Genomic DNA, 72,089 nt, shown 5'->3' with positions numbered 1-72,089 from the left:
TAAAAAAAAAGTACATTTAAAGCAAAATTTGAGAAATTTTTTAATTTAAAAGATAAATTTATATGTTGAAATTTTTTGTTAACATATTTAGTGTATTTGCTTTTAAAACTAAAGAAATTGAGACATTTGAGAACCCAATTTTCTTTTATGCCTACTTATTAACTCTCAGTACTATTATATAATAGTTTTTGTTTTCTTTACATCATTTAGTTACAAGTTTATCTTTTATTATATGCTTTTTAAAAACAATCTCATCAAAGGGTTGTATAAAACTTTTGGGATTGTTAACATTTTTTTTTTCTTTCTAAAACTAATAAGAAATAATATTTTGTTGGTGAGCCTATAAAAGTTGAACTTAAGTTGAGAGTGAGGTGGAGGTTGGTTTTTAGAGGATCATCTCCATTTTTTTTACCTTCACACTTTATTATTTTCATTTTTTTTATTAGACTAACATCATCAAATGACCATTTATTATTCTACATGAGTAAGAGTGTCAATTTTGTAATAATTATAATTATAATACATTCTAAACTTGTGTTTAATTTTGTCTATAAATGAGTTAAAATATTAATTTATTAAGGGATGAATATATATATATATATATATAGCATTGTGAATAAGATTAAAAATGCATAAAAGTTAATGGGTCCAATTAGATTAGGATCTTAAAACTGTCATTGCAAAGTGACAGTGGATGCGACGTGTCGACTTTGGAGTGGGCAGTCTCCAATATGTTGCAGTCACACAGAGTATGCGAGCATGACCGTACGTTATAAACGGCTCTTGCGACAAGACAGACACGGGTACAGCGTCATGGACACGTGTCAATAACGAGGCGCATTATAAACCGAAGGTTCACAAGACCTTTTTAAGGAACACAACATTGTATTGTTCTCCGAGGAAACATCTTTCTTCATTATTTACTTTTCACAACCTCCAAATGTATTTTTTTCCTTTTTCCATTTTTGTCCATCACTTTTCGTCGCTTCAATTTAGCTTTTTGCGATTCCAAATATGCTTTTCTTTTTCTCAGCAGAGGAAGAAAAACTATCTTATATTCGATTATTCAGTACAAAATTAATAATTGTTAGTTTAAAATGTTTTATGCGAATCAAAGAGTTAACTTTTTTTAATTCTAGTAGATGTTAATCATTGATAACTAAACTCGTAATCATTTTTTTCTTTTTGCCTGCATTTGAGTTTATTAGCTAAACTGGATTTGCTTGCAATTTTCTAACAATGATTTAGAAAATATTAGTCTTTATACCTTGAAGATGAATATATCTTTTGGTAGAAAAAGAAAACTGTCATAAGAAAAATAAAAAGTAAAGTAAAAATACTTACTAAGTTTGTGAAAAAAAAAATAGATTATCACTCTTGAACTTTGGAGAAAGGAATTCCAGTAAACAAACATTTATCAAAAGGGTCATTAAAGAAAACTTTAGTATCGTTGGCACTTATTTCTACGCGTGTAGAATAAAAAAGTCAAAAACAAATATTTTTCTATTACTTTAAAAAAAATTAAAAAAATAATAAAAAGTAAAGAATATGATATGTAATTATGTTAACTAACATATTTAAGTTTTTTTTAAGTAAATAAATATAGTCGAGACGTTCAACTTATTCCGTTCCTACGTATTTAAAAAACTACTTTTATTCACGTCTTTGAATTAAACATCACATGGAAACTCTATAAAATAATATATTTATAATTATTTTAATATTAACAAGCAACATATTTCATCAACAAAACTTTATATACTTCTAGAGTAGTAACATACAATAATGATTAATTGGAGAGGAATATTGAAGTTTGTATGTAGATATTTGTGTAGAAACATGATAAAAGGTAGTAAAGTTCACATGGTTAAGATTATTAATAAAGAAATATTCTTTATAAAGAAAGGCAACTCAAAAAAGTATATTAATTAATTTTTGATGTGTGACTTCCAACACCTCTTTTACGCCGAGATATAAGCATATAGAGCGTGATAGTAGAAATTAATAAAAATGCTTAAGAATCAAAAAATATTTTTAGGATAGGCTTTAATCATGATTTTGATTTCATATTAGAAAATGATTTTAAGCCTAACTCAACCCACAAAACTGACTTGTAAGGTAAGGTTTGCACCCACTTATATATTATAATTTGACATTATCTTTAGTCGATGTAGGACTTCCAACAATCGTTTTATAAATTATCAAATTAACGTTTTTTTATTAATTTTTCATGAGAACTTTGTAGTATGTTTTCTTTTATTCAAACAAATTTACTCTATACTTTCTTTTTTTCCTCACTCCCTGTTCCTTCGTTTATAGCTTCTTAATCCAAATAAACTGCAAAACTTTAGTTAATTAATATCATTCCTTCATTTATAGCTTCTTAATCCAAATAAAGTGCAAAACTTTAGTTAATTAATATCATGCTCAATTGAGAGTTGATATACACAGTAAAATATTTGAATACGAAGAATTATGATTGATTGTTTATATTATTAGAGCTAATTTGAAAAGGTAGAATATAACTATTCTTATAAGGTGATTTTAAGTATATAAGTGAGTTCAATTAATAAGTTGATTTTGTATGAGTTAGATTTATAGTTATTTGAAACCAATCTTAAATAAAAAAAAAGTTGTTGTTTGTTGGGAATAGTATTCATTTCTTATTAAACTACTATTATAATAATGTTGGCACATGGTCTAGTAAAAAATGGAACACAATAAAACAAAAGTCCCTACTAATAATATTAGGATGTTGGTCTCGCAACGACATAGTGTAAGATGACAAAATCATCGATGCAAAAACTATTTGTCAGTCAAAGAACGATGAATAGTAGTTTCTTTGTTATCATCAACTTAACCAACGCGAATTAAAAAATATATATAATAATTAATGAATTAAAAAATATATATAATAATTAATATAAGATGTGTCGATCAAGCCCATGTATGATAGGAATATAATAAAATATTATTACTTAATTACTGATTTTTTTAATGTCTGTTTAGTGCAATATTAGGGCATGTAAAGAGTAGGAGGCAAAAGGTTGGGAGCAAAGTAGTTGGGTCACGTATAACAAAATCTGATCCACGTGATTGCAAAGTAAATTCACGTTTACACTTTTGACATCTTCGCGTTACACATTGCATACAAGACCATGAAACATGAAGTTTTTTCTGACTTTATGCTAGGCTATTACAAATTCCCTCGCGCATAAACCAAACCTTTTACACCTAATTAAATTAAATATATTTTCTATATATCTTCATAAATTCAATTATTAAATAATGACATTGATACGCTGTGATAGATTTTTAGGGTTGAATAACTTTTTTAATTATTGTTATATTTTTAACGAATAACTATTAATAATTGGTGCCATTCAATTGGACAAAGAAATAGTATCATGATTTCAAATGATGCTTAGCTAGATTTGAATCTTTTTGTATATAAATGTCCTTGATTGATTTGTTCATAAGACATTAAATGTGATTCCAATTTTTCTAAGATGAATCTTAGGTTTGGATATCATAAAGTCTTGGTCAAGGAAGAAGATAGATATAAAGTTACCTTCCAAAGTTATAATGAACCAATAGTTATATCATTTGGCTTGATTGGCATTCAAAGTTTGATATGATAAATTATTTGATCAACTTTTCAAATGTTCATTTTGGGCCACAAAATCTCTAGACAAGGATAAAAAGGGGCATACAGAAGTTTAACCACTTTTGGACTTACCAAAATTAATGAATATTAAACAATTGATGGTCTTATAGAGGGTATTCTAGAAGGTTCATCCGAGGATATATCATGTTGTGTTTTTCGCTAAGAAAACTTCAAATGCAAAAAACAGTTTGCATATGCTGAGAATTTTATGCAATCAGAGAGATGTTAAGAATGTTCTCTAGTTAAAGCATTATGGATTGTATTTGAAGGTGTGCGCCTATCATTTTCATTCTCTTGTCGTTGTTATTATTAGACAACTACTTTATTTCTTAGTTATATAAGTTATATTAGTCTTATTATATATATATATATATATATATATATATATATATATATATATATATATATATATATATATATATATATATATATATATATATATATATATATGAGTTTGCTAACTTGTATACATCTGTTTTTCAGTTGGTACATTTTAGTAATGTATATCGGGTTTTAATAGACAAAAATATCCTCATATATTATGGATTCTAAGTTTTAAGGTCAATGATATTTGAATAATTTTCATTCTCTAACACTAAAAAAGACAAGAAACCCCCAAGCCTTACTCACCTCCCTCGTTCCTCTCAATCCTTTCTCTTTCATCTCTCTTTCACTCCAACATTTTCTCTGTCATCCTATGGTAGCTCCAACTGAAAAGAATCGGAAACACTGGCGGTTAAACAATTTTTTACAAAAAATGATTTTACAATGAATTTTCATTTTATAATTAATTTTCAAAAGCTATGAAGGAATTGGCAATTGGCCTAGAAAAAATTAGAAATACTCACAGTTAAACAATTTCTTACAAAAAAATGATTTTATAATGAATTTTCATTTTATAATTTTTGTCTTATCTAATTTTATCTAATTTTCAAAAGCATAATAACATCAAAAGAATTGATAACTCGCTTGAAAAAAAATCACAAACACTCGTAGTTAAACAACTTTCTACAAAAAATGATTTTATAATGAGTTTTCATTTTATAATTTTTGTCTTATCTAATTTTCACAAGCATAATGACATCCGAAGGAATTGGTAATTGGCTTGGAGGGTTTTTTAGAGATGATGATTCAACATATGCAGATGATGAAATTAGAGAGGTTAGTGAAAATGATGAAATTGAAGATAATGAACCTTTGCCTGAAGGTGAATATGTCAATGATTCAACTTTTTACAAAGAAAAATTGTTTAACGGCGAATGTTTCTTATTTTTTCACTTGGGACTACAGTAGGAATAATAGAGAAAATGTTAAAATGAGAGAGATGAGAGATTGAGAAAAATAAGGGAGGTGATCAAGAGTTTGGAGGTTTATTGTTTTTTTAGTTTTGAAAATAAAATTATTCAAATATCCTTAACCCTAAAACTTAGAATCCATAATATATAAGGGTATTTTTGTCTACTAAAACCCAATACAAATTGTTAAAATGTACCAACTTAAAAACAAGCATAGAGAAGTTAGCAAACCCCATATATATATATATATATATATATATATATATATATATATATATATATATATATATATATATATATATATATATATATATATATATATATATATATATAATCATGACTAATATTTTTGGCAGTTGGATCGTTACCTGTTTGTATAATATAATTTGTATTAATTATTATTGTAATTCGTTCTTTCTATGTACAAGGATGTCTAACGAGGGACGGATTATTCTGGCATCGGCTTGCCATGGTCCCCATAATTTTTTTTTTTAAATTATACGTAGTATATATTAATAATTAATTTTTAATTTTTTCAAATTTGTAGTATATATTAAAAAATTTATCAAAATAAATTTGCTAAGTTTTTATTTCTTGTATAAAATACAATATTTAATGTTAATAAATAATTAATGTTTTCCTATTGTCCACACATTGTACTCACCTCTCACTTTCACATGCCTTTTTTTATTTTTAAAGAAAAATAGAGCATAGATTCATTATTTTTTCTTTTATTTCTCATTTGATTTCTTTCATTATTAAAGAAAAAAAATAACTCTTGTCTCACTTGATACTGAAATATTAGTCTAATAATTAGCATTTTCTTTTTGTATATTTATTTTTTATGAACATAAAAGAAAAATGATGTATTATGTGTTTTTTCATAACTGATATTTAATTATGGTTTAATTATCATAAATTTTTTAGTAATTATATCTTTAAATTTTTTTTATTAGATTATGATAAATTATTTTTTAGTCTTAAACTTTGTTTTGTTTTCTAAAACAATAGGCATGTTAGTGAAGAATAACAAAATATATTCATTTTTTAAAAGTGATAAAAAGAAAACTACTTGTAAAGATTAAAACAATAATGATTTAACTTTTTTACATATTCTGATGCATGATTTTAACGATCTAATTGTTCAATTAGAATGGTCATTTCTCAAGATCCAAAGAATACAGGTGAAAAGTTTGGAACATGATTAAAAAACGTTCGAATATTCACTGAGTAAAAAAATGAAATTATAAGAATTTATATTTTTATTCTTTTGGTAGTATGATGAACTGTTCTTCAAAAAATTATCGTGAAATTTTTTATTGTAGTCACAAGATTAGATAAAGAAAACTCGTCCATCTTACCTTAATGTCATTCCTTATATTTTAGAATTGATCACTAATAGATTAGAAAAACTTTAAAAATTACTAGTTTGTTATTGTTATTTATTACATTTTAAAGTGAAAGATTGTTATAAAATGTGTTTTTTGTAGTAGTGAGATTGTGGCGGGTGAAGAATGTTCTCCTAAGCGGATGACTTGAAGTTGATTATTGGGTAGCTTCATATAAATGGACATGGTATAATTGAGAATGATGAAGATTTAGTTGTACCAACATGGAGATATTTGTGTAGCCAGTTTACCATTTCAGGTGGGAATTGACTTCACCAACTCACCAAGAAAAGTGTCAATGTTGTGTTTTGAGGTTTTGGAATGCACTCACTAAAGTGTACCCATGTGAACTGAGCTGTTGTATATAAGCCACTCTGACACGTAAGTACAGAGTCACTTTGTTGCAATATGTTACTGAGCTAATCTATCATTGCATTTGCTGATCTTGGTTGCAGCTTAGAACAATGAAGGTAAGTTTTAAAAAGTAGATTTAAAATGTAGGTCTTGAAAATGGACTTAACCCTCACTCAATCCCACACTGGAGAAAATGGCAGTCCGATAGGAAGTGAAACAGAATGTCACCTAGATTTCGTTAGGACATGTTCTAACCATTGTTCTGATATTATATTAAAAAGTGGTAAGTCTAACTCAACCCCACAAAACCAGCTTGTAATTAATGGATGATCCAATAATGAACGGAACAAAATATTACATAGATCTCGTTATGATAGACTCTAACCATGATTCTAATAACATATTAGAAAGTGATTTTTAAACTTAATTTAATCTAAAGAATAATCGAGTATAAATAAGATTTATACTCACTTATATATTATAAATTCTTTCTGTAGATCATACAAAATTGATGCTTATTATAAGTTGAAACAATCTTACGAAAAGGGGTTCTGTATGGAATAGACATTTCATCTACGACCTTGAGAACTGGGGTCCCCTACAGCTAATGCCAATAAGAAAAAAAGCAATTGTTGTGCTTTTTATGAGCTGCAGTCGTACAGAAAGAAAGGGATTTATAGGGCTACACTTATTGTCACTGTCGCAATCTGGGTCGGCCATGTGAGGTTTTCCAATTTGAAAATGCACTATGCATAATGCATGGTTCAGGAACACCTTCAAATGCATCAATCCTTCTCTCCATTCAATAATTAATCATCTCCACTTCCCAAGTACCACGCACATGAATAAATATACTTCATCTATGTCGTTAATGTAAGACAATAAAGCATCATTTTTTCTCTCTCTCTATCTTCTTTTTAACCTTTTCTTCACTTCACCAATACTTTAATGCACCACCATTGCAGTAACATCGCATTGCTTCTAACATAGTATTCACCACAATGGTGAAAGACAAGTTATCATAAGTAAATTTGTTTTGGTTTTCAAGACGTGTTTCATCATTGGATCTCCAAATTACATATTTTTTAATTTAGAGTGCATTTGAAAATTTGTTTGATTGATAATTGTACTTGAGTTGTCTTGGAAAACGAAAAACACTAAAATCAAACACATGTTTTACATTTATAGTATTTATCTCACAGTATAACTCAGATTATTCCCTTGTCTTTCACGTTTTCCCTCGCCCACACATGCTTCCGTTGTACTATTTAATATTTAAATTGCTTCGTCTGTCATTGATCATGATCCAAAATAGTGGTACCATAAATTAATCTTTCTTCTTAGCAAGAACTTACACAGTTTCTCGACTAGCTTCCAATATGCACGATGCTGTAATAAAAATTTTCAATTATTTGGGTAAACTCACGTGCAAAGAAACGTTATCATCATAATGTCTTATCTATTGCACTACAAAAGGAAATTAATCGATTCGTATGTATGTTACCGCCGCCGTTGATAGCATTTGGTACAATCCATAAAATAATTATTATAGCTTACCATATCTAAACAAAAGAAAATGTAAAAATTAAATAGTAAATACATTTTTTAATAGTTTGCTTATAAAAAAAACATCTTTTAATACTTTTTGAAGTATTGTTATGTTGTTAAATTATTATGCGTTGATTTAATGATGATTTTGATGATAATTTTGGTGGAGACTCGTCACTTTATGTAACAAAAGCCTTAACCAATAGTGTTATCCATTAATAATTGTTAGTTAATTTTATTTGATTATCTTTCTTAAATTAATATAATTAATATAATCAAAATAAAATTATTAGTAAAATAAACATTAATTATGAATTAATTTTTTAAAATTTGGTTTCGTATTTTTTTATTTTTTTATTTAGACCTTAAATCTTAACTCCTAAATATTAAACCTTAATTTACTAAAGTTATTTTTGTAAATTATTGATTTTTTATAATTTATATTTATGTATATTAATATTTTATTGGATATTTAATTTGGATTGTATTTAAAAATTATTTTTATTTAAGTTTTAATTTTAAAGATTTATCTTTAAATAATTTTATTTTAAATTTAAGAAAATGAAACATAAAACATTCGTAAATATTTATGAATATTCACAAATTTAAAAATAAATTATGAATATTTTTTCAAATAATGGATCGAACTTTTTTAAACAAAACAGGTAACAATAACAATGTGCACATAACCAGAAGTGACACAGATTCCAGCTTAAAGATTTACAATTCCAACATCTTCAATGTACCAAGCACAAGCACAGTCTATGGCAACGTTCTAAAAGGGTTAAGATTATGGAAAACGCTTCTTTAAAACAGATTTTTGACAACAATTTCACAACGACACGTGTTGCACTGTCATTGGTTGTTTTTATTAAATTTTGTTTAAATATTCATTTTATTTTGGAGGACGTTTTTGGAATAATCTTCCGAAACCTTTTGACGCTTTTCAATTTCTGAAACCATGACCCTGCGAAACTCCCTCTCTTCCATTTCGAAACTCTATCTTCCCCTTCGCCGAGAGATCCTTCAAAACTCTCTCTCCGCCATTGAAGTTTCTTCCTTCGAAACTTTCTCTCCGCCATTGAAGTGGTTCTCCGTCCACCGTTGTTCGTTCATCGCTTGGCTCCACCGTTGTCTTTGGAGGAAGTCGTCTCTCTCTCTGCGCCATTGAAGTGCTTCTGTGTGTCATTTCTCCAAAGCTTTCTCATGTTTTTTCCTTGGAAGAGGGAGTTCCCTCATCATTCAATTGGGTTCTTTATTCCATTTTTTCATATGGATGAGTGAGTTTCATGGTCATGGGCGGTGTTTATTGCACCAATGGACACGTTAGGTCTTTGAATTGTTGAAAAACAAGGTCGTTTATGTGCTTTCATATAAGCTAGATGAGATCCATCACATTTTTGCCATATATTCAATGGCCTAATGTGTTCATTGGTGCAGGGAACACACCCAATAACATTGAACTCACTCACCCATCTCAAAAAATGAAAAATTCAACAAAAATAAAGCAATAATCACCATGGGGAGTAGTGTTCATCTAGCTGGGGAGTACAGCTGAAGTTTCTGTACAAAAGACCATTTTTCCTCTAGTAATCGATTACAGGGGTCATTTGTACAGAAACTTCAACTGTACTCCCCAGTTGGGAGAACTTGACTCCCCAGGGTTATTTTTATGTCCTTATGGGTGATTTTTTCCCGTTTTTGCATGGATGTCTCATGTTGTTGATCATTGATGGTGTCAAGTACATCACAACACAATTTACCCCACTCAATTATGGACAAAGTAGTTCATATAGGTGTTTAAACCAAGGTAGGTGAAGTCCATATAAGTGTTTGGCTTGTGCTAGTAGAATCACATCACACCTTAATTATACTACTATTTTACCTCGAATTATGGACATTTTATAAAGAAATAAAATAAATTAGAATAATAACATGAGACAATAACTTGAATAAACTCATTTAGGAAGCTTAAAAAAATATTGTTTTTGGGAAATTAACTGCATCTATTAAAGTGGTCAAAAGTTTGAATATAAACATCATTACTGTTTCAGACCAATTCCTTTGTCCAAAGTTCTTAGCGCATGACTCTTGAAACGTCTGCGTCCAGCTTCCTTCATTCACGTGGACATATTGTTTTGGTTCATGGGAATGTCTCCCTCGCCTTCAAAGATAGTGTTGATGTTGGTTGCTTCATAAGGGATACTTCCACCAAATTTGGTTTTGAATAAATGACGCACATTCAACTGCATGAAAAATAAAACAATAACCAACGGTCGAACTCAAAATGGAAATGGATACATCCAAAACAAATGAAAATGGAGTAAGGGGAAAGGAAAAAATGGGAAATGAAAAATGGGAAACGGAAAATGGAAAGGGGAAAGAAAATACCTTTTTACCGAAGCTTTCCCTTGCTTCACCGGAGTCTCGCCAGATTGCCTCGCTGGGAGAAAATGAAGCTTGCTTTGTGAGAGAGAAAGAGAGAGAAAGCACACACACAAAATGAAAACCAAAATGCATAGTGGAGGGAGAATGAAAACGAAAATGAGAAGGACATTTTTGGAAACCAAATTCATTAACCCTTATCTGTCAACTTTAACAAAAAAAAATAATATTTTAAATGACCCAATAGTCTTTTAACACGTTATCAAATTGTTGTTAAAACTATTTGTCAACATATCGCGGTCCACCTCACAGCTTAATAAATTGACAATTAACTCTTTGATCTTAAATGCAGTCACATTCAACAAGTAATCCATCATGTTATGTACGATATATATGTTTCCATCATAAATTTTTAATATGTTTAACGTATTCAAAACGTTCAAACTAAAAATATGTATTAAGTATCCATACAAAAAAAAAAGAAATTTCAAATAACTATATCATCCAGAAAGTAAAATTATAATAATATACTACTTATTTTTACGCATTACATATTAAAATATGACGTAGAAAAATACACGTTATTTACTAACCTTATTAGAATTAATTATATGCCAGAATAAATTAAAATAAAAGAAACTTGAGATTAAAAAATGAATATGAAGAATTAAAAAAAACAAAATAGAAAATAATAGAAACAAAAAGGGTAATAGAGCTATATGTGCAAAAACTTTAATTTCTTGGAGTGGCACACAAACAAGTAAAGAACAGAAGACACAAAACAAAGTTTAAGAAATATGTGAAAATACTAATTATGTTGATGTTATTGACATATGAATGTTAATTTTTATTTTAAAGTAAAATTATTGTCGATTACGTATCCTGAAATACAAATATTGAGTACACGAAGAAGGCCTGCATATTCTGAATGACTCTTTAGAAATGTTCAGAATATATAGGCTATGCAAAGAAACAAAATATCACGAAGTTAGTTCAACAAAACACTTATAAAGCCAAAATATAATATATTACAATTTTAATCATGGAATGTTTCGTGAAAAAAACATAACACCAGCTATTTTATTCTTTACTCATATATATATATATATATATATATATATATATATATATATATATATACACACACACACACTAGGTTTGCTAACTTGTGTAAGCTCTTTTTGTTCAGTTGGTATATTTTAGCAATGTGTAACGGATTTTAGTAGACAAAAATACTCTTATATATCATGGATTTTGAGTTTTAAGGTTAGGGGTATTTTAATAATTTTCATTATCAAAACTAAAAAAAAAAACCTTCAAACCCTTATTTACCTCCCTTATTCTTCTCAACCATTTCTCTTTCATCTCTCTCAGTCCAACATTTTCTCTATCATCCCTACGGTAGTCCCAACTGAAAAAATCAGAAACACTCGCCTAATTCTAATCTACCTTCCTCACTTATCCAATTTGATTGGAGGATTGTGTTATATATTTTCCCTTCTGATTATTATTAAATTTCATTTTTTAATTTTAGAATTAGTAGTTTATCTTCTTATACACTTAAACACCCTACTTAGTGTTTGAATATTTTCTTCATTATTACTATGAGAGACAGTTAGGTTAGGGATTGCAGACAATTCTAGGAGAAAAAAAATTGAAAATGGAAGTAGCAATTCCATTATGGAGAGTTTTTTTTTTAGTTGTGAGAATGAAAATTATTAAAATACCATTAACCTTAAAACTTAGAATCCATGACATATAAGGGTATTTTTGTCTACTAAAATCCGGTATACATTGCTAAAATGTTTCAATTGAAAAAAGAGAGTACCGACAAGTTAGCAAACCCACATGTGTGTATATATATATGGGTTAAAAGTAATTATTTCTTATATTAATTGAAAATGATTTGTATTATTATTATTGTGATTTAAGATAACAACGAGTAGGACATATATAATGTCTATCTATTACTTGATCTGAAAGAAAAAAAATTCATCAGATACTTGTCTTATTACTCACGAGACTTATGGATATTTTAAAACTTACGGATATCTATTAATATTCATGGATATTTAAAAAAAATATTTTATAAATTTTTAAAATAAAATATAAAAAAAATTACAGAAGAAAATATAAATTAAATTAAATATAAATTAAAAATAAATTTTAATTAAATTTAAACTTATAAAATTTTAATTCTTTACTAATAATGAATTCGTAGGTATAATTAGTATGATATCACACCCAACTTGTTTATAAATGGATATTAAAATATCCGCTACTCGCTATCTATAAATAATAAATACATATGGATATCAATTATATATCTATTACTGATTCGGGTAAGATGTTGAGGTCCCTGATCCATCCTCCAAGCTATGTTGTTCTTTCTCTTCTCCTTGTCCTAGCCGCGGGGATAGTGTCTGCATAAGACACTCTAACGCTCAAGTCAGTAACTTTGCATAATAATCTTGTAATAAAGATTAGTAATTAAAGTTAATTTACCTGTCACATATATTTATAAATATTATAATGAGTTTACCATTAGGTCTGACTCATTAATTACCAATAAATAGCTTTATTCATGTTAATTGTCAATCAATGACTGTTATTCTCATTAACTGTCCATTAATGAATATTATTGTCAGTCGTTTTCTCACTGAATGGTCAGCCGCCCAGTCCTTTGACTTACCGGACGATCCTACAGTACAATTATGAATTTTATTCACAAAAATTTGAATATCTATAAATACAATTAATTTTGTTATTCTAATTGTAATTATAATCTTTCTCGTATCACAAATTTTCATGATTATCACAATAAATCACGTCCTAATGTCATTATCATAATTTATGACAACTATGGTGTATTGATAATGGTAATGGTGATTATGATAGTAATAACTACAACTACAACCATGAAGATGTTTATTGTGGTAAACATAGTGATGACGAAGGCTGTGGTCATGACAATAATAACAATTATGGTGACCAAAATGAAAATGACAATGACAATAATCATAACGATAGTGATGATAATTTTATTTGCATATGACATTTTTTTTTAACTTATGACTTATATAAATCTTATTTTGATGAACATAATATTTTTATTTTGCTCAAGTTAATTGAAAAATGTTATTCTTTGACTATATGGTTGACTGTTTTTTTATCTTGAGAAAGAATATTGTAAAATCGTTAAGAAAATTAACTAAAAATAAAATAAACTTGTCAACACAATTTGATGTGAGACTCAACACACCCATGTTGTTCTGATATATGCTTCTACTAAAAGTAACATTTCTGTGATTTTTTAAGTTATGTAAACATATTAGAGGATGACTTAATTACATTTATACTTTCGTTATGAATATGTTGCAAAGTTGCACGTTGGTGCTGAATTTTTGATGATAAGAATACCATATTTTTTTTCTTAATACTAGCTTGATTTAAGGAATTTAAATCCGGTGTATTTAAGCTAAGGCAAAAAAAAAAGTTTCTCTTACTATAAGTATTAGCTTAAGCAATTCAAATTAGTTTTGTAAAAAAATACTTTTGAATTTATCTTTTTTTACAAAATTTTATAAAAATTTTATTGTAGTGACATAAGCAACATCTTTGTCATGGTTTAAGTTAATGAAAACAAAAGCCTTAATTATCACTTCATGTTGTACTTTAAGTTTTAATTCCGTTTTAGCAAGATCAATCATAACTCGTGCCGTTTTCGGAAAAGGATCATCCCAAAATAATCATTCACGTCATTAAATTTTCAAATATTATTTTGAATCCGTCTCTCCATACTCAAATATTTGGATAATTCATCTTGATAATTATTTTCTGTTAATGCCAATCTAATGTTAGATAACATATTTCTGGGCTGGAAAAAAACTATGGTTTGAAACTTATATTTTTATATTTGTTTGTTAAAATAAAAATAATCAAGGTTGCAGAAATCTGTGGTGTGAAGATGAATAGGACTATAACATGGATATGTAAACGCATAACACAGGATTTTGACAGTGTAGAAGAAATCACATTCAGAAAAGCAACTTTTGTAGCAGTTGGGTTATGATGAAAGTCCAAAGTGTGAAAAGAGACGTGTTTTAAGTAAATACGCAACTATATGAACAAAGATAGCTTAACCGCATTTACATTTAAAAGTGAATTGCAGCTATATAATGTAGCATTTTACAAAGTAATATACTGAAATCAACACTCCTAATTAACTTTCTTAAATGTTTGATTCTTGTTTGACTGTGATGGAAACTGTTTGGAAGATAATGTCAGCATCAGCTATCGCAATTGAACAATATATTTATTTATTACACCTTCTTTGTCATTTCATGCGTGTCACCATCCATCCAGTTCATAAATTAAAACTAGTCCACATTTCCTCTTATATGTGAACTGATATCCGGTTTTTAATACAATCCAATATTCTTTGTCAGCAGTGGTGGTACGACAAAATGTGTTATGATACCATACTTTATATATCTTAAAATGAATTGATATATACATATTAAGTGAATACAAGTTACATTTTAAGATTTCAGATAATAATGTAAGATTTTACAACGGTAGTATATGAAGAAGCCCTAACAACATTTACTCTCTTATCTGACTTGATGAACATTCTTTCATGGGTCGAGAATAAGTGTTTATTGTGTTAAAGGTGTTTTTGAAAGTCTAAATGTTTATTTTTTTCACTGTTTTGATTATGGAATCAAGGTTAACTATTTACTGTGTCATGTGTATTTTGAGAGTCCAAATTCTTGTCTCACTTCATCATTCGTCCTAATTGTGTGTTGAGTCAAATTTAAAAATATTTACAAGAAGACATTTTGATATCAAAATCAACAAAAAAAAATTTACACTTTTAATAATAAATACGTATTAAATGTCACCATTTATCTTTTTACCTCAAACATATATTTATAAATTTCACAATGAATTTCAGATTAATAATGACGTGCTTGATAATAATTACACTTTATTAGAAATTAATAAGTATACTTTATTAGAAATTAATAAGTGTTAAATATAATTGTCTCAAAGAATGACTTCTCGATCTGTAAATTATTACCATTCGATTTTGGGATGGTAATTATGAATATTGTTGTGGTGTATTTGACCTTTTAGACGGTAAAGTCTAATGGGACCAGACGATCATAATAGAAAATGGGTTTGTTATTCAAATTACATATATGTATGGTGAAAAAAATGAATGTAGCCACTACACTCTGTTTGTATGCAAAGGCCAATTTCAACATTCATCACCACATTTTTTAGCATCCCATAAAGCTAAATAAAAAACCTATAACAAGGTTAGCCTAGAGGAATATAATGGAAAGGTGCAATATATTTCTTTTATTCTCTTTTGAAATAACCGACAAAGGAGTGATCATTTCAGATCAAAATCCTTGTTGAGACTATTGGGTAACAATTTAATTATTGTATGAATGGAACAAGTGAGGTTGGATATGATGCCTATTTTGTAATACATTCTATTTAAGAAAATTTCTCTTGTTATCAATTTTCTTACTCGTAAAAAAATACATGTGGATTTTTTATATTCATAAGCAACAATGGATATTGACAAATATTTTAATATTTTATTTTTCTAATAATTTTAAATGAAGGTATTTAAAAATAAATATTTAAATTATTAACTAAAAAAATATCTTAAAGTCTAATTTAAATAAATTTGAATACTAAAATATTGATACAGATAAATTTTAAATAAGTTGTACTAAAATATAGATTTCAAAAAATTACTTTTTCTTAAAAATAGCTTCAATGTAATAGATTTAAATAAGAAAATAAAAATATATGATCAAATTTGAAATCATTTTTTAATTATTAATATTTTCTCACTAATAATTTTATTTTGAAATTCTTTTAAAATCAAATAGAATTTAGTAATAATTTTTAGAGGATATATAATGATATGTATCTATTAGGCAAATAATTAAATATTTGTATTCATTATCCATATATATCTATTAAGAATGTTTTATTATAAATTTCACTTAGATATTTGCGATTACATATTTTTGTGTCATTTTTATATATTATTAATTATATATTTATGGGTTAATTATATTTTTAGTTTCTAAACTATTATATGATTTTAATATTAGTTTTCTTTCAAACTTTGATCTAGCTAGGTTCATTTCGTTTTAAAACTCGTTGATTTAGTTTTCCATAATCAATTAGTGTTTTTTTACATGATAAATAAAATATCACGTTATCATCCGTTTTAGGCGACGTTCTGTTAGACTTGTCACATGAAAAATGATATTTATTATAGAAAACTAAGTTTTTGAATTTCAAAATGAGAGAAACTTAACTAGATTGAAAGAGAAACTAAAACAAAAATAATTTAGTAGTTTAAAAACCAAAAATATATTTAATCTTAGATTTCATATAAATAAACTTATATTATAAATAGATTATTAGATTAATACATGTGTTGTAATATTCATTAAATGGATATTAAAACATATAATGTATTTAGATATATTGATGATATACGAATGTTATCGTCTAAATGACTGAAAATTAGATTTTTTAATAATTAATTATAATATCAATTAAAAAATTTATAGAATTAAATATATATTTTCTTTTACATAAAATTATATAGCAATTCATGTATATTATGTATTTTAGTTTCAGATACTTAAAGCACTATATAGAAATTGAATATTTTTAGATTTAATAATTATTTAAGAATGTTTATAAATGTAACTTGTGAGTTTGCACTCGACAATAAAATTAAAATATTGATTAACACGGAAGGAAGAAATGTTTTTTTCTTAAGTAATTCGTGATAAGTAAAAATTAATCTATTGAAGTTTAACATTTGTGTCATAATGAAATTAATGTTTTACAGTACGAGAAAAAAAAACACATAGTATTATTTATTAATGATTTTTGTTTAAGAAACATTATTACTAGAGACCTCTATCCTAATTAATACGTTGTCCACTTAATTTTGATTCTATACATAGAGTCAAATACAAATGTGTATTCTAAATTTGCAAATGAATTTTATTATCAAATTAGATAATTTATTGTCATCATATAAATTATTATTATTAACTAAAATATTACAATATTATATATACTAGCTTTTAAAATATAAATATATGAAGACGAAAAACCAGAAAATATTTTGGTTGAGAGCAGTTTCAATTTTAAAGCTGCTGCTATATGATATCTACCTAAAACAATAAATGTGTATACATAAAGTAATTACAAAAACATGTGGCTTCTAATCATAAAGAAAAGTTGTTTTCTTCATTATGTTATGAATATGAAATAAGAGTTACATATGTAACACACAAATACCAATTTCTCCTTCTTGCAAAAAAAATATATTTTAATTAAGATAGATAATATTTTAATATCATAAATATTAGTTTCAGAATAGAGACAAGTAAATTCTTCATATTATTAAAGGTTTTTTGTATTTCAAAAGGTTATCAACAATTATATCCTTTATGATTATATATATATATATATATATATATATATATATATATATATATATATATATATATATATATATATATATATATATATATATATATATAATTTAGATGTATATCGATATGCCTTTAGAAGTTCGTATGGAATTATATAAAAACAGCAGAGAATGTTGACAGAAGATGAGATTGAATTTCCTTGACCAACAACATTCTCAACACTGCACTTTGTTAGGCCATGTTTTGTCAAATAAATTTTTTATTGTTGCCTGATGGGTTGGGCCTCTAGTTTACCTCAATTTTGCTCTTGATAAAGTTCGAATCATATTGAATCATCTAAAACTACATCAACTAACATTACTCGTGAAACAGCTTAGTGTTAACTTATCAAATTAATCTCCAAAATTATTAACTATAATTATCACTGATCAATTTAATCTTTATACTATTAATACATTTAGTTACTAAATTGATATTACAATGGATATATTATTAATTTAATCTCCAAGAAAACCTATTAATTGAGTTTTCAATTTGGATCATAATTATCAAGTTGAATGGAATCTAACTAAAAATACTATTTTATCCTTAAAAAAAAGTAACTCATACATCTTTTTATAACATTTTTAAAATAATGTATTTTAAAAAAATATAAAAAGAATGTTTAAGTAATATTTTGGTTTCTATTTTCGTCTTTATTTTTGTCCACTTTATTTAATGTGGTCTTTATTTTTTTCAATGTGGTTTCTATTTCGGTAAATTTTGTTCAATTTGATAATTTTTTTAACGTTGTCTAAATTGTTAATAAAAGATGAACACTGTGTTTCACATGTCAGTTTGTGATTTATTTTTTTAATTTTGAAAAAGGTATTCACGTGTTATGCAAGACCCATGAAAAATATTTACCTTAATTGTAACAATTTTATTATTAGTAGTAATAAATTTCTTGTGGAAAATATAATTAATAAGTTAAATATAGAAATTTTGGTAGCTTAAATGGTAGAAAATTGTGATAATTTCAAGAACATGGATTCAAACTCTCTTCTATTTTTTTTTGTAAAATAATAATAATAATAATGATAATAATAAAATAATAAAATAAAATAAAATAAAATTTAAAATATTGATAGTGGATAAAGCACTCAGATTTGAAGGCATTATTGAGGGATCAAATAGGCCAAGTGTTGATTAAAATATTAATATAATAAATAATATTAAAAAAATTGTTAAATAGTAAAATTTTGGACTATAAATAGCCATGAGAGGGGAGGTTATTATGCACAAAGAGAGGAAGAATAAAGTAAGAGCTTGAGAAATAGAGAAGAAAGAGTTAGGAAGAAATTTTTAGTTGCAAGAAGAGTAGAGGTTCTTGAGAGTTTTCGGGGAAACAAATTCGGAGCAAGAGAAGTCTGGAATAGAGGTAGGGGAGCTAACCTTTCTAAGCTTTTATATTATGATTTAATATTTTTTTATTACTATTCATGTCTTGAAATTCTGTGTGAATACTGTTAATGCTTACTATATATCTATCTATATTGAATTTCTGTGTTAATATTATATGTTGTTGTTTTGAATCTGTAAATAAGAAATTTGTTAAAACTAGTTGAGGAACACTTTGGCTAAGGAAAGACTTGGTACTTAGTTGTCCATTGTGACGCACATCTCTTTCCTAAAAGTCTACTCGACAAGTTTTTAACTTAAATCTTGTGGAACAGATTATGTACTGTTAAACTATTGTGCAATATATCTGGTTGGAATGAAAATGTCTGATGAATTCATGTTATTGTGGTAGATACAAAATTATGAATTATAATTGTGATGGTAGGATAGAGGAATCTTAAAAACCGGAGTTGGTACATCCCTGATCATAGAGCAGCCCTGGTCCAATCCAGTAAGTTGTGACTAGTCATATGTACTGGCGTTTATGGTGAGTTTGATTCGTCAAACATTTGATTCTTCTCCGGTGACCACTTATAGTGATATTTTATTATTGTTAATTTATTTATACATTCATTTTTGTATGATTTCTGTGATGATTGTATTTTATTATATTGGAGTTGAATTTATGCATCCGAACATGATATGAGTATTATGGGGAGATTTTGTAATGGTATAATGTGAGTTGAGGAATATGAGCATGGTACGAGTCTCGTAGAGAGATTTAGTAATGATATGGTATTTGTGTATATGTTGATGTTGAGGGTCCCGTAGTTGGAGGTTATCCTGATACTCTAATAATCATCCAGTCTCAAGTAGAGAAGGATGAATTATGTGGTGAGAGGAGCAGGAGATCCTGGTCTATGTGTCGGTTTTGAACATAGTGTTGAGAGGACTAACCTTGTAGATGGTATGTAGTATTTTGGAAGTGTATTTGTAAGAAGAAGTAGAAGTCATCACAAGTGCATAACCTCCCGTGACCGCTCATCAACGTATTATCGGGATGAGTGTGTATTGTAGTATTGTGGGATGAGTATCTAAGATGCGAATGTTGTATGATGGTATGAGGGTGTCTGACATAATTATATGAGGTTTGTTGAGTGTATCAAAGTAATTATGCATGCTTTATAAATGATTGGTTGCACGTTAGCTTACCCTACTTATTTGTGTTTGTGTATGTGCGATGATCGTATAATTCATTATACGGGAACAAATGAAGGAATGTCGTCTGATCCAGTGCCAATGAAGAGAGAGATAGAAGAATTCAAGTTATATTTTTTGATTTTGTAGTTGAAATCTGAGTTTAAAATATGTATAGATAAATATCTAACTATAAATTTTCAAGTATGATATTACGGGATGTTACCTTAAATGTAATGTTACAATATATAAATTATGAATTATCAAATGTGAGATTATGGGATGTTACATGTTAAGGTAACATTGTGTCATATGTCAATTCAGTATTATGTGTCAAGTAAGTATTAATAGCACGTGTCAGTGTCACTGCCAGTGTTATGTGTCACTGTCATTGCCAATGCCACGTGTCAATGACTTATATTCAATTTAGTTCCAATTTTGATTAATTTTGTTCAATTTAATTCTAATTTTTCTTTTATTTTTTCATTTCAATCCCAATTTTGTCCCTATCTAAATTTAGACCAAATTAATTTTTATTAAATATTTATTTCATTATTTTTAAATCAAATCTAACTATATTAGTGAAATATAATTATTAGATTTACGTTTGATTTTTTTTACATGTAAAAATTAGGGTTAGATTTTGTTTAAAAATAACGAAGAATTTTTCTTCTAATTTTAAAAATAAAAAAAAAATTCTAATTTTAAAACTAAATCATAATTTCCCTTCTAATTTTAGAAATAAATTAGAAATTTTCTTCTAATTTTAAAAATAATTAAGAAATTTTTTTATAATTTTAAAAACAATGAAGAACTTTTCTTCTAATTTTAAAAACAATGAAGAAATTTCCTTCTAATTTTAAAAATAATGAGAAACTTTCCTTCTAATTTAAAAAAAACCTTCGAATTGTAAAAATAATGAAGAATTTTTCTTCTAATTTAAAAAAAAATCATTTAATTTAAAAAATAATGAAAAAAATTCTTCAAAAATTTAAATTAGCATTAAATTGATTTAAATTAACAAAATTTAAAACTAAATTGAATAAAATTAACGAAATTGAGACTAAATTGAATCCAAACCATGTGGTACTAATATTGACTTGACATGTGACAGTAACAATGACTTGACATGTATACGGGTATTAACTTGACACGTAGAAGTGGCAGTCACATGACACAATATTGACTTAATAAGTAAATAACTTTTTTAAATTAAAAACAAAAATTAAAAATCATAAAAAGAATAAAATAAAAAATAAAAATCATTAACTAATAGATGACATATACTATTTATTTTCCTTAATAATTTAGACAAGATTATAAAAAAAATCAAATTAAACAAAATTTAAAAATAAGATTACGTTGAACAATTAATGAAAATAGAAATCAAAATAATATTTAAACCTAAAAATAATAAACAAATACTTTCATTTTTATTAGAGTATTAATCTCATAATATCATGGCTAACAATGATGGTTTTTAAGCCCATACTTTTACTTCGATAGCTTGAAATGAGAACTAAATTCGGATATAAGTATCAGTTTTTTAAAAAATCGATTGATGAACTAAAATACTAATAAAACAAGAAGATGATATTTTAACAATATTTTAATCTTATTTACGTGATATTTTGTAATTGATCTAAAATTACTCTAAAATTAATAATAATTATTATTAATAAACTGATCACGTAAAATGACACGTTGTGAAATATCATTATCAAATAAAATATCAATTGAATTCAAATAAGAAATTCACACATGAAGAGATCTAGTTGCCGGAAAAAGTGTCTAACGTGACGCAATCTGATTAATGTGAAACACGTCACCTGCGACTCTAGCAATTGATGAGCATTTTGAAGGTAATTGGACCACTGACAGCACGGTGAAGGGTCCCGGAGACAAGTCTTTCTTACAAAGTTCAATAAATATTATGTCCACAGTTTTTGGATAGCACATAGTATAATGTTTCACTCTCATACATTAATATATAATTTAATAAACATATAACTAAAGAAGTTAGACAAAATGTTAGGAGTTACATTATTAAATTGTATAATATTTTCTTAGAAACATATTTTAAATTTAGATTAATTAAAATTGGAAGGAGAGGGGGTTGGTGGAAGGAGAGAGCAGGTACCTACTACCACTTACAATGCACAAGTTGAACATTAAAAATTTGAAGTTCGTAATAATGTTCCAACCGGTTCACCAAACCTATGGGCTCAACATTAATTAAAAACATGTCGTGTGTTGTTGTGTGTGTGCAAATGCATGGGCCAAACACCGACCCCTCTTTCCTTTTTTTCGGAGATCTTCTTCTGTTCTGCTGTGCTGCTCACAGATATCCAATTTCTTTTCAACTATGCCTTCCATTTCCATCCCATTCACTTGGGTTATTAATTAATTAATTAATTACAATGTACTTAGATCACCCTTTTAGTTTATTTTATGCTAACACTCTAACTAACATCTTTTATTTCCTCATAATATATTGTAAGATATGTGTATAAACCTGTGTCTTTAAACAACTATAGCACGATCTTCAATTTGGAAAATATAACAAAAAGCAAATGAACCTTTTCTTATAATTAAAGCTAACGATTTTGAAGGAGTGTACTCTTTTTCACTTATTTTTCACAAGTGAAGTTTTGTTTGGGTGAAGTACTTTGAGACCCTTGAAGTCTTAAGTGATTAGTAGATAATCTAAGTGTTATATAATCTGGAGTCAGGATAAGAATCTGAAAATTATAATAATTAAAAATATATATTCAAGATAATTTATTATTTTTTGCTTAAAAATATATATAAAGTAGTTATTAATTATAATATAAAGAAATTATACGTTAAGATTATTTTTCAAACAAATTTATTATGTGATTTTTATTATATACAATATATTTTTTAAAAACAAAAATAGAAAGGTATGAAAAGAAATATTTTATATTTTATTGTTATTAGAATGAACATCTAGAATCTCTTAAGAGTATCTAATATTTTAAGGATAAGAATCAAGTCTAAAATATACATGCTAAAAAGTATGAGTGTTACACTTGAGTGAGAAAGAATATGATTGAGTATAATTAAGAGAAAAATGTAAAAGTAAGATTTGAACATAGGAAGAACAATAAAGGTTGAGTTTGAAAATGGAGAAAGAAGAAGTGCTGAAAGAGACAAATGAAGATTACATTTTGAGTTTTTGTTTTCTTGTATGTATGTGTTTTTAATGGAAGAACAATGTTGTTTTCAAGTTTGATGAATATTTTCAATTCAGTATTTAAAGTTATGAAAATAATATTTTATGAAATTGCATGAGTATTTGAGTGCATAGGTTTAAAGGTTAAGTTTGGTAAAGGTGATCATATTTTTAACTTACATTATATGATCATTAGAATATAAGAGTGATATGATTCATTTTTAACTTAGTAGACTTTTCATTTAACTTTTGGTTGAGAAGTCTACACTTTAAAAGTGTTATATGTACATCTTTGTGAAAATAATTTATTTATTTGTTTATTTATTTTATTGGTTTGTTAAAGAAAAAAATTATTTGAATTTTTTTTATTTTTTAAAGAAAATGTTTTTATTTTTACATTTCAATGATTATGATAATCGTTTTTATAGGGAAGTTTGATGATATTAAATGTGTCGAGGAATATGCATCCTTTATAAATAGATGTCAATATTAATATATTTGAGATAGTGTTTTAATATTAAATTTTTTCTTTTCAATAAAGTATGTTTGGAATTTAACATGTATATATGATATTTGTTGCATAGGGAAGGTAAATCAAATAACAAAATGAAAACCGGGTGAACTTTGAAAAAAGAAATACAACTGCAGAAGATGTAGGGATAGCTAATGCGAGACGAAGACGTGAAGTGTGAGATAACAGTTTCTATATCTAGTGGTGATGATGGTACTGTTAAAAAAAAAGGGTTAAATATGTTTTTAGTTCCTAAACTATTGGTCATTTCTGGTTTTCGTCCCTCTTTTAAAGTAAGGTATAATTTGATCCTCATTTTTTTCGAAACGTTCGTTTTAGTCCTCGGAATTTTGGTTTTAGTCCTCATTTGTTCCTAAATGAGGACCAAATTTTTAAACAGTGTTTAGTTTTCGAGGACTAAAACGAACGTTTCAAAAAGAACGAGGACCAAATTGTATAGGGACGAAAACCAGAAACGACCAATAGTTTAGGAACTAAAAACATATTTAACACTAAAAAAATGAGATAGTAATTAGTTAATGAATAAATTGGAAAGGTGAGATAATACATATGATTTGCCATTTTATTAACAATAAATATTATTATTAATAACATATAAAATAATTTACTAATGATATAATAAATATGACTCAAATATTTTTCAATTTAATAAATAGATATAAAAAAACATAAGAAAACAAACATGTAATATGATTGAGAAATAATTATCTTTTAAACATCTAATCAAAATATTTAATGACGACAACTAAAAAGAGTATGCACAGCGGTCCATGGGCTAATAAGAAAAATTGAAAGATGGGTCGAGTATTTTAGTCCGTTAAGTTACTTAAACATGTTCTGTATAATTTGCGGTTCACATTATATCAATTTGTCAAAAAATATTTTCATAATTTATAATGTGTGTACTTATATGAGTATTAGGTGGACTTCTTATTAATTATATTTTTATTTCAAAAGATTTTTTGGCATTTGTTTGACAACTTTAGTTATTCAAAATTTAATTCCCGTTATATTTTACTTATTTACATTTGTTTTGAAATTTCTAACTAACTTATACTTAAAAATTAAATATTATAAAATTGTGAATATTAGTTATTTTAAAAAATAGAATTATAAATTTTATTATTTCTGCTAATATAAATAATCAAACATCTACTTTTGTGTAGGTAAATTACGAGATAAACCAAGCGCAACAACGTGTATTGTCATCTTTAAGAATGTTAACATGTAAGTATGAGAATATAATTGAGAAAATATCTATTATAGTAATAAATTTCAATGTATAACAATAAGTTTGAATAAGTAATTTTGTAACTTTGAAAAAATAAATTCATTTTTAATTATTTTTTTTAAAAGTAACAATTTAATTAAGATGTTTTAACCTCGAGTTCTTTAAGATAATATCATCATATTTAATCACATTTGATATTGTATGTTTTATAATTTATAATTTTATTCTTAAAAAGCATGTTGAAAAGTTAAGAAGAAATATATACTTAAATTTCTATTAACCTCAACTTAATTAATGTGAAATTATTAGTTTTGAAGTTCAGAACTCCAAAATAACAATACCTCAAATTAATGTAAATGTAATGAATAACTCAAATTATTCTATCTCAAGAATTTTAAAGCAGGAGCATACAAAACTTAATCTTGTTGTTCAAATATAATATTTCAATTATTGTAAACTATAAAATTATATTGGTCTTAAATAATATTTAATAAATTTAAAATAGTAGTAGCTGATTCTTTCTATTGATATTGGGGAAGATTATTTTTTAGATGAAATTCTTATTATATTTTTCAATTAATGTTAAAAAAGAGTTTTTTTTTTATCTATTGATATTAACTAAGGTTAATTAATATTATCACTCACATTTTTATTAACATTGATGTGAGAAGAAACTATTGACATTAAACATAAATAAATAGCACTCAAGGTTTATTGGAAGTTTTACAAAGAGAAAACCAAGACTAATAATTACCAAAAATTAATATTAGTAAAAAGTATTGTTGGTAATGTTGTTAAAAGAATAATCGCAGTTGACCTTGACTTTGAGGAAATATTTGTGTATATTAAATAAAAATAATGTCAATTTAACTCCTTAATCACGTAAATGGTTTTTTCTGTCGAGGTCAAACGACAATGTCTAGATTTTGATGAAACCAATATTGTTAAATTGTGGTTAAATTAATGGTATGACAATCAAATTTGAAATTAAATTAAAAAGAAAATATAAAAAATATAACTGTGAAAAATAAATAGAGTGTACAAAATTCTAAATTCTTATTTTTCAAAAAATACGTTTAAGTTTCTATAACTTTAATGAATTAAATTCCTCTTACAATTTTTTTAAATGTTAGTTTTCTTAAAGTTATCAGATGTTTTAAAACATTTAAAATTCTCTTTAATCTAAACAAAATATTCTTTAATAAATTTCCATTCAAATACACAGTGAAATAACATTCTTTATTCTGACAGGTGTATACAAATTCTTGAAAAAAAGAAACTATACTTATATATGTTTTTCGAGAGAAACTATACAAGTACCACAGACAAAAAGCTGAAATGGTTTTTGGTATAGAATTAACAAGTTAAAATTAGGGGATAATCTGATTTTAGCTCATTAATCCATTTTGATTATTATATTTATTTTAGATTAATTAAGTTCTTTATTTTTGTAAAAATTTGAGGATAAAGTTAAATTGTTACTTGAAGTTTTCCAATGTCAAATCCAAATTTATTCCGCATAAAATTATAAGGTTGTCACATGTCAAAAATTAAAATTTAAATAATTTTTATATTAAAATATTTATAATTTTAACGTATAACAATTTTAAATAAAAGATGATTCATACGTGAAAAATTTAAATTTAAAATATGAATATTAATTTAATATAAATGATCAAATTAAATATTTTTACAAAAATAAAAGCCGAATTCAATTTTTTTAGAAAAAATTAAGAACTTAATTAAATAAATAACTACAGAATAAAAACTAATGAAAAGAGTAAAAGTAGAGAAACAAAATTATTAATTAAGTTGAGAATAGAAAATTTGAAAGTGAAATGTTTAACTGGTTAAGGGTAGAATGAATAGATTAGTTGAGAAATTGATCTGCTTGCCTGAATAAAAAGGAACAGGCAGCAACGGAGCACGTAATGAGATTATATTAAACTGATTGGAAAGTAAAGAAAAAGTGGTAGGTTGAAGAGTAAGAAAGGAAGATGCCATGTTTGTGGTGCCTTTCTTTTCTAACAAAGTCAAATAATGATGCTACAACTTTATTTATGGACGAGCAAGAAATGGAGGTGCTCGATTTTGTGGATGGAATTCCACATTTTAAAGTCAAGTACTTAACACTTAAGGAGGAAAAAAAAAACAAAACCCATAAAGGTTGAAATCAAATAATCCCACAATTTAATTTTGACAGACAAACTTAGTTTTGCAGAGTTAACTGCTAAACGTGATTTGGGTAAGTGAATCCAGACTTAGAAAGAAAGAAAGAATAGCATAATAGAAGAGATGGTATTTTAATGCAAAGTAAGAGTTTATTAAGGAAAATGGACTAAGTCGGAACCGTGATTGCTTAATCAATTTTGTTAGGAAGTTTTACATTCATCGTAGATAAAACTAATTTATAATATATGAGTAGATACAAATATCGTTTAAGTCAGTTTTATGAAGTTGAGTTATGTTCAAAATTCATTATTAATATTTAATTTTACGTTCGAGATGATGTTTATACCTCGACGGGAAGAAAGTGTGTTAAAAGTCCACTTCTTAAAAACAAACTTATGCATTGGAACTGTGGTAGAAAGGGAAAACAAAAACGACAGTTGTGTGTGAACGTATGCATGAAATGGTAGAAAAGAAAGAAAGAAAGGAAAAGAGGGACCACAGATAGATGAGTGGTTGGATTGAGAACAACTTTCTAGGCAGAAAGCCATGGAATTGGGATGGGTATGACATAGCTTTGATGGTGTGATGATCATGAACATGGATTAATTCCAGAGTTGGTGCAGTAGGTTCCCTCACCAAGCCCCCACCATAGTATTGTTAGATATTAGACCACGTAGAAACTTGGGCATATTTATATATGATAATGTTCCACATGTCACCAAAAAGTATGCTGTTTCGGTTCCAAATTTAGGACTTTGTCTTTTTCTTTGTTTTCTATCCCATGCCATGCCATCCCATGAACACCAACCAATCCATGGATTTCAATTCTTTGTAGGTTACCAAGACAGTGTCCCCAACATGCCCACTAGCAACTTGATAGAGATGTCGTCTGAAACATTTATGTATTTTCATCTAACCCTTCAACTCAACTCATCTCAACCCAACCACTTGAGATATTTATTATCACTCTATAATACTACTCCTACCAACACCATCTTTTATCAAATCCTCCTCTCTTTTCATTCTTCTTATACCTAAATCACTTCCATCAAATTTTAATTAGCAAATCATCGTGTTTTTTCTTTCTTCTTTTTAATCAGAAATCAATGGCAGTGTTAATCATTGTTGTTTGAAAAGAATACTACAGATTTGTGTTCTGTAGAATGAAAACAGAACAGAACAAAACAAAACCCCTGTGTTGCATGTACAGAGTAGTGTACTCTATCTACTTGATATTGACATGTTTTTAACTGAGTCCTATCATCACTTACAAATGTAAAACTATAATGATGTGATTGTATATTTAAAGACCTATTTAATGATGAAATTGTCATAAGTTTTGAGAAACTCGATTTCCAACTACATAAATAATACCATCTAAGACACGATAACAATGATGGTAACTGCTTTTGAATGAGTTAAAAGGTCTGAAAAAGTTCTATAGTAAGGAGGGCTGAAACAACGAAAGAATATTAAATGGCATAAGAAACTTACGAAATTAAGAGGGAGAAAAATCGATCACGGATACCCATATACTGACTACATCCGTTTTTACACAGAATGAATTTGAACTAATATTTTGCGCATAATTGGAATATAACTTTTATATTATAAAGTAATTTTGAAGGTGAATATCTATGTAACATTGTGATTAAATAATAGTATAAAAACTTTTTACATGTGTTTTTGTGAATAAGAAATGGTATATTGAGTTAGATGTTGCTTAAAAATAAGAGAAATATCATCACCGACAACTTGTTCCAGTCAGAAACTAAAAAGAAAAGTAAAATAAAAACAGAACAGAGGAATGAACAACTCATTGCTTACGCACTTCTTGGATCATCATTGACAATAGTGTATGATTGACTACAGTGATGATATATTAACCGACTCAAATTTAGCGGAAAAATAGTGTTTTTTGTTTTAAAAAATTTAAGGATGTCTTGTAATGTACGTGTTCGTGATTTATGTTTTCCTTATATGGGAGCTGAAGATAATAGGTAGCTGAGAGGCGTGAAAGAAAATTAGTGAAACATAGTGCAAAGAAAAATAGATGAACAGTGGATGTGTTATTTTTGAAGATAAAGTTGGAGTTTGGAAAAAGACATGTAATTTTCCCGTTTTCCGTTTTCCGTTTTCGGAGAGGGAACGGGGGTGCTTGTGGGAATATTGTTTTGACGAGGGATAGGAAGTGTTGCGTTGCGTTCCATTCCGTGGTGGAGCCTGCTTCGCATGTCACTCTCATCCCAAGAGCGTGCTGCCACGCGCGCAACAAGTTAAAGATAATGAATGAAAGAACACGTGTCAGAAAAGGGGTAAATGAGAAAAATGGGTCCTGTCTAATAGATCCCAACATATTAACTCCATGCTGAGTTGCCATTCACACTGCATCAACACCTTCTATCTTTCTTTCTCTCCCAACTTCTTATCATTTTCTTTTATATTTCTTTTATTGCACACGCACTGTGTTGTAAATTGTTCATATTAATTAAACTTACAAGATTTTTATTTAACTTGTTTGAAATATCTAGCTTCAAACAGTAGTGGTAATGATCACAAAAATACATCTTTTCTTTTTTTTTGTAAAATTTCAAAGTGAGTAATAAATAAACCGTGAATTGGATATACTCGGTCAAAGGTGTGAAATAAATGAAGGCTGGATATAGAACTGATTCCAAACAGGTGAAGGCTTTCGGAGAAACAGTGTTGTTTCTTATTTTTGAACATTTTAAAAGTTTTTTAATTAATGTACCAAGAAAATGCTTTAACTATCTAAATTCTATATGAAAAAAATCTTAGGAACAGTTACTGTTGAGCTTTTGGTACTGTTTTGAACTTTGAAAGAAATGTGATACAAATTTAATTTTTTTATTGAAGTAATTTTCCTTGATGCAGTTAGCAGTAAAACATTTCTGAGCTTAACACATGAAAGAAAACTGAAAACCAGTTAAAAAAAACTGTAATTAGTTTTATGGGACATTTTCTTTAAGCTGATTTATCTTACCGTTGAATAACTGAGAATCCTTGACAATTGATTGAATCGAAGAATAGAAATGAATGTAATTGATTTAGGTAATGTGATTTAATGATGGAAATGATTGAATTTGGTTTGCATTTGATAGAATAGAAAAAGAAGAAATTTAAAAGTGAAAAAAAATGTAATATATGTTTAAAATAAAAGGGAAGAGGAGAAGAATGTCTCTCTTTCTCTGAACTTAGGTACGTGTGAATGGCTGCTAGCTAGCATGGTGGAAAGCTGTCCACTCTCATTGTCTTTCTCTAAAAATAGCAACTCAGAATTCCAATCTCTTGAATTTTCTATTCCAGTTGAGTAAATCATCTTTCCACTTCACTCCACTTTACTTCCATCTTCCACTGTTTGCAAACTCTCTCTCAAACACTGCCTTTCCTTTTCTCGCTCCCTCTTTCTCTTTCAGTATACTTTTCCCGATTCTCTATTTTTCCCTCCTTCGACTCTGCTTCAGCAACCGCGCACCCTCTTTGTCTTCACCATATTCACCTATTTGTTTTCTTCTACGTTTCTTTCCCTCTTCTTTTCACGCGCTCTTCTCACTCCTTGTCCCTTTCTGCTTCTTCTCTCGCGGCTTCTTCTTTCCTTCTTTAATCCGTTTGGTTTCTCCAAAATCGAAGACCTTCATGTCTTTAGGAGAGTAAATTCATTGTCTTTCTTTGTTGGGTAATGTAAAATAATGCTTTTTCAGTGGCTACCTTTCTGCTCAACTCAGGCAACATGACCCCAAATTCCAGCTCTGCCTGGTCATAGCCAATTAGGAACACTGTTCGGATACTATTTAAGAGTCAATTGTTGTTTGGTCCTGTCTAATTGTCTTGCACCTACCCTGGTTCTTTTGCATGTGATGGAATCTTGGAGCTTTGTCCCTGAAGAAAAGGAGAGTGTCTCCAATGAGGCACTATCCCCTCCCAACACTCTCGGGAGGACCATAAATTCTTTCTTGGGCTGGGAACTAAAAACCCCATGTGGTTTTTCCAACGACATGTTGGGTTTGGGTCAGCACCCCATTGAGAATCAAGGTTTTGAGGAATTGGGTTTTCCTGAAATGTTGGGCAAACACTTGTCCGATGATCTAATTGCCAGTGTTTCAAGCAGAAAGGTGGATGCTGGTAGGCATCAACAACACCAACACAGTGACAGAATCACTGGAACTGTTGTGGATGCCCCAAGTGGCTTTTCTCAAAGAGGGGACTCAAATTCCAAGCTTTCAAACTCAAATTCCCTCATTGATTTGAAACTGGGTCGATTTGCTGACCATGGAGATGCCATTGATGCGGGGTTTTCCAAAGTTTTGTCTTCTTCTGAGTCATCAACGCCTCCCAAGAGAGTGAGAGTTTCGGGGGTTCACTCTCAGACTGCTTATTGCCAAGTCTATGGCTGTAACAAGGATCTCAGCTCCTGCAAAGATTACCACAAGAGGCACAAGGTGTGTGAGGTTCACTCCAAGACTGCTACCGTTATAGTCAATGGTATTGAGCAAAGGTTTTGCCAGCAATGTAGTAGGTTGGTCAAGTTTTCAACCTTTCATCTTACATTTCCAAGCTGCTAAATATCTATTACTATGACTTGTCTCTTTTTGGTGCCCATTTGAATACCGAACATGACTCTTTACCAACTCAATTGTATGTCATATTGGTTTTAGAGGCTTTATCTGCTATGGCTTGCATCATTTTCCTTTTCCCCTTTAGATATGGTCAAGGTTACCAGTTTGGCTACTTCATAATGGGCAAGTTTGAAATGAGAAGCTGTGTTGTTGAGATATATAGTTTTGTTGTAATGTTTAGTATATGATCCAGGTTTCATTTGCTGGCTGAATTTGATGATGGTAAGCGAAGCTGCCGTAAACGCCTTGCAGGTCATAATGAGCGTAGAAGAAAGCCACAAATGGGGATTCACCCCGGAAAGTCTGGGAGGTTGCTTCAGCCATGTGGGGGTAATGATACATATTCTTAAAATAGTTCATGATATAACTCTCCTCTCTCCTGCACTTCCCTTTTCTCTTAAATTCCCATCTTACTTTTGGTCACATGCACATTCAACCTCGCATTCTTCATTGATTAAATTTCATGTGATTGGCTGATTAATTATATCTCTGTTGGCACTAAAAAATATAGAAGCACGCCTTTGAAAAGGTGGTTTCTTTTCCTTGTCCATTTATACCTTTTCAAAGGCTTCATGTAATAATCGTCCATACAGCCTCAGAAATGATTCAAAGTTTTTGTTCGCCTTTCTGTTTTACTTCTCAACTTTGATTCCCCTCCATACTGTGGTACATTTGTCATACAGTTTTCTGTCAGATTTCATTTTGATGTCAGTGTCATTATTAACTCTTTGTGTTTAAACGGCCACACTTCAAAACATGTAATGTGGTCCAACTTATATTATATTCTAGAGGTAATCTGCTAATTGGTATCTCGCATTGTCACCCACCCAACTGAATAAATGTGAATTTTCAAATGTTGATTTACCCAATGAATATATATCCATAAGATATGAATTGCCATCTCATAGCCCCATCTGTTTGAAAATGTTTATTCTTCGTTTATTTTCGGTTTTGACCTTGTGTAAACTAACTTTTATTTTTGGGGTACGTTGTCTAAACTAGTTTTAAGTTGGACTCTTTTGTTAGCAAATGCTAAGTGACTTGTTCAACAAAAGATTGGTCTTATCTCTTAAGGGGAAATGTCCTTCAACTAGGTGAGGTTGATTATATGGACCACGCAATGTCTTTAGACTTTGAAACCAAAATTTCGTATATGTTATTTACCATGAGATCTCTGTTGACAAATTCTCCTCTGTCCTTCTTGGTCCACCTCTCCTCCTTCCCGTGACTAGAAACCATGCAATCTAAACTTCTCATTAGTCATTAACATGTCTGATTGTAAACAGCATGAAGCCTAATCAACCGGAAATAACTTGAGTTTTTATCCCATATACTAACCTTAATATTCTATGATATAGCTCAACTGTTGCCACTCATGTTCTGCTTCTAATTAAAAAAGGCGAAAAAGAGACGAAGCAGTGAGAGAGTTTTTGTACGTTATTGTTTTTACATTTTTTTTTAATTGCTTCATGGAATGAAACAAACTTCTTCCACTCATTTGTGCTAGAACATCATAGGTGTGTTACAAAATTTCTAGTTTTAATATTCAGAAACTCTTGAATTGCTATTCTTGTTCCTTAATCGTACTTTGAACTGTTTCGTTTACTCGTAATAGTTAATATTAGATGGGTTCACGACTCTTGCAAGAACTGATTCCCTTGAGGCCAGTTTTGTCTACTTTTATTATAGTCATCTGATATTATTAAAGTTGTTTGAATTTGATAAGGATCATGTGGTTGCAGATAGCAGATTCCAGGGATCCATGCTAACATCATCCTTTATCCGCCCAGAGATGCTTCCTAGTGGGGTCATGTGTTCTGAGAAATATGGTGTGAGTAGCTTCTGGAGACCTATCAAAGCAGAACAGGGGGCTAGTTTTAGGCATCTTTCTTCTATGCCTGTATCCAATGGACATCCTCAGTCAAGATCTTTGTTCCCATCATATAACGGAAAACAATTTCCTTTTCTTCATGAAAATTGTGCAACGTCCACCACAGGAAGCATCTTCTGTGAGAGCAATAGCCACTATCCACATGCCCTTGGGGCACAAAATTCTGGGTTAAGACCACTATTCCAGGACACCATAGGAAATGAGGACTTCAATGTTTTTGATACAGCATCAACTGTTCAAGGATTATCGGGGATTTCAGACTCTTGTTGTGCTCTCTCTCTTCTGTCATCTCAATCCCAGAACTCTTCAAGCCAATCATCAGGAATTCCCTTGACTCACTCCATGGTTATTCCAAGCGGTCATGGCCATCACTACAACATGAGTCAGGTCTCTGAAAAGATAGGAATAAGCTCACAGACTTGTTCAAGCCGAGTGTCAGATAGTTTTCCTTCAGAACTAAATCATGCAGATGGAAGTCATCTCAGTCCTGTGTTAATATCAGACCACAATGATATTGTAAACTTTGATATGGCAGATGGTATATTCCATGGTTCAGAATTCATGAATGTGAAGGATCGACTTCCCTGCGAAGATGGTGCAACCATAGACTTGCTACAATTGTCATCACAGCTTCAGCGAGTTGAGCATGAGAGGCAATCCTTGCAGGTGAAGCAAGAGAATGATTCTTCTTGCACTCTGCGGATTACATAAAATACTTTGTGAGAGGTACGTTTTCCTGTTTTTGTGAAAATTTGGTGACCCGATTTCTTTATGCAGACTACGTGGGCACTTTGCTGCAGGTAAACTTGTGGTTAACACTACACACCATGCACTAGCTCTATATCATGCTTCTTCCATTCCTCTACTTTTGAGGAAAATGGAAAAAGAAATCTGGGGCTGTCATTTAAGGCTCTATTTTAAAATGAGTAATTAAATTATTTGAACTAACACCATCAGTGAAAGAAACGTTTTCTTATTCAACTTTTTTACTAAATTGTTGATCTTTAACATATTTTTCCGATCTAATTTTGGTATCGGTGTAAAATTTGTAAAATTGATGTATTGTGACATCAATAACATCTTGCATTGTCAAACTCATTAATTCTTGTGACATTAAAATTATATTATTGAATTGAAGTATAGAACAAATTTACACTAATAATGCGTAAAATTAAACTCCATCTCACTTGCATGATACGTATTTACCAAAGTAAATTATTAATATTTAATTCTATGTTGTGTAATGATTAATTAGGCATCAAGTGATTCAAGATATTGCTTTCCCCCTGTGAATTACATTTACATAAACGGAATCAAGAGGATGAAAATTTGATGTATTTAATGCAGGAAAAGGGTCGTGCATCATGCGAGGGTCATCTTAGAAAACGTAGGCCACGGTGAAATTGAATCGTCAAATGGTGCTATTTTCATCTGTTGCTAACTCTTTAAGGTAGTTTGCTTGTGCTGATTCGGTTCAAGAACTTGTCTGGAGAATAACTGATGTACTAAACACGTCAGGGGCTACATCTATGTGATATTAGTTAGGACGCAATTGTCCCAAATGTAATATATCCATCTGGATGTAATAAACAAAAGCCTTAGATGTATGAAACTATGCTTGTCATGGCATAAACATTTCAAACCAGGACAACCGTTTACTGGAATTGACGTTCGATTTCGTGCCAACTTTGGCAATGACATTTTTTGTCGTACTGAAATATTAAACCTGCACTGGTATTGTAATGATAGTGACAAACTCAAGGAAGGTGTGACATCTTTCGTGTCTTACTATTATTCAATTAAAAATAGAGTTTGATCAAAATATAAAGCTGAGGAACAACATGGCAGAGTTGGATGAGTTAAGACTGTGGAAGCCAGCCTGTTCTTGTTGGAATGTGAAAGGCAGAGCAGAGATATATTTTTATACATATTTTCTGAAAAAGTAACTTTACATCACTTTGATGGGACAGGCAAATTCATAATCATGAACAAGGGAACTGGAATAGGACATGCCAGACCAACTCAATAATCTCGTTGAGAAGCGCGTCACTAAATTCAACGCTTGAAGCACGTACCGATGTCACAGTCTAGGTGTTACACTATGTATTCCTGTCATCAACGATTTTCAAGCATTAGACGCAAACATTCAAATACTCGTCTTCTTCCAAAACCTCGTACACCATACAAGGATGATACTACCAGTCACCAACCAATGTTTTTGAAACAACCTATGTTTCATCATATTTTAATAAAGTTATTATAATAATTAAACTATTTGCTTATGAAAACAAAAGAGATGAGCGTGAACTATGTAAGCTAGCAATATCAAATAATGGCCATGCACGTACAAATGATAAAACACTGAAACCAAAATGAGCACAGATGATTTATACGTACAAAAAATGAAGAGAAAACAACTCTAGAAAGGTGTAGAAGGTTGCTGATTAAAGTTAATGCTTGAATTCATCAAAATGCTGGGAGATCAGTTGTCTACTCTAAAGAGCGAAAAACAAAGAACAAAGAAAAAGAAACTAAATTATTTTACAACGCAAAAGCTACAAAATACACGTGGGAGTAAAATCCACCATTCTTAGTAAATAACATAACAGAGTTCTTGTTTTCCTTGCACCGGTGTTTCATGCATACTATGACCGTGTGAATGACTTCAGTTTCAGCAATCATGTGCAGATAACTTACGTAACTTCAAAAGAGAAGATAAGGCCTCTTATGTTCCACATATATAGACTCTCCAACATGGTTAAGTCAATAACATTACCACACAGTATAAAGTGCCAAAAAATGTGCTTAGTAAAGAGAAAAGTAGTCTTGAACTTGCATTTGGCAACCATGGATAGGCATCAGGAGGTGGCATTACACAGTTATCTCCGTTGAAATATATTCTTCGAGGGAAAGCCCATCCCTTATCAAATGTGAAGGTTGATTTGTCCTTTCGGAATAAGAGCTCAGACTGCACATTCCCAAGGGGTCCTGCTGAAGTAAGTAAATCATTGTAGAACTTCACTCCCCACAACATACCAGTATCATCTGCAAAAACCAGATTCCAAAACAATCATACAAGAGTTGGAATATTTTGCTCACAAATTTATCTCAGACTATATGATAGTGCAATATAAAACTTACTTAAGCCCACATAAGGTGTTATCGGCTTGTAGTTAAAGCTGAAAACCTGAGTTACATTGTCAAAGTTTGGGTGCTGGACAACAAGGTTCCATTGTGAATAATTCACCATGTAATTGAAATTTGTGATTGTGATCTTGATCCTCCAGTACTCTTTATATTGAAGTTTCACGTGCCAATGCACTCGAATAGGACACATGTGATTGGTGCATCGGACCAGAGGTGTATTTATAGCTTTGCCTGGGGGTGATACAACTGAAGCTAAATGTGGGGAATTAGGACTGCAAGAAAATTTCAGAAAAATATATCAGAGGACACTTTGGTATCTACTCAGGAATGATAAATTAATGACTTACTCTACACAGCTTCCAGGTTCTGTTTTGTTTTGGCAACCACAGGTGCAGGTAGGGCAGTTTACTATTGTACTGTTGTAGAAGGATGAAAGAGAAACACAGCACGTTGGAGTCTTCTGAGCTAGGAATTGAGAATACGTGCACGTAACATTCCAGGTCACTGCCAAAAATATATTCAGATTAGGTTTAAATCAAATCTGAGACACTAAAACCTGCTTTTCATAGCTTTGGTGATCAATGTATAAAGCATAAGTAATTAGGTCTAGTTACCTCATTGCTTATTATTTGTTTGACTAAAAGTTAATAATCCATCTCACCAATGAAGACAGAGATTCCTACGAAGTAAAATTGGGTTCTCTTGTGGTAATTCAATAATACTAGCCTATTCACTATCTGTTTCTATAAGATAGGTGCACTCCTTTACCTACAGAATTAATCAGATACAAAACTCACTTCTGTTTTGTAAGAGAGAAAAATAATGGAATAAAGTCTAATGTGTATACATTTATTACATCAAGATGTTAGCAATTTCAGATCATTCGTGTGTGTATATATATATATATATAACAAATCATTAAATGGGTTAAGGTCATTGTATTTTATTAATCAATTATAAAGTGATGCAATCAAGTAATTGTGACTAAGAACATATATGTCATAAAAGGTTTACAATGTAGAATCCGTAATAATTTTAATTTGTTAAAAGAGACAAATTGAAATTATTGAATTTTAGGAAATGTAACCGTCAGAGGTTACATAAAGGGGTCATGGTCTTCATATATGAACACCTTCATATTTCCTGTTTCTTTCTCTTCATCTCCATCAGAGAAGAAAATACAGAGGAGACCGAAAGTGCTCTATGAAAGGAAGATCATTGACCAATTAAAGGTTGATTAATAATTGTTCTCAATGGTCAATCATTTAGGTAGCTCCCATTTTCTGTTCTAAAGAAAATTGGGAACTGCTCTATTTGATAAGAGTTTATTGCTCTTAATTATTGATATGAGCTTCATAAATTCTAACACAAGAAACATGTATATACATGTAAAGTTCCAAGCCAATGCATTTTGGAAGTAACTTACTCAATGCTTGAGTGGTTCTCCTCTTGTCTTTGGTAATAAACTTAGTTGGTTTCACAATCTTTGCAGGTCCACAAGTATAACCAGGCCCTGGTGCTTTAAGGGTAAAATTTCTTGGCAGTTTGACCGTTTTGTTAGTTGTTCCTGCAGAACCAACACTAAGTTGAAATGAGGTTATTGCATGTTCAGGGTCCTGGGCCCATGAAGTTAGGACTCCTCCAGTGCAACAATTGGCAATCTGCTGGTTGTAAGGAGTTCCAGGCAGTAAATCCACGACGGTTGGATCCTTCTTACAACAATGAGGAATGTTCCCTTTGAACCTTGAACAGTCCCCTTGCTCTGTGGTTTGGCCTCCCACTACATTCCAAATTACTTCCTTCTTTGCCCATGTCCACCCTAGTATCCATCCAGGAGCCTGAATATGCCGATACTGTTGAAAGTTGTACATTGTAACAACAGCCTGTACAATTAAGAAGGATTTCTTATGTTAAAGAAACAGACAATACAGGACCTAATATTGATTTCTATATGAATTTAAAGGTACTAAAAAAATTGGTACAATATATACACATCTACTGGTTTGGACTAAATATTGTAACTTACAATAAGTCAAAAAATAGTAACCAATTAACATTAACCATGTTAAAGTTTGATCAAAAGACACCCTAGAGATCAAGCTGAAACATGGATACAACCGAGAAGATCCACCAAGCCTAATACGAAAATAATACTATATAGCTCTAATTTCTTACTCCAAATTTATTTTAAGGTTAAATGCCAAAACTCACAGTATGATGTTTTCCAAGTATTTTCTCACATTATGAAAGAAGCGATCACTTACAATATAACCGTCTGGTGTCCAGCTTATAACATCCCATTTGATTGTAATGTTGCCAGTTGGATCAAGTGCATCATAGGCTTCTGTATATGATTGAACAACCATGAAAAGTTTATGACTTTAACTTCTGGGTAAGATTACTTAAAGCAAACAATTTGACAGATCAAAGTTCCATATATCTCACAGGTATAGATAACAGAAGCCTCCAAAAAAGTAGTTTGTATCCTTTCTATGGCAAAATCACACTTTCTTCAAGCTAGAAAATAAACAGGAAGTTTTTCCCATTTCCCCCTCTTCATTCAAAAGATGTTGAAAAGGTACTTATAATGTCGCATCCTCATATAATCACCAAATGACCGTTAATTTAAGAAGAGTGTAACTGGGTTTGTCTATAGTTCTACAAAGAGAGCTAGTAGACAACAATACCCGACATGGCAGTCATTTCGTCATTAAAAACAAAAGTGCACGGCAAATATCATCCTCAACAATTGATAAGAGCACAGAACAAATGTCTAGCAAACTTTAAAGAAAGACTAAATAAGAACCTAAAAGAAAACACTAAAAACGGTTGAGGGAAAGAATCACAAATGTCTGAACAAGACAGTTATTGTTTTTGCATCTTTTTGCTTTAAAGAAAAGGGGAATGCTCCTGAATCTTCATGGCAACTCTATAGAAAGAAACTGTGTAGTATGATAATATTCCCAAGAAGTAAAGTTGATATGAGTGAGGACGAAAGAAAAACAATACCCGTGGAAGAGAATGTTGAGCACAAGAGCAGTGACAGCAGTAAGACGGCCAAGAAGCCACAACGGGGGTCAGCAGATCCAGTGGTGGAGAACCACACAGACTCCATTTCTTCCGGCGCAGAGTTTCTTTCACAATGGAAATGAAGCAAGAACTCAAGACAGCCAGCCACCACCTTTAACAAGGATAAGGCTTTTGAGTCTGTGTTCAACTTGAAAAACACCCTTGTATCTGAAACACAGTTTCAGTTGCCAACAAGTATCAAAGACACCCTTGCGAGTGACATTATCATACTCTCTCTCTCTCTCTGTCTTTTCAAAAATAAAATTACAAAAGACTTCAGCTTTTTTAGTGCTGTCATTATTATCATCATATCACCCTTCGTTTCTTTGATTTCCGAGTACCAGCAATATGCAATTGCTTCCGCAAAATATGGTTTTTCATTTCAATAATCCTTTTTCAGTTTTTAAATTTAACAAACATGAATGTGTTTTAGTTTCTCCATAAAACCAAAAGTACTGAATGTTGAGAATAAAAAATAAAGTTATTTCATTCTCAGCAGCAGTGTTGCGGACAGACGAACGAAAGGGAAGTAATATCAGTATTATTTAATTGAATAGAAAGTAATGCAGTGAATGAATGATTTAAAAATTGGGTAGGGGTAGTATTGGAAGAATGAAACGTGAAGAGAAAGCAGGAGTAGGATGCGAAAAGGAAGACAACCTTGAAGAGAGTAAAGACACGACACTTTCCCCTCCCTCTTGGGATGTTTGCCGCGTCTATGCATTTTTTCTTTTGTCCCAAACCCTCAAAGACTAATTCATATGCAACTGTAGTAGTGATGGGATTTCAAAATTTCGTTTTCTTATTTGACCTTATTTGACGGATATATTTATACAATCATAATTTTTAATTTTTATTATTATTAATACTTGTAGATATTTTTATGTTTTATATTTTTAAAATTTTAAATAAAATTATTTCAAAATAAACTTTAAAATATAAATTTAAATGAAAATAATAATTTAACGGTATCAAATTAAATTACTCGCTAAAATATTAATATAAATAAATTTGATTTTTAAATTCAGTAACTTTTTACTAATAACTATATTTTGACTACTTGATTATTCGAAAAAAGTAATTAAATGAAAATTATTAATAACTATTACCATACGAATATTCATTAATAAAATACAATGATATTCTATTCATTCAATCAACAAACAAATAATTAAACATGCATATCCATGACAGAATAAATCTTAAAAATATCCATTTAATATCATAATATATTTTATCGCGGTGGATTATTTAATAAGAATATCCATTTTGATGTATTAATATTAATTCAATTGGTTTATATGATTTGTGAATTGCTATAAATGTTGAATTCAGTTTTGCAAAAGAAAACATTGGCCACTTAGGTGGAACTTTGCTGAAGAGTTAAGACATAAGAGTCCCTTTCGGGCATATAAGGTAATTAATTGTTATGGACTTTAATTCACTACGACGCAAAAATTATGATCTACATTGATGAAGAAAAGTATGTGGATGATGACATAAGCAAATAGTTAATATATGGTATTTCAATAATGTTAATAAACAGACAGCGTTATCAAAATCATTACATTACACTTAATATATACATTATAATTTTAATTATTTTCATAAATAATCTAATTGAAATTATTTAATCATTTCCTTTATAAGAATATAAAGGTAAATAAAATATTCAACCTTCTTATTAACGTCACTCTAACTATTTCAATCAATAACAAACAAAATTTGTTAGTTTTGTAGATATTATAAATAAAAACTAATATTACATACGCTTAAAAATTTTATTGAATGTGTCTTAATTAAGTCACTTGTTACCTCCATATTCATTTATTTATATATATATATATATATATATATATATATATATATATATATATATATATATATATATATATATATATATACACTGAAGGTAATCTATTTATCATGTTATAATATCTTATCAAGGGTTATAATTCACTTTTCAAATCTTTATAAAATAGTTTGTAAGTGTATTTTGCAATACTTACTTAATTGTTGTTATATTGAACTCATTATTTTTTCTAAAAGTAAGGATTATTTACATACTTAACTTGACTCTTAGTCATATCAACAAATAATGATTATTCAATAAATTTTAACCTCCGAACAAAAAGTGATTAACTAAAGTTTGTGACAAATCATGGTTATGATACACATGTTATCTTCAACACCTACCATCTCCATTAAAAATTAGTTTGCATTTCAATTTAGAAGTGCAATCGCATTTTCTTGTATAAAATATACTAAGTTGAATATCCAATTTGTATTTCATGTACTTTCCATCTTTTTTACATTCTAACAATACATACATTTTAATCTCAAGTTAATCATTTGTTTCATCATATCTTATATGAGAATAACAAAACCAACATCAAAAGCAATCCCTCAAACCTTCTAAAATAACTCATAATGTATGGAAAAAATATGATCATTTGTATAGTTATTTGTATAATCTTCATTCCACATTTCATTTATAAAAGAAGATAAATTTAACATGAAACTAAATTTTACTTGTGATTTTATAAATCTTAAAAGATAATTTTTCATCTTAACTATAATCACCTAAAACATGATGTGACCATAAAATACCTAACTTGTTTAATAATAATAATAACTAGAGATGAAGAAATTTATAAAATAAAACAAGAAAACAAATTTAAAAAATGTATAAAAAATATAAATTAGAAAATATAAAAAGAATACAGATTTCAAAATTTGGAAGAAAACTTAACTATATTTGAAAACCCGGTAAGTTTTCTAAATCATATTTCGAAATCTAATAAGTTTTCTAAATCGAATTTCAAATTCGACGATTTTCTAAACCAAAATTCAAAATTTCATTAATTTCTAAACTCGTTGAGTTTATTAACCAAATTTTGAAATTTAACACTTCTTTAAGGATTTCAAAATTCAGTTATTATCAAAACTATTACTTTTATAAACCGAATTTCAAAATTTGATATATGTAAAATATAACAAAAATAAAAATCAAATTTTCAAACATAGATGAATAAAAAGTATAACCAACCAAAACGAATATAATACTTGTATCTGAACGAAGATTACGAAAACGAACCAAAATGAAATGAACGAAAATGAAGGGAGCATAAAGAGAAGAAGTTGAACCCGTTTAAAGAAAAAAAAAACTAGAAAAGAGAGAAAACATTGTTGTTTTAAAAATAACTTAGAGTGCAAGGTCTCAGAAAATATATCACTCAGTAAATATGATTACTGCTAATCTAATTTATTTAATATTTTATATATATTTCGAAAGACATATTCGACATCATAATAAAATTAAGAGGTTTAGAAAGAAAAATTTGAGATGCAGAAAGAAAGTCCCACTTTTCCTTATGCCAACTTACATGCACTAATTGAAGGGCTCAGTCCCCAATGCATAACTCTGCAATAAAGCACCATGACTTGCACTTTAGGATATATTTAAAAATTGTGTAGAATGTCTGCTGCATTGAGAGCGACTGAAACACATTACAGAGAACAAATAAAGTCTTTCCTACCAGTTTTTACTCGGAGGCAGGTTTAGAAATAGCCCCTTGTGAAAATAATAATCAAACAAAATACACAAAAGCATCAACAAGCAACTATACACATACAAAGAATTAACGTAAATATACTCAGTTACTCACTGTGTTCTCATACTCACACGAGGTTCTAGTTCCATCAATCTCTGCTCCAATTGTTGTATTCTTGAAAGCAATGCTTAGTGCTCCAGCCTTCTCTCTTGCCCATTTTAGAGGGTTCAATTAGGGATTCGGATGTGGAAGGGTCCGATGAGACCTTCCGGATCTTACAGGGATGAAGGGGGATTTTGGAGGCAGGGGACTTTACGTGCAGAAGGACATTGTTTAGTTCTGAGTCCGCCTGAGCGTCGTCGGGGCCGGCGGAGGAGGAGGGAACTAGGTGGGATTAGGTTCGATTAAGGATTGTGCTTGACCTAGCCTGTGCTTGACCTAGCGTGTGTTCGCCCATAAGTGTGAGGTTGAATCAAAGATTGAGGAAAGTGAAGAGTTTGAAGTTAAATGGATGTAATGTGACGATATTGATGATGACAATGCTTGAAACTCACTCTCCTTTAATCCAACTGGACCACCCTTCTCTAATTCCCCCTCTACCAATACCCTTTCTTCTTCTCCCTCTCCCGCCACTTTTCTCTCTACCTCCTCCAAACTTTCTTTAATTTCCTTCTGCACCCTCTGTTCATAAATCCGATGTCAACATCGTACGATATCAACATTCGTTTGTCCTACGTCGATATCTTCGCATCCGTTTAAGAATCTAACATATTTTCACTTTCGTTTAAATATTATCGAAGAATAAAAGAGAAATGAGATCGTGCAGACATTGTGGGGGTGGTGGAGGTCTAACTCTCTTTACTTTTCTCATAACTTAGTCCTTTTACTCCACACACGTTTCTTCATCCACCTTTATGATTACTGTAACATCCCAAAAATACACAATAAACTATATAATAGAATAATCACATTAATAATAATTCAGATCAGTCATACATTAGAGTCGAGCGTACGCTCATGGCTGAACGACCTTACAGAAAGAGTTACAAATTTAAACCGTACAAGATAAGCAAACTTGACCGAACGGTTTACAAAAGAAAATACCGAACGGCCATTCATAACAAAAGGGAAGGTGATCGAACGACCTCCTTACTATAACTAAACTATTGACCGAACATCCTACTCTTCGGTCTTGACTTCGATTTCTTCCAAATTTTCTTCTTCCAGCGCCTCTTCCAGTAGCTCGTCTCCTTCTGCTCACATTCACACGGATGATCATTGCAATGACAAGGACAGACGTACAAAACCAGACACGATAGGAAACGCATGGTAAACTTATGTAATTCAATTCATGCATAAACATACATTTCAAATAATCCAACACCAGATAAATTTCAACGTACGTATCATACAAAACCTATCACTAGACTGACTGTCCGGACTGTATGAAATATGTGTAGCTACAGGCGTTCGTGCACCCGGGTGATGTAGTAACTGTAATACTCTCATCAGCTGCCACCCGAGGTTAGTCCTATCTGTCCAAAGTACCCCTAAGAACTAGGACCTCCTATCGTTCTCACACATGGCCTACCCTTCTCTACGTGAAGACGAGTACCCACGGAACATCAGGATGAACAGCCAGCTTAGCATTCCCACAGTCATACTTTACAAATTCAATATTCAAACATGAGTCGTTCCTCCCCGGAACGCTCGTTCATAATTCCAACACATTTCATTCATATCATATTCTCCTCATCTTCCATTATCAATCATCTCAGTTTCATATTTCATTATCAATCATTTCAATTTCCTCTTTGTTCAAAGATTTATAAAGACACCAGATACCAAACGTTCAATCCTCACTCAGAACGAGGACGAACACTTGGAACGAGACAGAGAGGTCTCCAGTTCCAGAAATAGAATAAGACCGAGAGGGTTACTATCGGATTACGAAAGAAACCGAGGTCAACTGCATATCGCAAGAATGACTAGAACGGACGTTACTTATAAAGTGAGTCAATTTGATGAACTGACCCTTGAGAGTTCTAACCGAACGCAGAAAGAACTAGGCCAAATACTAAAGCTCTAAACCGGAACCAAATGGACGTATACAATTCAAGACTTTCCGAGAAGAATACTTAGAAGGATTCACCTGAAGAAACCGAACGCTTAAGAATATTTGAATTTACACCAAGAAATCCGAATGCCAGTCAATGACCGAGCACGATAGAGAAGAAAATTCTATTGAAGTTAGACGAACACTATTTTTCATGAAGATAGATTATACAAGAAACGAGTACGAGCGCTTGGTGTAAGACCGAGCACTACTCAGTACGAGCGCTAGGTGTAAGACCGAGCACTAATGAACTTAAAATAAAAGGCTTGATAAATATAGTCAGATACTATTGAAGTAGTGTTTACGAACAACGAAAATATACCATTACATATATATAAAGATTAAGTTATCACAGGATACCCAGATACAACGGTGCTTGGCCGAACGCTCAAGCATAGTATTACCACACGAGGACGCTTGTCCTCAACTAGGATTCTCTCCAAATGAAAGAATCCCATTTCAACTATGTTTACCAAAAGAACCGAACAGTCAATGACCGTTCAATAACGAACGCACACTTTCATATAAGAAATTTCATATTCAGAATTCATTTATATTTGTCTCATTTCTTAACATATAGTTTCATAACTTTATACATTCATATCATAATCAACTTTCATACTTCATACAATCCATATCATATAAGGTTCATATATTTCATACATTATAACATAATTCAGCCATATTTCATTTCCACTCATTAAACAAACGAACGCTCATGCAATCCAATCATATCAATCATCATGCATCAAAGTCATTCAGTCAACTAACGAATGTTCATACAGTACAGTAGCATACAAATTAAATTAAATAAGCTTCCCTTACCTCTGAGCGTGAACGTACGTTCCAGACGCAGAAATACAATTTCACCACTGCAGATTCTTCTACTACCAACGCTCGACAATTCAAACTACACCAAGTGACAACCCGACACTATCAGAACCGCTCATTTTAAGAATGATGATCAACACACGAACCCAGAACTGGGTTTGCATGTTTAGGAAAACGAACGACAGAGCAAAGAGAAGGACTTACCAACCCAGCTTCACAAACCGAACGGTTTATCTGGAAGCTCTTGACGCCGGAAGTGCTTCTATGGTGCCGGAACAGTGATCGGAGAAGAGAAAATGAGTGTTTTCTCAGAGAGAAGATGAAGAGGATGTAGAGATAAGGAGGAGAGAATGGGATTCTTCAGAAATTTTGAAAAGAGGGTGCATGCAGAGAGTGGGGTAGGTTTTTCTGAAAATCCAAGTTTTGCTTCACACTTCAAAACGAACGTCCTCTCATCTGTCGACACCTGCTTTCCACTGACTGATTTCCGGGTCCCCTTCGCTTGACACCTGGCGTTCGTCATCTGAGTGTCGAGCCTCCCTCTTGACACGTGAATTCCACTAACGACACGTGCTTGGATTTTACTGGTTCTGCACACTATACTAATATTTAAAGGACTAAAATACCTTCCTCTTATACAATGTCACCTTTTTCCAAAATATTTCCATAATAAGTAATCCAAAATCACTTTTATAAAGAATAAAATGGAGATTTCAAAACTATGGGGTATGACTAGAAATTATGCGAATGCAGGATGAAAAAACATTTTCGCTCTTTTTTTCTGCATCTATTCGTAGACATGTCATTAGAAACTTTAATTTCGGAAATGGACTCAAATAACGAACCATACAACATTAGAGTTAGACGTATAAACTGAAGCCTAAAATCTGCTAATTTAATTTGGCCATGCCTAAAAAAATACCTTACATATTAGGGTTTTAAAAATACATTATCTTTTGAATTCACTTTTAAAGTACCTCGTAATTTTTTGAACCATCTTTCACTCTTTTTTTTTCTCATAGAAGTTTTACAAATTTAGGGTGTATAGGTTTATTTCTCAATCACACGCATGATTGATTGCTTAAATGAACTTAAATTGCGGGGAATAAATATCAAATGTAAATATATCTTATAAACTATAATTTATTTATTTTATTTCTATATTTTGTATTTTTTTTTCTTTTGTTTTAGTTTTTGGGATGGCATGAGAGTCCATTAGCCTAAAAGTTACAGTTTGCAAAAAACAAATGAAAAAAGCTTTGCCCATATATTGTGTGGGCTTATAAGTTGAACGTTTTTTGCAATAGTGACTCAAACCAACCTATGAAAAACATGTTTGCACTAATATGTCCACAAATATTCTCGTCAGAAAAAATAATTTATGCACAATTTAATTTGTACAGTTTTTTCATATAATTTTTCTCAGAGTTTTATTTGTATTTGGTATAAACTAATTTTAATTTATAAATAAGTTCATTTCATTTTTTCTCGGAATAATAGTTATAGAGAAGCTTATGTAAATATATCTGAATTCATGTATCCAATTCTATGCATATGGTTCTAAGCTAACACATTAACCTTTTCTTTTTCCATTTTGTTATAGTTTCCAAATTCTTAGTTATCTTAAGTAAATTTATTATAATATATTGGGTGTTTTGCTAAAAATAATAAACTGAGAAATCGAAGGGTTGAAAACATTTTTCATTGTGCAATAAATGCATTATACATCAAATACTGATTTGTAAGACAAATATATATATATATATATATATATATATATATATATATATATATATATATATATATATATATATATATATATATACCGATTTTAGTAGAGAAAAATACTCTCATATATTATGGATTGTAAGTTTTAAGATCAATGGTATTTGAATAATTCTCATTCTCAAAACTAAAAAAACAAGAAATTTCATCTCTCTCTCTTGTTCCTCTCAACCCTTTCTCTTTCATCTCTCTCACTCCAACTTTCTCCTTGTCATCCCTACATTAGCTCCAACTGAAAAAAAAAAATCAGGAACACTCACTTAACCCTAATCTACCTTTCTAACTTATCTAATTTGTTTCAATCTCACCCACACATGGTAACCCGCGACACCGCAATTTGTTGCTATTGCTTTGTTCGTTCATTTGTTTTTCACTTTAATAACAAAATAATTGATGATTTTGATGTCTACAATAATTTCAAAACTAAAAAAAAGAAAAAAGAAATTCCCTACGAAAAGACATTAGCATCAACCCGTAATAATTGCAAAGCATTTAGTTTCTTAATACCAATTTTGATAAAATCATAGAATGAAAGGAATATAAGTTAAACTATGAATATCAAATTTATTAAGTTTAAATTCCAATTTGTAATTTAGTTCATTTTTTTTTTCTTAATTTCACTTCTACGACACATGATAAATCACAACATCATGTTTATATTGACCAAAGAAGTTGGAGATCTGAATTGTTTAAAATAAATTTATATGATGTGATTTACTTTAGAAAGTAATTTTCTAGTCAAACTGAGAGCTAACAGGTTCATTATGACTAGACTAGTTTACTAATTTCTGGTTGATTTTTAATTAGTTGGTATATCAATGCAATTCTTCTTGAAAACTACTCAATATTTTACAATATGCTCAAATCTAGAAGATGTGTAATTTGTTAGAATATTTTTATTCTTTTTACAAAAATGAAATGAAAATATGCTTATCAATATGAAACATTCCAAAGGAAACGAGGAGTGGTCCTTGTTCTGAATAAGGGGACAGAGTCAACAACAACAATTTTCTTTGTTCATAACTCTCTTGAATAGTTTGTTCTTGTTAAATCATTTAGTACGATGTGGAGGAGCTTCATTTTTTTTGCTATGTTTTGACGTTGGTTATATGCAGGAAGATGAAATGTATATTTCCATATATTGTTCTTAGCGAAAAATATGTTTTTAGAATTATTTTTAAGAACTAACTTCAGAAATTCATTTTCTGGATAATAACTTACCTCTTCCGGAATCTCCTTTCCACACAAGGGTTTTTCTCTTCTAGAAAATATTTGTGGACAACTTAATAGTCAAAATATCAAATCTCTCTAAAGATAAACTACTAATTCTAAAATTTGAAAACGAAATTTAATAACAATCATAAAGAACCCTCGAATCAAAAATCAACATCAACATCAACATCATCAATTATTTTGTTGTTAAAGTGGAAAACAAATGAACGAACAGAGCAAGAGCAACAAATTACGGTGTCGTAGGTTACTGTGTGTGAGTGAGAGTATGGAGATGAGAGATAAACAAATTGGATAAGTGAGGAAGGTGGTTAAGGTTAGGCGAGTGTTTCTGATTTTTTCAGTTGCGGCTAAAGAGAAAATGTTGGAGTGAGAGAGATGAAAGAGAAAGGGTTGATTGTAGTGAGAAATGTGAGCAAGGGTTTGAGGTTTCTTTTTTAATTTTGAGAATGAAAATTATTCAAATATTTTTCACTTTAAAACTTAGAATCCATAATATATAAGGATACTTTTGTCACACACACATGTGTGTGTGTATATATATATATATATATATATATATATAACACGGAGTGGTAAGGATTGAATTCACATTTCACACGTGTGGGATTTATTTTAGGGTGAAAACAAAAAACCAAAGACTAAATTTCTGTCTCATTTTTAGTGAAAATGCATCATGAAATAACTTCATGCAACAGCTCAAATCATTTCAAAATCCACTAAAAAACTACTATTTCTTAAACATGCTCGTAATATCCAATTACAATCATATATAGCACAAAGTCTGTGTTCCAAACAACAACAAAAAAAGCATAAAACTTAATGTCTAATTCAATCATATTAATTCTGATTACTCTAATAGGTTTCAAACCTCAAATAAAGTAGTTATAATATAAATTTTACTCTCATGTTAAGTTAAGAATTTTATATAATAATGATCACTATATTTTACATATAAAGTATAGGAAAAAAAATCAAAATTTCTTAAGGAGATTGAGACTAAAAGGTATGGATAAATCCGACAAACTTTAGTGGTGTATTTGGTTATGTGAATTTATTGCTTAAGAGGATGAGCGAGGATGAACGAAAGTCCTTTGGTTCCAAGAGTCATTGTTTATTTGCATTAATGAATTTAAGGGATAATAGAATATTCTCATCTTCACATAAATTTAAAAGGAATTAACTTCTTACTTAAATGTCCATCATTTTTCCTTAAATTTCAACTCACCCTCATATGCTTTTAACTGTGAGTGCAGTAATGCATGTATCTACCATGTAGATAATTAATAATAATAATAATAATAATAATAATAATAATAATAATAATAATAATAATAATAATAATAATAATAATAATAATGATGATGATATTTATATTATTAATAATTGTTATAATAATAATAATACTAAAACTAATAATAATAACAATAATAATTATTATTATATTTTATTTTATATTAATTTTAACTATAAAAACCTAACAATTTCATTTGTTAAATTCTTTTATCTATCACATTCATCAAATCATTCACATAAACATGTGATTATACAAAAATTGATTAAGAACTCATCTGAACTGAATGTAACCAAACTTATCATAAATTTAAAACTCAACTAAACTAAAAAGTTTATAATAACTTTGGTTTAATGACATTAAAAATTATATTAAATTAAAATCTGAATATAAATTCGACTAACGTGTCGAAGTTTTCAACTACAGCTTTGCACTCAAGTACCATTAGTAGATAAATATAAGCATGCGTAATTAAGCAACATGGGCGCATAGAGGTTTTTTTCAATATAAAATTAAAATTAGTACTACACGACTTTATTCAGACTAAATCAACAAGGACTATAAGTTTATTTTTACATTACTTATTTTAATCAATCAAGCTCATTTATTTATCTGATTAATAAAGAATTTAATTAAGTGTAATACATATGAATGATCTATATGCATACACTTGTCCCGTCGCAACCGTGTTTTACAATCAATACCTAACTATTCTTTCTATTCATTTTTTCCTATATTTAAGATTTTTCTTTTATATAAATTAAAAAATGGAAGAAAAAAAGTAAAAAAGGTAGTCGTGGGGCAGATTTACCTTATGAAGCAGGTGATGATGCGTGATTAAGGTCTCCATGTCACGATCATTGTAGTAGCAGATTCCACTTTGCACTTAGCACAAATCCTACAGAACTAGCCTCTCATTTTCTGTGTACAATAGAAGATTTCTATTAAGTATGAAGCTTTAAGACAGTCAAAAGAACTAAAATAATGCCTTTAGCCATTAAAGTAGTCACTCAATTTGCGGTTTTTGCCCTACCCGAGATCCCAACAGTTGTCCCCATTCACACAATTATTGGTTACCCAAATTCTTCATGTCGTAATAATAATAATAATAATAATAATAGATATTCTCAAATAAATATAAAATAATGGGTTAGGTTTATCAACCAACAAAATCTACTAAAAATATAAAACATTATAAGAGATTAACACGATTCTTTATCTAAAACGTTAAAATAATAAATGAATGAATCTTTATTTTTAATTGTGTTTTTTTATTTTCTTATTCCCATCAAACGTAAAATTTGGATTCATATTTAAATTTTGAACGAACCTAAGGTATCGTTAAGAGTATACTTTTGTTTTCATTATACTCAAAACCGAACCAATTATTTGTGTGGTGCATAAATTAGGGAGAGCACATTGGAAAGAAAGTGCTTTTGCTATGCAATGTTTCTTTAACATCTTAAAGCATATGTTGGAGAAGCATCCAACAGGCAAGTATGATTGTTAGACATTTATTAATAAATGATCCACATGTATATATATATATATGCATGCAATGCCATGGGAATTCAGAATTAGGTTCTTTACAATCAATCTCTTGTGTGATATATAAGTAACATAGAATTTATCCATTGCTGTTGTTTTTTTTATTGTTATGTAGGTTGGATGGGTGGTGGAGGATGATGATTCGTTCATATGCTTCACCCAGCCTTTTAAAACCTTATGTTTTCCTAGTTGAGGAGGCGGCGCAGGATTTTAAATTCATCTTCTTTTATTTCTTTTTTGCTTTTCGACCCACTGGAATCACAAAGCAATTACTTCCAGGATTTAACTTAATTTTCTACTTAAAGCAGCTAGAGTCTTAGTATTAGTAGATTTAGATAATCTTCTCATATAATCTTCATTCTAATTCGATCCACTCAATCTTCTTTCACAATTTTATGCCACTGCCAGATCGCGATCTACCTTTTGGCGGCATCTTCAAGTGAAAGAATACCAATTAAGAAGCTTAATTTGTTTACTTCATAATCTTGCTTTCAATGCTAAGTTTATTTTAAAGATTTTGGTGTGTGATTAATTGATTCTTTGCTGGGTAAATATACTTAATTCCTTTCATACTATTTTCTGTTTTCTTCTTCCTGAAACCTGTAACTGTTTGAAATGATCGTTTTTGACATTGAAGAGACTTCTAATAATAGATTGCTTATTCAAGCAAAATTATTACACAAGCACATAATTATAGATTGCGTAATGATCTTTGTGTTAAGTTGAATGATTTTCATACACTTCAAGGTCTCCGATATCAGAAACAACCAATATCAGTCACTCAATTACCACTGATGAAACATTAGTAACTAAACTACTTAACAACTAAGCATATAATAATTGGATTGTTTCTGTCCCAAATTTGCCTATTTAAGGTAATTAATATGAGTTGCTTTCTTTTCCAGCAAAAACGTTGGTTCACTAAAGAATTTTGTTTTTTCCTTAGTGAAATGGTTCTTGGCATTTTGAAAATACAAAATAGTTTACCAATATATTTCCTGGTAATACTGTTGGAAAAACGTGACCCACATAAATAATAGTATTCTTTTCTTCTGAGATTATTTTTCATTGAATCTTGACAACCTTTAAATATGTGTAAATAAGATCTTGGGCCAAGTACAAATAATAAAAACTAACAATAGAATATCAACTAACTTAAAATAAAATCTACCTAATCTATCTCTATCTTATATTAATAAAATAAAATAATACTCTCCTAAATAAAAAGAAAATCAAAACTACTTATATCTATTTTATCTCTATCAAAATCAAATCAAATATTACTAAACTCAAAACTAATAAAATAAAATTTTAATGAATCCCTAAAATTTAAATTTATCTCAATAAATATTCTTTACACTTTAGTAGCTCTTACTACAAACAGAAAAAGTTGTAACTATATCTAAAATGACATATAGTTAATCCATGTTCTGGGACATTCATGTCACAGAAGTGTATGGTCTCAAAGATGTCTAAGCCTTAATTAAAGAGAAGAATACAATCTATAACTTGCAATATTTGTTATGCCTAAAAAGTTTTACAGAATTTGCAGCATTCTTACTAACCTTGACATGTGATCTGTTGTACGGTTTTTGCTTGTTCTCTCATCTTAGATTTCATAAAAAAAATTCACGAATTAAAGTCAAAACGTCAACATCGACCACGACAGTAGTGCTGGTGTACGCAATGTTCTAAAAGGAAAATGACACTTGAACAACCATTTTTGACAACATTTAGACACGCGCACATGTGTCTAAATTTGAGTGGTCCATTTTCATTTAATTTTTCCAACTGGACCACTGAAATTTAGACACGTGTGCGCGTGTCTAAATGTTGTCAAAAATGGTTGTTCAAGTATCATTTTCCGTTCTAAAATGCTAAGGCTGTGTTCGCATGAACCGAATTTACTGTTCATGCGAATTTGCGAGCGAAGAATTCAGCTCGTTATGCGTTCGGTTGGAGTGAAATGCGCGGACGGATTTGCGATGAAATGCGGGATGGTTGCACTGTTCAGTCACCCGCAGTTGTGAAGAGATTTGCGCGGATTGTGAGCGAAATGTCGCGTGTGCCCTCGGTTAAGAAACGTTGGAAACGCGTAACCGGTTACATGTTCGCGTAACCGGTTACGCGTTTGCGTAACAGGTTACACGTTCGCGTAACTGGTTACACGTTCGCGTAACCGGTTACGAGTTCACGTAACAGGTTACGCGTTCGGGTAACCGGTACGCGTAACCGGTTATGCGATTTCCTTTTTTTTTTTTCAAGTTTTTTTTATAATTATTTTAATATTAATAAAATTAGATATATTATATTTTTTAATTTATTTTTAATAAATTGATTATTATATTTTCTAATTTTTTTTAATAAATTGATTATTATATTTTCTAATTTATTAAAAAAAATTGATTATTTAGTTTTTTTAATTTTTAAACATTAATTTTATAAATTATTCATAATTTTTTTTTTATAAACATTTTTACAATTAAATATAACATTTATAAATAACATTTTATAACTAGGGACATTTTGGTAATCTTTAATTTATATCAATTAAACTAATTTTTAAAATCTATCACATCAATCAAATCCTACACTAATTCTCACAAACTTTGCTTCCAAATCCACTCTCAATTACCCACAAATCCACTCAAAAAAACAACAAAAAAATTACCCTCAAATCCATTCAAATCATCTCCCCCAAATCACTCCAAACGAACACAGCCTAAGTGAAGAGGCTTGCTGTAAATTACTTTTTCACTGGACTTTGACTTCGTCACCCTCGAGTTGTTAAAAAAAACTGTTAATACAGTTCTTTTCTTAAGAAATTTTTTTTTTTAACAATTTTTCTTGACAATTTTTTTATAACCAATTATACATTAACATGATCAGTTTTAAATATACAAATCAATAAAATAGTGACACATAATCTATTATCAAAAAATTATTAAAAAACATTATGAACATGATCCTTTTCTTAAATCCAACAAGATTTAATAAAAATAAATTTTATTATTATTATATTTATAGTATTTACTAAAACCTAATCATTCTTAGGCTAGTTCATGTAATTTCTTCTGCGTAAACAAATATTTTTTTTTCTAAAATTCACCGTAGTATTACTTTTTTTTATACCCTAGATGACTTTAAAACAACACATGCTAGCGTAACTTTAAGGGAATATATATATATATATAATGTAGCATTTTTGGTGGAGTACGGAATGTGTTGATGATGGATGGTCGCTGGGTGTGATTTGAGAAGGCAGAAAGGAATATAGAGTACTGTCAAGAGAGAGAATCAGTTAATAAAAAAATGAAGGATTCTGAATAACAAAAAGAAAGGGAAAGACTAAAACACTTGGATTTGATGCATATAGAAAGAGATCTTATTAATTTCTTTGGATATTCAAATCCTATTTCCATATTTCTTTATGGGTGGAAAAGGAGCAAAGCTTTTACAGGCATAGTTAATATATATATATATATATATATATATATATATATATATATATATATATATATATATATATATATATATATATTCTGGAGAGGGTTTTGGATCCTGCAAAACATGTAGCTTTATATATGATTCTTAGGTTCTTATTTCTCAATTATTTTAGCTTGGGAGATCGATCACGATAAACTAGGGAAAAAAAGTGAAAATTTTAGCATAGTTATTAACAAAATTAATAATTTTAATTCAAGTTTTGAAAGATATAAATTAATTGAAAAAAATGTTATTGATAAATTAAAAAAAAACAGATAATATAGTATCCCCACAATTGACGACACTTAAAAAAAGTGAGGAAAAAAAATGATGAAGCCATGATGATGTATACGGAATTCAGTGATTTGATAGCAATTATGTAACTTCATCACGCATGCTAGATTGCTGACCAACTTTCTCTCTCTCTCTGTTCTATTCATAATTAACTTTTAGACGTGACCAACTCCATCTTATAATTTTTATGCTTTTTCTATTTCTTTAATTTCTAATTCTTATCGAATTAATAGATAAATTTTAAGTTTAATTTATTTCTGCTACATAGTACACTAAACAAATAAATAATCTAATTAAAATAAGTTTTAAATTATAGTTTAATACTATATTATAAAATAGAATTTAAACATAACTTATTTTTATAAAACTAAATTTATATTTATTTGTATATATACTCTATTTATTTGTATATATACTTTTAAACCGGTCTTATTCATATAACATAACCATTTTGTATGTATTTTCCAATTCTTTGATGTGAATACTGTTGGTCATATGTAATTGATAGTTTTTACAACCTTAACTAACTAAAGTACCAATAACTTTTAAAATTTTTATATAGCCAATAATTTAAAGAAAGTCTTCCATTATTAATGTTGTCAGTGCATACAAATCTTTATTATACACTCTCCTCTTTATCTCGCTAACGCTGCGATTTAACTATTCACACAGTTTTGCGAGCGAGGAATTAAGCTCGTTATGTGTTCGGTTGAAGTGAAATGTGCGGATGAATTTGCGGTGAAATGCGGGATGGTTGCACTGTTCAGTCACCCGCGGTTGTGATGAGATTTGAGTGGATTGTCGCGAAAAAGTCGTATGTGCCCTCCAATTTAAGCAACGACAGGGTGGCGTAACCGGTTACACCAGAGTGTAACCAGTTACAGAAGATGTTTTGGCTGGCAAACGCGTAACCGACGCAAGGTTACAGGGTATATATTTTTCTATCTCCTTTTCCAAACTAACATCTCTTTATTTTATTTTTTAGTATTTTGTATAACTATTTTAATATTATAATTTAAAAAGATCTACGTCTTAATAAAATTAGGTATATTATATTTTCTAATTTATTAAAAATAATTTGATTATTTAATTTTTATAATTTTTAAACATTAATTTTATAAATTATTCATAATTTTTTTCTTTATAAACACTTTTACAATTAAATATAACATTTATAAATAACATTTTATATTACTTTTATAACTAGGGGCATTTTGGTAATATTTAATTTCTACCAATTAAATTAATTTTTAAAATCTATCACATCAATCAAATCCTACACTAATTCTCACAAATCCACTCTCAATTACCCACAAATCCACTCAAAAAAACAACAAAAAAATTACCCTCAAATCCACTCAAATCCATTTAAATCATCTCCCCCGAATCATTCTAAGCGAACAAAGCCTAAGTATATATATGTTCTTATATCTTATTTTTATTATTATAAATATTGATCAAATATTTTTTATAAAGAAATTAAAATTATAACAATAAATAATATTTGTAAATATTTAATATTTAAAAATACACTATTTTTGTATCATATGAAAGAAATAATATTTGTATAAATATCATAATACAATTGAATATTTAAAATCGAGAGTAATTCTGATGTGAAAAAAATAAATAATAAAATATTAAAAAGGAGAAAAAATAATATAATTTGTGTTGTAAATTATTTGACTAAATGAAATTAGTATCTGTGTTTTTAAAAATCATTAAAAGGTAAAATATATGTTTAAATTTGTGTTAAAAGGAAAAATGCAATGCCATTAAAAATCTGAATGAACTCTGTAAACATTGAACAAGTCACACAATTGAAAAGAAACCAAAAGTTATATAAAGAATTTTCTAAATGAAATCAAACTAAGAAACAAAGGAAAATATTTTTTTTATATTAATTAGCAGATTATGAATATTTTAATAATTTAAAATAAAGACAAATAATATATATATATATATATATATATATATATATATATTAGATTAATTAAGACTATATTTATAAGACAAGTTTAATTATCATCAAGGCAAGTTTTAAAAAATAAGTAAACAAGATAATCCCTATATTTTTCCTTTTATATATATTTCAAGATTATTTACGAGAATAAAAATATAATAAACTCTGTTCATTCTAATAATACAATTTATAATTTTTTTATTTCAATCATTTTGTCTCTATGTGTAAGGACCTAAAAATTTGGACCCAGGGTTATTGGGCCTTAAGTGTGGCAGCCAGACCTTTAGCAATTTGGGCTCATGACCTTGGTAAGGGGGCTCTCCTAAAAAGAAAAAGCTGAAGTTCATTTGCCAATTCTCCTTTCTCTCTCTAAAACCCCTTTTCCCAAATTGTTGTCTGCCTTCTCTCTAGCCTCCACACTGATTTAGCCATTGCATGTTCTGTTAGGTGGTACCTTAGCGACCGTCTCGTAGAGAGCTTCAAAACCATCCGATTGGTTTTACGTTCTTCAGCCGGTAAGTGGCTTCCTCTTTTCTCCGCTATTTTCGAAATCTAGGGCTTATGGTTCTACTGCTTTTGTGCAATTAGAACTGTCCTCTTTCCAATTCCTGTCAAGTTTGAGCTCTAAGGGTTGTTCTCATCACCAATGTGATGGTTGTAGGGCACTGCTTAAGTTCTTCCCGGGATAGGATACTGTTGAAAGTTGTATTGTGTGCTAGACTGCTCGACTTTAAGGTAAGGGGAGCTAGTTCTCGTTTTGATTTTTACTGTATGACGTGATTGCATGATGATTTTCAAATTTGTATGTTGTTGGAAGCAAAATTTTGAATTTTGCTAACTTGAAATGCATGTATGGAAGTGTGAGTGCTACGTGAATGTGGTGATTGATGGATATGAACTGTTTGGGATGATTTTGAGTGATGAATTATGTATGTTGAAACTGTTTTGGTGTGTAAAATTTGTTGTGGTGTTGATAGGAAGGAAAATCAAGTGTCTTAGGGTCACTTTTTAGTCATTTTAGAGGAAGTGAGGTAGGGATTTTGAGTAAATGAAGGCTGCAGTGTTCCTGGACTGTTTGGGCAGCCTAGACAAGTCCATTGTGACTTGTTAGAAGCATAACAGTAGTTGAAAACAGGTGCAAAGTGGTAGAATTGGATTTGGGTACCTAAGTTGTGAAAATTGGTATTTTAGGGTTGAATTTGAGTATGAAATCACTTTAGAATGGAATTAGGAATGTTTATAATCAATTAGGTAAGTCCAATCACGGATAAAACAAGAAATTAAGGGTGTTAGAAGTTGATAAAAGTGGTTAGAAATGGTCAAGAGAGGTTCTGATACAAGTCTGCAGAATTCTGAGAATTCTGCAGAATTAAATTCTGCAGAACGCGCAGACTGAGCGTTCGTCCATGTCGGAGTTGAACGCTCGGTCATGCCATGTGCTGTGTTAGCGTTCGGTCATGAGGCTTGATATTGAAGCGTTCGTCCATGGAACGCTTGCATTAACAGCGCTCGTCCCAATAGTGCTCGACTAAGAGTAACAGCGTTCGTCCATTGGAATGTGATAGTGATTAGCGTTCGTTCTTGTCTGGGGACGTTCGGTCTTAGGAAACGATATTAACAGCGTTCGGTCTTAGGAAATGATATTGAAGCGTTCGTTCTAGTTATATTAGCGTTCGTTCTCGATGAGGTTCGTCCTCGGGACTGGTCATGGGTAGCGTTCAGTCATGATAAGGTTTGATATTGAAGCGTTCGTCCAAGTGCTTATGACGTTCGTTCAAATAGGGATCGTCCAAGTGCTTATGACGTTCGTCCAAATAGGGATCGTCCAAGTGCTTTTTGACGTTCGTTCAGTGTCTGTCCAATGGGTTTTGGACGTTCGTCCAAAACAGTCCAAGGTTTTGGACGCTCGTCCAGACAGTGTTCGGTCCAGTGGTGATATTTTATTTCTTTTATGCTTTCTCTCATTTCAGTAAGCTTTGTTAATTAAATATTTCGGTTACAATTTATGAATGCATCTTCATGTGATCTAGATTGGTTGAAAGTGTATGATTATAAGTGGTTTATGATGTACATTGTTGATCCAAAAGGAATATTATGAAATTTAAAATGGTCGGATTGAATCGGAAATTAGATCTCTCGGTGAGATCAGTTAGTGTATTGAATGAATGTAAGAGGCTTCCATATGGGGGGTTATCCCTAACACTCCAACGGTCTTTCATTCTCACTTAGAGAGGATAGACGCGTGTGGTGGGAGTAGTGGGAGGTCCTAGGGTAGACGCTATCACTGGAGGTCTATTCCGCGGTAACGGATTAGCCTTGTGTATGGTCGGGTGGAACCCCTCGGCAATGGCTTTGCAAAGCAGTAGAGGCCATCACAAGTGCACAACCCGCCCCAGCTCTACATACATTCTATGTCCGGACGTGTCTAGAGTCTTAACATGATAGGATACTTGTCTTGATGAGTGTTATTAAATAAATGCTTATGTTTATGATGACTTATGTGTATGGATATTCTGGTAAATGCTAGATTGGTTGAAAATGAATTGTATGATTGTTTGAGATCTAGCTCACCCTTGCATTTGTGTGTGTTGCATGTGTTTGATTTCCCTCTTGCGATGATCATCCAATCCTTTGGATGTGAGCAGTAGGTGATGATGTACCCTTGGAGCAAGCGTTGGAGAATGAGGAAGACCCAGCTCCTAGTGCTTAGGATTTCTACTAGCTATGTTGTTCAATAGCTTTTTATTTTGAAAAACTTCTAGCCTTCATTTTAGCATGATCTGTATTTTGGAGAATTATGAACTTGTACTTATATTTTAAAGTTTTCCAGTCAGACTTGGATAACTGTACTCCTAATTCTATCTATTGTGTACTCTTAACTGCTTCTATTATTATAATTGATGCATTCTACGTATATACTTTGTTATATATTTTGGGATGTCACACTATGTGTGTAAATTAATTAAGGATTACAAAATTCACAAGGATATAATTCATAAAATACGATATTCAATCTGTGAATGCAAAATAAATGTAAACAAACAAATTTCAAGAATTCTTCACTTAAAAAGAAAAAAAAACTTACAAATGATATCGTATATACTTACTATTATTGTTTCCATCAAATTTAGAGTTCCATCCTTGATAGTATGCAATACATTTAATAATAATGTACATAATTTATCATGATAACAGACAACTTGCATTTATAAGATAAGCGTAAATGAGTTTTTTTTTTAATAAATACATAAACAGAAAAGAAATGATAAGGTAAAATTAATTTATATATGAATTGAAAATATAAAAATTACATGAAAGAAGTTCCCCAAATTGATTTTAATTTTTAGAAAAATAAATTTCAATTTGTGTTCTTCTAAAAAAATAGTTATATAAAGTTAGTTTAAACTATGTAATTTAATAATATTAACATAAAATATATACTTTAACCCATGACTAAACATTAACATTAATAAGTAATATAATAATAATTCATTAATTATAGATGAAATAATATACTCCACAAACAACAAACAAATATTATTAGGATAGAAAATGATTGAGTTTTAAAAAATGAAAACTATACATGAATAATATTGCCATAGAAAAAAAATAATTTGTTGATGGATGAAAAAAGTGGAGTTATTGTATGGGAAAGAAGTGGTAATTATTAAGAGGAGTAAAACTGTGGGATACTCCAACCCTTTAGGTTACAAAAGAAGGCTATGTTGGTTTGATTGATTGATTGATTGATCAAGGAGAATGGGTTACAGAAGGTCTTGGAACAACTTTGGTGATGAGAGAGCATTTCATTTTCATAGACAGTTCCAAGCATTCAGACAGATCCACACCACAATCACAACTCATCCATTTCAGCTTTTGTAGCAACATAGCAACCCAAAGCTCAACGCTCGCTACACCCATGGCTTTCCCAGGGCAAACCCTTCTCCCAGACCCGAAAGGTGCCAACCTCAGATCAGACCCCATCATTTGCACCTCCTCCGTCACAAAACGCTCCGGTTTGAACTCTTCCGGTTCAGACCACACTTCTTTGTCATGACTGATGGCCCACATGTTAACCATAGCTGTGGTTCCAGCTGGAACAAAGTGGTTGCCAATTTCTGTGTCATGGATGGAATACCTCGCCCATGACAGAAGAGGACCCGGTGGGTGCATCCTCAGAGTTTCCTTCACTATGGCCCTCACGTAAGGAAGCTTCCCAAGGTCATCATCATTCACACTCCGCTCACACCCAACAACACTGTCTATTTCACTTTGAGCCTTCGCTTGGATTTCAGAGTGTACAACCATCCTCGCAAGAATCCATTCTACCAGTATTGCCACTGTATCAGTCCCCCTAAAGATCATTTCCTGAAATGCAAGCTTCGCCTTTTCAACTTCTATATCATATTCAATCCAAACAACATCAGAATCATTTAAATCGGAAAAAACTTACCCACAAAACAGCAACCATATCAGAGTGTTGAAGCCTGTTCTCTTTCTCCAAATCCAAAAGCACGTCGACAAAGTCGCCGGAGCTCTCACTATCCTTCGCCTTATCCTCACCTGCAGCAGCCCTCTTCTCCCTGTGCTCCGCTATGATTTTTCCCACAAAAGCATTCACTCTCTCCACCAAACTCCTACACCTCTTCCTCACACCTTGCAAATCCAACCTACCCAAAAGTGGAAAGTGGTCACTCCAGTTAAACATCCCAAGTAATTCATACCCCTCACTCACCAACTCCTCAAGCTCACACCCATCACCACCCTCACCAAACACATAACTCTTCCCAAACACGCTCATCATCACGTTATTCAAGGACCCGAAATGCAACACCTTTCTCACCTCTACCTCACCATCTCTCCTCATCAGCTCCATGATGTCTTTCACCATCTGGGCCCCAACTTCAGCCCGGAACTCGCCGGAGGCGGCGATTCTCTTTGGAGAGAACATGTGAGTGGCGGAAATCCTCCTCAGGTTCCTCCAGTACTCACCGTACGGGGCAAACCCCATTGCACGGTGGAAGAGGAGCTCGTAAGCAGACTCCTTGATAGGACGGTCGGCGAAAGCTGAACTGCTCAAAATCCCTTTGGCCGTGTCAGGATGAGAAGAGATGATGAAACGAGTAAAGCCCACCGAGAATGCCATCAAAGGCTTGGCATCAAAGGTGTGAGCAAGCTTGGCAAGGACTCTGTGAGTAAGATGCCCTGTGAAAGCAGAAAGAAGACCCACCACCGGAAAACCAGAAGGTCCGGGAATGGCAGGTTTGTTGGTGAGAGGATTTCCCTGTCTGAACTTGGAGAGAGCCCAAGCAAGACCACCAGGAACCAACCAGTAGCCAAAAATGGCGACAAGTGACATAACACCGATGAAAAGATCAAAAGTGAGCATGGTTGAGGACGCAGATAGCGGCAGAAAGAGAGAGGAGAGTTGAGATGACATCTTAGTTCTGAAAGGGTTGTTGGGAATGGATGAGAAAGAGGAAGGCAAAGAATGAGGCCCTTAAGAAGTTGAGTTCTGGTGAATGACCAAGAGTGTGAACCACCTTATATATAGATATATCATCCACACTCCGCTGCACCAACATGCAAACCTTTCTATATCACACACTTCTTTCTCATATATTCAAAATATATTACACCACGCTCTGTTATAAATTATAAAAAACTGTTAATTGCCTGTAATATAATTTTATTTACATTACTATAATATTCATTATGTAAAATATAGTTTTTTTTTTATTCTTTATAGTCTTATGAAAAATTATACTTTCACCCTCGATACAATTATAATTAATAAATTATTATAATAATATAAATGGAGAATGATGGAGGTATATATTAAAAAAAATTTAATAACTTTAAAGTTATGCCTAAATATTAAGGAGGTTGACAATGCTCAATTTTTGGTTAAAAATATACATAAATTAAAAATAAAAATTATATAAATGTAAACATTTCATAAATTTTAATTGAGACACATATATATATATATATATATATATATATATGGGTTTGCTAACGCGCTTTTAGCAATGTGTACCAGATTTTAGTAGACAAAAATACCCTTATATATCATGGATTCTAAGTTTTAAGGTTAATCTCAAAACTTAAAAAATAAAAAAAAAAAACCGCCAAACCCTTACTCACCTCTCTCATTCCTCTCAATCTTTTCTCTTTCATCTCTCTCACTCCAACCTTTTCTCTGTCATCCCTACTGTAGCCCCAATTGAAAAAATCAGAAACACTTGCCTTTAAACAATTTGTCTTTCGGATGTCATTATGCTTGTGAAAGTTAGATAAGACAAAAATTATAAAATAAAAACTCATTATAAAATCATTTTTTGTAAGAAATTGTTTAACAAGAAGTATTTCTGATTTTTTCCAGGTCAATTACCAATTCCTTTATGCTTGTGAAGATTGGATAAAATTAGATAAGACTAAAATTATAAGATCAAAACTCATTATAAAATCATTTTTTTGTAAGATTGTTTAACGGCAAGTGTTTCTGATTTTTTCAATTGGGGCTACAGTAGGGATGACAGAGAAAAGATTGGAGTGAGAAAGATGAAAGAGAAATGGTTAAGAGGAATGAAAGAGGTGAGTAAGGGTTTGGGGGTTTCTTTTTTTTTTTTAGTTTTGAGAATGAAAATTATTAAAATACCCTTAACCTTAGAACTTAGAATCCATGGTATATAAGGATATTTTTGTCTACTAAAATCCGATACACATTGCTAAAATGTACCAACTGAAAAACAGGCGTACGCGCGTTAGCAAACCCCATATATATATATATATATATATATATATATATATATATATATATATTAGTGAAAAAAGATTGGTAATTTTCGACCTTAATTAAGGTTTTTTTTTATCATTTTTTGATGTTAATGAAATATTTCTTTAATAAATAGTTATCCAGTTTTATAATTCTACTAGTTTTGAAATGTAAAATATTAATAATGTAGTCTAATTTTTTTCATTTTATATATCCAGAAGTGAAATATAAAGTATGAACTATAGATAAAACTCAGGGATGCTTTACTTTGGAAAATCAATTGCAACAAATCTTTACACGACCATAACATTTCCTTCATGTTATGGATTTTATAGTATTATATATCGATTTGAGATAGAAAAAAATTTCTAATGAGGTGACAGGCCATGTAAACTCTTGTTCCTTCCATATTTTGAAAAAAAAAATGTTGCTTTCTATTTTTTATCAATTTTTTTTGTTTTTTTCAAACTTTGTAAAAATATTTCACATACTTAAACTTTGAATTTTGATCTAAATTTTTGTGTGGAGCTTTGCCTTATATTTTGTTGCTTTGAAAAAAATGTCAGGTCATTTAGAGTTGTTTTGAATATACTGTTAGCTTTACCTTAAGTTTGGATATATATTATGTATGAACAATAAGCAAGTTCAACAATACTAATATCAACAATACTAACACGTTCAACCAATTTATAACTTATAAAAAATGAAAACGAAAATGAAACTAACCTTCTTGAAGGTGGGTTCGCCTGAATAAGGTGTTGTCACTAGTGATGGAGAAAGGAGAACGCGTCTATGCTCCAAGGGGTACCTTTGTACGAAACCAAACACTTAACACGAAAGAAAAACATACCTAAAGATGTTGGAAGTCCAACATCAACTAGAGATAAAGCCAAATTATAATATATAAGTGAGGTGCAAAACTCACTTTACAAGTCAAGCCAGTTTGTGGGGATGAGTTAGACTTAAAGCTCACTTTCTAACATGGTATCATCTCGATGTGTTATAGTTTTTTGACGTATGAAACTAGAGATTTCAACGTCATACATAAGTACATTTTCATCTTCATGTCAAATGCGAGACTATAATATTATAAGTTTTCATTGTTTATATATATATTTGATAAAAAAAATTGTTAATATATAATAATTTTTTCATCCAGAAAAACTAAAAATATAAATACACAAGTGTCTCCACCCTTCCAAGAAAGACAAATAAAAGAGATGTTTAAGTTGTATTTTTTATAAATTTTGGTAGAAATACTAAATAACTCCTATGATTTATCTCTCATAGCATAACAAAATTTCTCCACTCATTTCTATATTTTCAACACATAAATATCATTACTAATCACTTTGTTTTTTTTTCTTTCTACTAATTTTTTATTTATTTTACTTTGACATTTTTCTCTTCAAAACTACCTTATAAGACTGTATTGTTCATTTGTCACAACTTTACAAAAAATAATCTTTATATTGAATTTTTATTCATATACACCTTCCAAATATAATTAAAACAGTAATGTAATATAATGTTCAAATAATTAATTTTGAACCGGTTCTGTTTGAATTGGTTTCAAAATTTTCAATCACAATTTAATCTGAGCCATTTACATTTAAAAAAAAAAATCAGATGAATCTAAAAATCTTTGTTTTAATTGAATATCGATTTTGTAGATATATATTTATTTATTATTTTAATGGATTTGAATATGAACAACACTTCTAAAATAATATTGCGATAATTTTATTTATAATTTATGTTATTTTACTAGGATTAAAAAAATCATATTTTAAAATTGATATTGTGTTTAAATTGTGAGATTTTATTATTTTAATATTAAAAAAATTAAAATATACATAAAAATTTTATAAAAAAATTTCATTATTTAAAAACACATTATTTCTATAAACATTTTTTCAAAACTTTATCTTCTCTTTGGATTATCTAACATCTTGTTTAACTATTTGAAGATCAAATATTGTTCGAGTAATTCTTGTGACAAGAGCTCTCTAAAATAATAAAAGTATAACTATAAAAAATGAGTAAATATTAAATGAACTAATAACGTAGTGACATTGAGATTAAGCTTCACATATTCAAAAATTCTTTTTGTAATATTTAATCACTTTTAAGGATGAAGACAAACCAGAATGAGTTTTGTTATTTCATACTATTTTTAAAGAAAAAATTCATCAATCACATACTTAAATTTAACGTGTGAAATTGTTGTCTCATTCTCTAAAGTGACAGGTACACTTGTATTCATGCTCATACATATTTTTTTACTATTTCAATATGAATTAATTAATTTTTATAAAATAATAATAAAATTTTGCAAAAAAACACGATTTTATGACATATTCAATAACATTTGGATTTATTCTTAATATCAAATATTTTTAAAAACATTATAATTGTATAGATTTTAAATTAAAATACTAAATAAAATTTCATAAAACCAAAACATTTATTAAATTAAAAAATTTAATGAAACAAAGTTGATAAAACTTAAACTTTTTTTTAAAAAGTTACAAAAAATAGATAATCAAATTCAAAATATTTTAAATGTCTTTTCACTCCTATACTATGTTTTAATATATTAATAAAAAGTATAATACACCACTTAAATAAAATCACAAATAAAAAAATTAAATTAATAATCAATGAAATTTAATTTAAATATTTCATCTTTTTTAACTTTGATAATATAGGTTAGACGATGATAAACAATATTCATAACAATAACATTGAATTATTATACTATAGGACCACGATATTTTTCATATTAAATTATAATGTAAGTATTCTTATTTTTTTAATATTTTTTATGTAAAATATTAATCGGTATTTTTGATTAGACGAGTCTATATTAAACAAATCATTCATATGTTGATTAAATAATTTCAATAATATATATTAGACATTTTTTCATACATTGAATAAATAAGTATAATGAAAATCATTAGATAGTATAATAATATATATTAGACATTTTTTCATACATTGAATAAATAAGTATAATGAAAATCATTAGATAGTATAATAATATATATTAGACATTTTTTCATACATTGAATAAATAAGTATAATGAAAATCATTAGATAGTATAATAATATATATTAGACATTTTTTCATACATTGAATAAATAAGTATAATGAAAATCATTAGATAGTACAATAATATACATTAGATAAGTTTATCCGAACACTAATTAGACAAGTATAATAAAAAACATTAGATGAGTCATTTCATACATTTGTTGTATAAGTTCAATAATACACATCAGACGAGTATATCCATACACGGATCAAATGAGTCTTTTAACACATTAAACAAGTTTATCCATATACTAATTAGACAAGTCTAGTAATATACATTAGACGAGTCTCTTCATACACGTCATATGAGTCTATTAATACATATTAGATGACTCTATCCATTGATTACGCAAGTTTTACAATGTATATTAAACAAGTTTGTCCATGTGTTAATTTGACGAGTCTAACCATACATATTAGATTAGATGAGTGTGTCCACAATACAAATTAAACTAGTTTGTTCACGCATTAATTTATATTTTTAATTAATCTACATATTTTTATAAACATCATTTATATTTTTAAGAAATCTATTCTATATTTTTGTACATGATATATTATTTGTATTTTTAAAAAATTTACTGTTTATATTTTTTTATAGATACATGGACTTTTAAACCTATAAATCATTTTTAACATTGATTATATTCAAAAATTAATTAAAAATATTTATTATTTATTTCCTCAACTTCTAAATATCTTTTAATAAACAATAAAAAAAACTAATTCAAAACTCAATTATAAATTTAAAAATACTTATTATTTATTTCTTTTAGCCTCTAAATCTTTTGGGTTAAATATGTTTTTCGTTCCTTAAGTATCACTAATTTTTTATTTTAGTCCATACTCAGAACTTTAATGACTTTTAGTCTTCATAGTATTGAAACATGTAATATTAGTCCTTAAAAATGGACGGCGTCAACTTTTTGTTGATCTGGCAAACGACGAGTCACGTCTTCTACCAGCTTCCGTCTTAAGTATCTGTCACGTTGCTTGTTTAATTTGTGGAATGAGATTAAGTGATTGGCACGTGTGTGGGTGATTGAAATCAGATTACGAAAATTGGGTTCTTCTTCGTCATCTCAGTTGAAGGTTGGAGTTCGTCTTGTTGAGGAGGTAAGATGATACGTATTGTTTTGCTCTTCTGCGTGTGAATATAAGTATTGTGGATTTAGGGTTTGGGTGGGCACGAAAGTTGATGAAGGGATTTCTTTGTTGTGGTGAAATGAAAGGTGTTATTATTTTCCTTCTGATATATCATGATGGCAGGAAAATATAAAAAAACATCAACTTGTCTCGCTACAATGCAATAATCAGGTAAAAAATTGTTTATGTGATAACTAATTTATTTTTGCAGAATTGATTTCAGTATCACAGATAAAGGAGATAAGACTAAAGTATTTTTATCTTCCAGTTCAATGAAATGAATATTCCCTTTAGAATGAGTGTAGAGCAGCATCTCCAACCTCTTTCATGGGTTGCGAATGGTGACAGCCAAAATATAGTTTTACCTGAGGACTCAACCATGTTTCTCCACAAGTGAGTTATAATGGGCAACTCCAACCTTCAACTGAGATGACGAAGAAGAACCTAGCTTTGCCCAAAGAAGAACCCAACTTTCGTAATTTGATTTCAATCACACACACGTGCCAATCACTTAATCTTATTCCACAAATTAAACAAGCAGTGTGACAGATACTTAAGACGGAAGTTAGCAGAAGACGTGACCTTGTCGTTTGTCAGATCAACAAAAAACTTTGAGTAGGGACTAAAACAAAAAATCAATGATATTTAAGGGACGAAAAACATATTTAACCCAAATCTTTTTTAATAAATATATAAATAAACACTAAGTAGACACACATTTCTATTTAAAATTTAAAATTTTATTTATTTTTTTAAAAGTCGTATATAATAGGTTTAATTGCTTCCTTTGTCCCCAGTTTGGTTGAATTGTGTCAAATTCATCCTCATTTTTAAAAAAGTTTCATTGTCATCCTCACGTGGTGTAAAAGTTTCATTGTCGTCCTCACGTGGTGTAAAAGTGTCAATTGAATCCAAACATAGAAAAAATTTGTGTCAAAGTAGTCATTTTTCCTATATATCTGTGTCTTCCTTTCATACAATCAAGTACAGATATTCATTTTACCTTATCCAATTTAAGGCTTTTCATAGCTCCAGAGAAGTGACATATGAAAGGAAGACACAGAGATATAGGAAAAATGACTACTTTGACACAAATTTTTTCTATGTTTGGATTCAATTGACACTTTTATACCACGTGAGGACGACAATGAAACTTTTTTAAAAATGAGGATGAATTTGACACAATTCAACCAAACTGGGGACAAAGGAAGCAATTAAACCTATATAATATATTTCATTTGAACAAACAATTTTATTTAACTGAATAGGTCTACTAGCACGGATCAGATTTATATTTTGTTTATTCTTTAATTTTAGAAATTTAAGTTTTCTTATTTCTCTTTCTAAATTTCGGTTACATATTGACTTCTTTTTTACAATCTTACTTTCTTATAATTTTTAACAAAGAAGCATTAGTGCAATATCAAATAATGTTTTTTCATTTGAACTACATCAAAATTTAGTAAGTAACCTAACAAATATAAAAAATATTCTATTAATTATTTGTTTTAAGGTACTAAAGAAATATATTAAAAAAAAGAAATTTTAGTGAAAATTTTGGGATGAGTTACAGGCTAGTTCGAGTAGCTTCTCTAGTTTATTAATTAAAAGCTTCTCAAATTACTTTGGTCCATGTTGCTGTGTTGGATATGACAACATCATTCAAATTGGCTAATACTATACAAACGTTGTCTTCAATGACAGTCATAAGCGTTCTTGAACTTCCATAAGCTCCAACTCGTTGCTGCAAAGACGGACCCGTTGGGAATACATTTCATGTCCAAATATCAAATTATACTCAATATTTATATTCAATCAAGATATTTTTATTCATGTTTAAAATATTTTTCCCATGCAAAATTCCACAGAGGCTAGTGCCAATCTTATTATTATTTTTTTTTCTGCAAAATTCCATAGGATAGTACAAAAACAAATAAGAATGACAAATTTTCTTTAGAAATACATCATTTTTAATATTATTGTTGATTTAGATGGGAGGGAGAAAAGTGAAGAAAAAAAAAATAACAACGGCATATATATAATCCCATAATAAAAGCTGGTATGATATATATTCAAAATAGTTTATGGTCTATTATGGAATATTTGTTCAAAATGAATAAACTTTATTATAAAAAATTTTAAAATGTTAAAAATTATTTTTGAATTACATTTTAAATATTTATTTTGTCGTAATATCTATAAAATATGTGATCAGGAAACTTTTCATACATTCTTAATCATATTTTTTTAAAGTATAAACATTTTAAAAGGTCTTTTCATGATTATGTGATAATGAAGAGGTGCAGAAAGAAATCATAGAGGTGCCTAAGGTAAAAGTCAGGATTCATGGTGGCCTCATTGAATTCTCCATGACCCGTTTGAGCT

General features: G+C 29.7%; 3 protein-coding genes and 1 long non-coding RNA gene across 4 annotated transcripts; 2 read left to right on the top strand and 2 right to left on the bottom strand.

Annotated features, from left to right (window-relative positions):
- Positions 1–31,041: 31,041 nt before the first annotated feature.
- Positions 31,042–36,135, top strand: LOC124835256 (uncharacterized). The gene is made up of 4 exons (XM_047310152.2): positions 31,042–32,372; positions 32,666–32,802; positions 34,215–35,089; positions 35,711–36,135. The coding sequence occupies exons 1-3, from the start codon at positions 31,714–31,716 to the stop codon at positions 35,072–35,074; spliced, it is 1,656 nt and encodes a 551-aa protein (XP_047166108.1). The 5' UTR covers positions 31,042–31,713; the 3' UTR covers positions 35,075–35,089; positions 35,711–36,135.
- Positions 36,136–36,791: 656 nt separating this feature from the next.
- Positions 36,792–40,945, bottom strand: LOC124835257 (protein COBRA-like). Its single transcript, XM_047310153.2, has 6 exons — positions 40,520–40,945; positions 39,775–39,854; positions 38,937–39,393; positions 37,858–38,014; positions 37,505–37,782; positions 36,792–37,408 (listed from the first exon to the last, which is right to left on the bottom strand). Exons 1-6 carry the CDS (start codon positions 40,623–40,625, stop codon positions 37,122–37,124), a joined length of 1,365 nt encoding a protein of 454 aa, XP_047166109.1. The 5' UTR covers positions 40,626–40,945; the 3' UTR covers positions 36,792–37,121.
- Positions 40,946–59,035: 18,090 nt separating this feature from the next.
- Positions 59,036–61,594, top strand: LOC148206957 (uncharacterized). Its single transcript, XR_015786664.1, has 3 exons — positions 59,036–59,195; positions 59,342–59,415; positions 61,326–61,594. It is a non-coding gene; the product is annotated as an uncharacterized LOC148206957 (long non-coding RNA).
- A 734-nt stretch (positions 61,595–62,328) lies between these two features.
- On the bottom strand, positions 62,329–64,211 carry LOC124830697 (cytochrome P450 78A5-like). The gene is made up of 2 exons (XM_047304494.2): positions 63,134–64,211; positions 62,329–63,048 (listed from the first exon to the last, which is right to left on the bottom strand). The coding sequence occupies exons 1-2, from the start codon at positions 64,118–64,120 to the stop codon at positions 62,431–62,433; spliced, it is 1,605 nt and encodes a 534-aa protein (XP_047160450.2). The 5' UTR covers positions 64,121–64,211; the 3' UTR covers positions 62,329–62,430.
- Between the last annotated feature and the right edge of the window lie 7,878 nt (positions 64,212–72,089).

The sequence above is a fragment of the Vigna umbellata genome, chromosome 1 (genome assembly GCF_029865625.1).
Source record: "Vigna umbellata cultivar VRB3 chromosome 1, Vumbellata_1.0, whole genome shotgun sequence".
NCBI lineage: Eukaryota > Viridiplantae > Streptophyta > Magnoliopsida > Fabales > Fabaceae > Vigna > Vigna umbellata.
This window is presented reverse-complemented; position numbering and strand designations above follow the sequence as displayed.

What these genes read in the sequence shown, in the direction of transcription:
- LOC124835256 (XM_047310152.2), top strand. Translation starts at nt 31,714, where the DNA reads ATGGAATCTTGGAGCTTTGTCCCTGAAGAAAAGGAGAGTGTCTCCAAT. An exon ending in TTTTGCCAGCAATGTAGTAG is followed by an intron (nt 32,373 to 32,665) that starts GTTGGTCAAGTT and finishes TATATGATCCAG; the next exon opens with GTTTCATTTGCTGGCTGAAT. An exon ending in GTTGCTTCAGCCATGTGGGG is followed by an intron (nt 32,803 to 34,214) that starts GTAATGATACAT and finishes ATGTGGTTGCAG; the next exon opens with ATAGCAGATTCCAGGGATCC.
- LOC124835257 (XM_047310153.2), bottom strand. Translation starts at nt 40,625, where the DNA reads ATGGAGTCTGTGTGGTTCTCCACCACTGGATCTGCTGACCCCCGTTGT. An exon ending in GAGAACCACTCAAGCATTGA is followed by an intron (nt 38,015 to 38,936) that starts GTAAGTTACTTC and finishes TATTTTTGGCAG; the next exon opens with TGACCTGGAATGTTACGTGC. An exon ending in AACACCTTATGTGGGCTTAA is followed by an intron (nt 37,409 to 37,504) that starts GTAAGTTTTATA and finishes TGGTTTTTGCAG; the next exon opens with ATGATACTGGTATGTTGTGG.
- LOC124830697 (XM_047304494.2), bottom strand. Translation starts at nt 64,120, where the DNA reads ATGTCATCTCAACTCTCCTCTCTCTTTCTGCCGCTATCTGCGTCCTCA. An exon ending in ATATGGTTGCTGTTTTGTGG is followed by an intron (nt 63,049 to 63,133) that starts GTAAGTTTTTTC and finishes CTTGCATTTCAG; the next exon opens with GAAATGATCTTTAGGGGGAC.